At 32.3% G+C, this 59,369-nt stretch overlaps 4 protein-coding genes across 4 annotated transcripts; all 4 read left to right on the plus strand.

Moving 5' to 3' along the window:
* The first annotated feature begins 2,300 nt into the window (after positions 1-2,300).
* On the plus strand, positions 2,301-3,694 carry LOC132757099 (heat shock 70 kDa protein 12A-like). Its single transcript, XM_060748284.1, has 2 exons — positions 2,301-2,319; positions 3,075-3,694. The coding sequence occupies exons 1-2, from the start codon at positions 2,301-2,303 to the stop codon at positions 3,692-3,694; spliced, it is 639 nt and encodes a 212-aa protein (XP_060604267.1).
* A 9,358-nt stretch (positions 3,695-13,052) lies between these two features.
* LOC132757104 (uncharacterized) lies at positions 13,053-18,843 on the plus strand. The gene is made up of 3 exons (XM_060748289.1): positions 13,053-13,285; positions 17,681-17,976; positions 18,544-18,843. Exons 1-2 carry the CDS (start codon positions 13,056-13,058, stop codon positions 17,865-17,867), a joined length of 417 nt encoding a protein of 138 aa, XP_060604272.1. The 5' UTR covers positions 13,053-13,055; the 3' UTR covers positions 17,868-17,976; positions 18,544-18,843.
* On the plus strand, positions 18,560-28,973 carry LOC132757100 (putative leucine-rich repeat-containing protein DDB_G0290503). The gene is made up of 2 exons (XM_060748285.1): positions 18,560-18,840; positions 28,712-28,973. The coding sequence occupies exons 1-2, from the start codon at positions 18,560-18,562 to the stop codon at positions 28,971-28,973; spliced, it is 543 nt and encodes a 180-aa protein (XP_060604268.1).
* A 557-nt stretch (positions 28,974-29,530) lies between these two features.
* On the plus strand, positions 29,531-47,556 carry LOC132757105 (heat shock 70 kDa protein 12B-like). Its single transcript, XM_060748290.1, has 4 exons — positions 29,531-30,636; positions 31,847-32,062; positions 45,519-45,666; positions 46,387-47,556. Exons 1-4 carry the CDS (start codon positions 30,238-30,240, stop codon positions 47,004-47,006), a joined length of 1,383 nt encoding a protein of 460 aa, XP_060604273.1. The 5' UTR covers positions 29,531-30,237; the 3' UTR covers positions 47,007-47,556.
* The last annotated feature ends 11,813 nt before the right edge of the window (positions 47,557-59,369 follow it).

The following is a 59,369-nucleotide window of genomic DNA, read 5'->3' on the forward strand; positions in this document are numbered from 1 at the left end:
AAGTGTATTACATCACTGGAGAAATATTACTCCACCGTATCTCCATTGCTGTATACAAATGCTTGATATGTTCCGATCAAGTAAGCCCCAGTTTCCTGACATATCCGATAAATATTCCGATTTATCTGGCTTATATCTACATCCTGTTTGGGAGTACAAAGAAAAACTCTTGTTGTTCTTGAAGTGTTACAGTTACTTCCATCTGTTCCTGGTAGGACGTATCGTGACGTTTGCCGCCACTAACGTCATTTCAGCCTACATGTATTATGGCGTTAGAATATTGTCCCATATCCAAATTGTCTAGGCTGCTTGGAATGTCTTTTATTTTCGCCCCACTGCATTTCTTGATATCTATTTGATCATTCAATCGTTTCTGTTGAATCCCCTTTATCACAGAGTCACCACTTATAAAAGTCTTTTCTCTTGGTGGTGTTTCTTTCTTTCTTAAAAAATCAGTTCAAGTGCGTTTTTCTCTATATTTCGTGAATTCGATATGTTTTAATAGTGTATTTTAGTAAGTGAACTATGTTACTAGTTACTAAATTATGTATAAATACTCAATTCTAATTGAGTAAATTTCTTTATGTGGGCGAGGTGTGTAAAATAGTGACATTTATGGTTAATTAACTGTTCATGTTTTAATTATCTTATTTGATTTCATTGATTGAAAGTTTAATAAGTTTTGATTGCAAACTTCGTTACTTAATTGTATGCCAATATAATATACATTTCTTTGGAATGTTGTCTCATAAAATTGAAAGTTTAACTACAGATACATTTCCAGCATTGAAATAAAACCTTGTTATTTGCCTGTCAGCTGATAGATAATGTTTACTTCGATTATGGAATTTCGATATTGTAGTACAGTTCGTCAAATAAGACGTTAAAATGACAATTAATTATAAACCATTTTAATTGTTATGATGAGTGTTTATCAATATAACATTTTACCAAAAGTCAAATTTGAAAATGTAAACGTGCTTATTATCGGTTATAGGGCGTATCAAAAGTATGTTTTACTAAATGTGATTGGCTACTTTGGTATGTCATTTAGCTGTCAGAAGCACGTGCAAAATCATTATAAAAATTATTGCATTGTTTTAACAGTAGGAGTTTCTCGTAGTTCTGCTCTTAGATAACTTAATTTATGTTAAGGACAGTATTTGAATAAATCACTATACGATCGTGTCGTTACTAACGTTACACCTGCTAGGCAATGTAACTACCAAAATCTAAGCTTTACCCTTGCCATTTCTCATGAAAAGAGGTTTTTTGTAAGTTTTTACTACAGTGTATATACATACAAGGAAAACCCATGACAACGCGGGATGGAGCCAATTTTGACACTTGAGATATGAAATAACTTGATATCGACCTGTCAGGCAATATTACATCCCAAATATTTAAACTCCAGCCCTTGTGCTTTTAGGAAGAATATTTGTAAGGTTTTTCTTTCGGTTGCCATGGCAACAAAACTTCTGCCTGAAATGAAAATTCTTTAAATATTTTCTTACTTAAAATATCGGCCCACTGGTTTAGGAAAAGATATTGCTTGAAACAAAAGTTAATGACATACGACGGACAACGCACTCAACTCACCATATATACGTTGCGTTAGTTGAGCTAAACTTTTAAGGCAGACATCATGAATAATAACAATTTGTTTAGCAAGAAAAACAATGAAGACGACTTATTTTAAGGTTGAAAAAACATTGACATTTTTCTGGGACTTAAACCTTGGAGTAGAGAGCGACAATGTGTGTTCTGCAGGACATGTTAATGTATGTAATCTGCACGACATGTCAATGAAGCAAATATTCGACACAAGCATCATTTATCACTTTCTTGTTGGGTTTTATGTCGCACCAAACAGTTCTAAAAAAGATCTGTCTCAGAATTGATTGCTGGAACTTTACACTTTTTTCTTTGACTTTGACATTGACTCTGTACCCTAAATGTGCTTCTGCATGTCGTCCAATTTTATAAACATTTGATCCAAGTAGACATCTGAAACGAATTTCTTTATATTGCAAACTTAACTTGGAAGTTGAGCATCTGGAACCTGGTTTTACTCAATCAAACCGTGTGGAAGAGAACAATATTTATGTAATCATTCCTTACAGATTTGAGGAAAAAATGCAGAATTATCCTGTTTAATATTTAAGGCTGATATTGCAGAAACAAAGTTGACAATTTTCACAGAACCAGAAGCAGCAATTGTATACTACCAAATTAAAAATAAATCAATTTGGAAATTATCGTAAACGACTGCCGATAAATCCAGTCCTGGGACAAAATGTATGGTTATTGATCTTGGAGGTAGGCACTAAGTTACACAGGATTAAGGGAATGAACTTAATACATTTTTCTGTTACATTATAATAAGGACAGTTTATATCTAGGTCTTATTGACCACTCTAAAATTCATGATCTTAAGATGTCTATGTTACATGACTAAGAGGACAGATATACTTAATCAATTGTATAAATAAATTTAACAACAACCTTTTTTACCAATAAAATATGTATTCGGAGAAAAATTACTAGGAGTAATAATTATATTGGGTTACTTAAGAATACAGTTGTATTGTGCTACTTAATTAAAAATAAAATTTGTACGCTATTATTCAATTAACAGCAGATTCCTTAAGCATATTTCCTATAAAGTTAAAGGGAAAAACAATTTCTCATTTTCATGAACAAGATATTGCCAATAGTCATAATTGGTGCTTACGACTATGTAAAGCTTTATAAAACTGTTTCTTTTTTGTTGCTTTTGGATTAATATATATTTTTCTAGCTACATTTTAATAGTTAGAAAAACTGTAAATTGATCTTCCTAAATAATATGTCCAATGTTAAATTAAAACCATTGAAACTGTTTACTTAGTAAAAAATTTGAATGTTTTATGTAATTCTGTTAATTACTTAAGTGTGCACAGCTGATATTAGAACAAGAAAAATAAAACAATCACTGACAAATCGTTCATATTTTGATTACTAATTGACATAGATGAATAAAGCTTAAGTATATTAAAAAAGTTTTAAAAAGTTAACAAACAATTTTTTTGCAGGTAATACTGTTGATTTCACTATATTAGTGCGTCAGTCGGATGGTGGCCTTTTAGAAATCAAATCGGCAACTGGTATAGCATGTAGTGAAAACATGGTGATAGAGGAATTTCATGAACTCCTTCGTAATATAACAGGTGACGCAGTCTGTCAGAAATGGATTGACGAGTATGCTGATGATCAAATTGATTTGCAAAGAGAAATTGAAGGAAAACTCAGATCAATCAAATATGACAGCAATAGTTTTCAAACAATCAAAGTTCCAGTTTCAATAGATGAAGTATTCCGAGAAATAAATCATGAAAGTATAGGACAAGCTATAGAGATATCACAATATAAAGGTAGAATTACATGGGTATCGGATAGAATAAGACTAGACGCAGAGATAGTCAAAAATCTGTTCAAATCTTGCACTGATAGTATAGTAGATCATGTTCAACATTTACTGAAAGCACCTGAGGTTCAAGGAACGGGCATATTTCTGATGGTCGGCGGGTTTTCCAAGTCTTCAATAGTTCAAGAGGCCATAATAAAAGCCTTCCCGACTGTTAACGTCATCATTCCGGAAGACCCAGACCTGGCCTTTTTGAAAGTTGCAGTGATTTATGGTCATCAACATTAGGGTATATGTTAGACTCATCTTACTTAATACACTCACACTGTGTGTAGGTATACCAGATCATGTATTTCTCGACTGAATTATTCCCTGATCAAGAAGAACATCATAAATGTTGATATATTTCCTTCTAATCTATTTAAACAGTGTACATACTAAAATGTATAACATATAATCTGTGTATGTTATGGAATGAACGAAATGTCTTATTTTCTAAAGAATATTTTTACGCCACAAAAAAAAAAAAAAAAAATCCAAAATTTATTCTTATTGCACATACATTGTATGTTGCACATAAGCTGAACTGAAAAATTACAGCTTCATGATAACGAGAATTGACTTCACTTTTATTTTACTGTAACAACAAATATTATAACTCTGTAAATAAGCTTCTTTGTTAGATATACAGTATATAAGACTTCCTAAAACATACTAAATGGTTTATTGTTAACATAAAAAATATTTATGTAAGAAAGAAATATATTATAACTACATGTAATAATTTTCGTTGTTTATTCAGTCAAGATTAAGTGTTCTTTTAATATAAGGTTTGGAAATAAGAACAAAAATCTTATTCCTATTTAATCTTCGCTGGTAAAAAAAATGAAATTTGGTTAAATAATGCCATTACTTTATGTTGTTTTTGTTTGTTTTTAGCTCACTTGAGCACAAAAGGGGGCCATAGATTTTCCTTATAGTATCTGGTAAATTTTTTTTTTTAAAATCTTCTTGTATAAAGGTACAAGGCTTAAAGCTTAGATATTTGGTATATTATAATATTATCTTTAGGTCCTCTACCAAAGTTGTTCAAATTATAGCCATGGGGTCAGAATTGGCCCCGCCCCGGGGGTCATAGGTTTACCATATATGTATTTATAATTTAAAACTTAAAAATTCTTCTTGTTTGAAGGTACAAGGCTTAGAGCTTAGATATTTGGTATAAAATATCATCTATAGGTTCTCTACCAAATTTGTTCAAATTATAGGCCTGGGGTCAAAATTGGCCCCGCCCCGGGGTCATAGGTTTTCCTTATTTGAATATACTTAAAACTTTAAAAAATCTTCTTGTTTGAAGGTACAAGGCTTAGAGCTTAGATATTTGGTATAAAATATCATCTATAGGTCCTCTACCAAACTTATTCAAATTATAGCGCTGGGGTCAATATTGGCCCCGCCCCAGGGGGTCAGAGGTTTTCTTTTTATGTATATAGTAAACACTTAAAAATTCTTCTAGTTCAAAATAACAAGGCTTAGCGCTTAGATATTTGGTATATAATATTATCTTTAGGTCCTCTACTAAAGTAGTTCAAATTATAGCCATGGGGTCAAACTTGCCCCCGCCCCGGGGGTCATAGGCTTTCCTTTTATGTATATACGAGGGCTGTTCAATAAATACGCGGAAAAGTGCTGCCATATTTTTAATATTCATGGGGAATTGACGTTCTCTTAACATTTTGTAAATAAACATATAATAAACATGTACACAAAATTTCAATAAAATCGGATAAAAATTAATTTGTACAATTTCAAGTATTTCTAAGGTAATCGCAGTGAAACCGGCCAAACGTCGTAACGACGTCACGCTCAACGCATGTATGAGAGTCACCAAAAACACGCACCTACTCCTTCTCGAAATACTCTCCGTGAAAGGAAACACACTTTTTACAACGGTTTATCCATGACATGAAACTATTAAAGTAGGAGCCATTATTTATCTCTGAAATTGCACCTTGCACCGCGTAGGACAACTCGTTAACGTCATCAAAGTGTTCTCCCCGCATGACGTTCTTCAGTGTCGGGAGCAGAAAGAAATCGCTTGGTGCGAGGTCAGGGCTGTAGGCCGGGTTCTCGAGGACTTCGAAGCCGAGTTTCCTGATAATGTACTGTGTTTCGGCCGCACGATGAGACGGTGCGTTGTCGTGATGAAATATCGTGTCGGCGATTTTCGTGGCCCGCTTCTTTCTCATCCCCCTCATAAAATCGCGTCTCAGAATCTGAAAGCATAAAGAAATACAATCAAAAGTAAATTGTCGTTATAAAATATTTTTATAATTACTTACACAAATATAAATAATTATTAGATTATGTATTGACATAATACCGAATATCTTATTATAGATTAAATAAATTTATTCACCTTAGAATAATACTTCGCCGTCACAGTCTGACCCAGGGGTACCACGTGGCTCAGTATCACACCGTCGACGTCGAAGAAGACGATGAACATCTGTTTCCTTGCAGATGGGCCGACTCCTGGAGTTTTCCACATAGAAGTTCGTATAGGCTGATCCATGTCTCATCAACAGTTACTATCCGTCGCAAGAAACGTTCACCTTCTCTATGAAAGCGTCTGAGAAATTGATTGCAACACCGCACCCTTTCCACTTTTTGTTCGTCCGTCAACAATTTAGGAATCCACCTTGCACACAGGCGTCTCATATGGAGTTTATCGTTAATAATGCGATGCACTGTGCCAATGCTACAATCCGATCTTTCTTTCGTGTATTTCGCGAATTGTCAAGCAGCTCCTTTATCACAGCGACGTGATTTGACATTACGTTGGGACGTCCACTGCGTTCGTCGTCATGGATGCTTTGCTGGCCGCCTATAAATCGGGCATACCACTTGTACTTTGCTGTTTTCTTCATCGCCTGATCACCATATGCTTTTTGTAATCATAACATTGTTTCTTTCTTAGAAAACCCGTTCAAAACACAAAGTTTTATTGAAGATCGTTGTTCCGATGCCATTTTAACGCCTGGGGTCAAATTGGCCCCGCCCCGGGGTCATAGGTTTTCCTTGTATGTATATATTTAAAACTTAAACATTCTTCTTGTTTGAAGGTACAAGGCATAGAGCTTAGATATTTGGTATATAATATCATCTATTGGTCCTAAACCAAAGCTGTTCAAATTATAGCGCTGGGGTCAAAATTGGCCCCGCCCCGGGGGTCATAGATATTCCTTATATGTATATAATAAAAACTTTAAAAAAATTCTTGTCTGAAGGTTTAAAGCTTAGAGCTTAGATATTTAACCAAACTTTACAGGAGTGATCAGTACCATCCCTTGTTGTGCACGTCACCCGCACGTTCTGCTTCGCTGTACAAAATGGCCGCCAGAGCTAAAAATAGAAAAAAAAATGTTCGCCCTTCACAGGTCAAACTACTGGTTGTATTTCAACTAAACTTTACAGGAGTGATCAGTACCATCCCTAGTTGTGCACATCACACGAACGTTCTGATTTGCTGCACAAAATGGCCACCAGAGCTAAAAATAGAAAAATCTTGTCCGCCCTTCACAGGTCAAACTACTGGTGGGATTTCAACCAAACCTTTCAGGAGTGATGGCCCTGAGTCGCTCACCAGAAACAACTGCTTTTTAGTGTTTGGAATTATCTATTGTCAAAATTTTCTAACATTAAATTTGGGCATGAAATATCTTTAAACAATAATTTGAAGCAATGCCATGACCTGGGGCATTTAAGTTTTAGCTTAAACGGGGCCAATCAAATTAGTATGAGCAAACTTGATAAAAGACTACCTAAGATTGGTAAGAATGCTACAGACAAAGTTTGGTGATCATCCATTAATTAGCTTAGTAGGAGATGATGTTCAAAGGTTTTTCTATTTTTAGCTTTAGCGGCCCCTGAAAAGTGCCAATCAAATTAATATGAGCAAACTTGATAAAAGACTACCCAAGAAAGATACAGACAAAGTTTGGTGATCATCCATTAATAAGTTCTGTAAAAGGAGATGTTTAAATGTATTTCTATTTTTAGCTTTAGCCGTCCTTAAAAGGGGCTAATCAAATTAATATGAGCACACTTGATAAAAGAATGCTACATACAAAGTTTGGTGATCATCCATCAATAAGTTCTGTTGAAGCAGACTTTTAAATGTATTTCTATTTTTAGTAGCTTTAGTGGCCTCTAAAAGTGGTCAATCAAATTAATATGAGCAAACTTGTACCCAAAAATGCTACAGACAAAGTTTGGTGATCATCCATCCATTAGTTCTGTAGAAGAAATTATATAAAGGTTTTTCTATTTTTAGATCTAGAGACCCCTTAAAGGGGCCAATCAAATTAATATGACCAAACTTGATAAAAGACTACCTCAGAATGCTACAGACAAAGTTTGGTGATCATCCATCAATTAGTTCTGTAGTACATTGTAGAAGATGTTTAAAAAAAATATTCTATTTTCAGCTCTGTTGACCCCTAAACGGGGTCAATTAAAATGACATGAGTAAATTTAAGAGTGACTGTCAAAAGGATGATACAGACCAAATTTGAAGTAAATCTGCCCATCAGTTTGTTGACACATGACGATGGACGACGGATGCCGGTTCTGGTGAGCTAAAAAGATATACATTTTTGTTCAAACTATGAGTTAAAAAAAATCTTGACTAAAAATTGCTTGCTTAAACTTTATCCTATATTCTCTTAAAATATTCTGGTATCTACCTTTTTCAATTTCTAAATCATGGGAGGACAACCGAAGTTTAGCAAGAGCATTTCTGAAATTTCTAATTGTCACTACTTTTGAGTAATATTCATGTTAAAAATTGCATTTAAACTTTTATACGCATACAATTTAGAGCTATCATTTATATATCCTTGCCATTCGTAAATATTGGTCCCTTAAATTTTGTACGAAGGAATTTATAAAAAAAGGTCTTCATTATTGATTGTTTGTTTATATCAAATGTAACCAACACTTTTTTCACAATAAATTGCGTATACCAGTACACCAATTAGATTGCCCCGTACTATCCAAAAACAACTGCAAGAAATAGTATTTTTAACCTAGCCTGTGCTCGCCCATTCTGAGTATTTAACACCAATATCTTACAGCCATTTTAGCAGCATTTATAAACATAGGAAATCTCCCACAGTCACATAGGACAACTGCATTAATTGTAATTTTCTTTCACAATTAAATATCTTTTACATGCATAGTTATGCACTAATTCTGGTTGTACTAACTTGTGTGTACCCAAAATTTCTGATCCATAAAGTAAAATAGGACCAATTTTCGTGTAAAAATATTAAATAACACTTTTGGGGGGTTACTGTTCGTAGTCATATAATTGCGAAAGTATAGAGATAAGTACTATTTTAGCTTTAGACCCTTGTTCACTAGCCATTCTGTTCAAGGACAACTGTTGTGTTAATGTTACACCTACATAACTAAAATTGCTTACAACTTTTAAGAATTTGATTATTATAAATCCATATATTAATATTGCTTAGTTATCTAAAACCTATATTATCTGGCGAACTTTATAAGGTCCATCATGACTATCTTGTTTATATAAATGGAATCACTACTTAACAGAAAAAGAATGCTTATTGACTGCTCATGAGTAAAAACACTTAAAACTTTGCATGACAAGGGACAATCATTGGGTTCCCTATTTTACTTATGTCATTTCCAAGTCTAGAGCAAATTAGCTCACTGAATACCACTTTTCATTCAAATTATTTTTTGGTATATTAATTGCCATAGTACAATTATTGGCGAAACACTATAATATTTAATTCATAGCTGCTTATGCGAAATAATAAAGTATTTTGTCCTTTTTAGCTTACATGTGCACGCAGTACTAAGAGGTGAACATTCGTGATTGCAATAAATGTGTCCACCGTTCGTTGTTGTCCAAAATATGTATTCCTCAACCATAAGGTGTATTTAAACCATACATTAAAGGAAATATTTTTACACATCTTATCACCGGCATCAGTGATTACAAAGTGGTTCAGTGGTACCAGTGATCTAAAGTTTATTTCTACGACATGCATGCTATACATTTAACTTTCATTTGTAATAATCACTCAAGATAGGAAATATCAATCTGGTAGGTGCATCGAAAATGTTTCGTATTGGCATACATTTAACTTAGTTTTAAATGAAACGAAGTCTATACTAAATAAATGCGACTTAACATTGTATTAAACATAACAAAAACAACTATAATTCTATGAGCAAAAAAAAATAGGAAGAATTACAGGGACAAATATTTTATTTGTACCACTTCTCGCGTTAAATGTATAATATCGCTTATTTACGTTACTTTTATTTGTCATTCAAGTTAATCAGTTCACCACGTGGTGAAAAGGCACAATCCCTTTTTTGACAGTAATGGTCATTCTTGAACCGAAAAAGGTCAGTTTTATACAGGGTACTTACTATAGGACATTAAAACATAAAAGAGGGCGAAAAGACCCGAATCGTTTAAGATGTCTCTATATAAATAAAGTAACATTCGAGCGGGACCAATTTTTTAAGCCTAGTTTCTCTTCAGCCAAGATATGCTTTACACCGAGATTAACCAGTGCCCCCCCCCCCCCCGGAAATAACAGTTGTACAACAGACAGGATAAGTTGACACAAAATTCGATAAATTCTGTAACAAACTCAAGCAATTTTATAAGAAACAGGAATCTATTTCACAATTTTATATCATAACAAAGTCACGATCAGTTCTATCATAGACACGAGCAATTCTATAAGTGACAGGATCCAATTCACAATAGTTATCAGATGAGCATATATCGGTGAAACAATATAAAAATATAACTACAATAATTTAAAAAAAAACAACGTTAAATGAGATGACAATATCATAAAATATGTAATAGCGTTTCCTGTCGCAGACAGATGTGTCCCTCTTTTATCACACACAACGAAAGGAAAATCATAAATCAGTGACATTTCCTTGCTAGACGTACTGCACCTGACCAAATGATACACGCTATGATTGATGATTGTAAGCTATAGCCAACAAAAGAAATATAGCAAATATTGTTTGTTTGTTTGTTTGTTTGTTTGTTTGTTTGTTTGTTTGTTTGTTTGTTAAGATAGGCTTTATAATATTGACTTGGCAACTGTCAAAAAAAAAAGACCAAGACCAAATAGTGTTGCAAATGGTAGTAGACTTTTCTGACTTCTTTACAAACAAAAAGATACGACAGTCTGCGCCAATATCAAAATGGTAGCCTTATTATCTCTTTATAACTTTCGATAAAACTATTTATAGCCCGTCTACGAATATTCGGCTACCAGCCAGTTCAGTCTCTTAAAAAACAATTAATTTCAAAATAAAATATCGACATCAAGTTTAAATAAATATAATTTTTGTACAACACATTCTTCTGCTGTTTAGAGATTAAAATAACCAAGATGACCTAATGAGCATGCGCAAAAATATGTATTGCTTTATATCTCTATATTGAGCTACGCCATAACGAATGCGAAAGAAAGGTAATATTTTTCTCATATTATGCTACGTAATGATTATTGAATCTAACCATAAATATATTCATTGAACACAAGTCTGAAGAATTTTCATCACTTTGGATAATTTTTTTTTCTGTTTATATTCATAAGTCATACTTCTGATATATACTTAATTTTATGAACGAATTGAATATCATTATTTCATTTAATGTGTACAATAAACTAGTTATGAACATTTACGAAAACAATGACCTATTTATCACATACATGTTCGTAAAACAAAACAATTTTTCAATTAAAACAATAAATTTTTCATTGACGCGCTTAAAGTTTAACATAAAGTGAATTTCTGCGCTATCTTTGTATCACATTAAAATATGGCATACGCTTTTTACGTCGTGAAAAACTACATGAGGATGTGATAAAACGATAGAACATTACTGTTAAAGCTTTATCATTTTTTTTCTTAATAGTCGGCTTAAAGAATTTTACGACGCATGATTTCCACAAAATACCGTCTCATTGTTCCTACATGACTTTATGTAAATACCAAAAGGTATTCAGTTACTTGTGGGTATAACATCGACCTTAAAAAACAGCATAAAAATTTATTCTCAATACAATTAAGTATTTAAACATTCATTGAATTGAATATATAAATAATAACGAGTGTACATGAAGTTGCTCTATATTCAATCTTATCAAAAAATTTAAATTGAAAAGATTTTATATCTATAACAATATTTGCTTAAGTTGATTTGAAAAGGGATAACAATATAGGTCAGCTTATTTGGATTGTTTTGAATAACTTATAGCGATGTTACATATCAGAAACTGTTTGATTATCAATTTATATTAAGAAAAATTTAAACCTTATTTATATACGTACTTTAATGTTTCATTTAATAAATTTCATAAAAACAGAAATAGCGACATTTCATTAATGGATTGGGTTTTATATCGACTCCAGGTCTGATTTTGGTGTCCAGACAACCAAAATGAGTTTTATAAGCATAAAAATGGACAACCTCATTGTGACAAAATCGGAAGTACAATATTCGTTTGCATGAGAAACTCAGCCTACAGATCATCCGTACATCAATATTAAATTTAAGTAGCAGTCCTAATTTAACGGTAGATTTCCGCATTGTAACGGATGTTTTCATACAAATTTAATCTTTTTTATGAGATGATTACTTTTACTGAACCTCAGGCCTAGTGCACCGTGAAGTAAAATGGTTAGAATGCGTTTGAAAAAGAAAATCTCATATTTGTTGTGTTCGGATAGCAGCTACAACACTGTGACGTAGCGCTTACACAAGCTGATTATAATCTTCATTTGCATGTTAAAATTCGTATACGAACTTTAGTGTTAAGTTAATGAATCTGTAGAATGCTTGGTTTTTAGGCCGACGGCAAAAATATTTATACATATTTATTTAATGTAACTTTAAAACATGTTGTAGTTTTTAAAGGTCATATGTGAAATCTTTACATAATTTTATTATTCCCGTACAACGGAAGTGGTAAGGAGTGATATACAGGTTTTAGACTGGCCTTCAGCTGAGTACACTAATTTGACATAAAGGGGTGTTTGTCTGTATACAAGTTGATGTAATTAGGTTCATTCCGTTTTTAGTCGTATACTCGTCACTAATTGGGTGCAAACATGAAGAATGAAGAGTTAAAAGTTCAAAGACGATCACAGAAATACTCCAGAACAAAACTTCAATATTTAGTTATTCATATTTGGCATTGACCTTCAACAGAAATTTACTGAAAAGTCTCTATCAATTATTTTGCAATTGGTAATATTTGAAAGTAAGATGAGGCCCCTGTATGATTTGGTGCTAGTCTTGTTAAAAGAACAATAGGGAGTATTCATCAATGACTGTTCTGGTGCTTCGTTTGTGTGTTTGTTGTTGTCGGGTTTTTTCGGGGGGGGGGGGGGGTAGAAGAACAAATTTTCAGATGTATTGTTAATCGATCGATTTTGCAGAAAGTGCTTATCTATGGTTCGGCCTATTCAGTTTGATAACGATTTCATGCAGTTTTGACACAAAACATAGAGTAGTATTGAAAATATTGTAAATCATTTTTATATATCTTTTTTTCATAGAATGGCTATGTCACGTAGTTTCAAAGAATGTGGAAGTGATGAAGCTAGAGATGATGATGATGATCCAGACATTTGCTCTCATTGTGCCACCGATGGGAAACAGCAACCAGCATTATACTTCTGTTTTAATTGTGGCGTGTATGGTAGATACATGTGTGGCATTTGCCTGAGGCAACACAACCGGTTTGTGAAGAACCATGAGATAGAAAAAATTGCAAATAAATCAGCCTCTAATAGGTATTTATTTCTGTTGTAATGTACCTGCACATTGTTGATGCAATTAACTTAAAAACATTTTTTAAATAATAGTAAGAATTAAAGTTACATGTGTATGTTTTTTTTAAAACGAGTAGGCTTCATGATTTTGAAAGATTAAACGAAGTACGGGAAATTTTACATCTGCCATACGCCACTTAGTTGTTGCTTTAAAAAGAAGGTAAAGAAAAGAAAGGTTCTTGGAAAAAAATATATACACAAAGAAAAAAGGAAATGTAGGGCAAAATAATATTTAATATTTTTAACGGCCTTCTTTAAGACCACGAAAACATGTCAGATTATTATCCACTGCCGAAAGGCGGCGGGGGATATAGAAATAGTCTTCGTCCGTCCGTCCAATCTTCCGTCCTATCGTTCTTCCTTCCGTCCGTCATTTTTGTCCGGAGCATATCTCAAAAAAGCATTTGAGGTATCAACTTGAAACTTCTTAGGTAGATAGATCATATTGAGGAGGAGTGCAGTGCTCAAGAATGATAACTCCACCCTGCATATTTTTTTAGTTATTGCCCTTTGTTATTTTTGAAACTAAATTTTTGTCCAGAGCATCACTCAAAAAAAGCCTTTGAGATATCAACATGAAACTTCATTGGTGGATAGATCTCACTCAGGAGGTGTGAAGTGCACAAGAATGATAACTCTACTTTCCATAATTTTTGAGTTATTGCCCTTTGTTATTTTTCATACTTAATTATGAACCCGAGTGGTGCAATACTTAAACGTCTTTGAGATGTCAACAAGAAATTCATAGTTGGATAAATCATATTGAGGAGGAGTGCAGTGCACAAGAATGATAACTCTACCTTGCATAATTTTTGAGTTATTGTCCTTTGTTATTTTTCAAACTTATTTTTTTTCCAGAGCATAACTAAAAAAGTCTTTGAGAGATCAAAATGAAACTTCATAGGTTGATAAATCTCACTTAGGAGGTGTACAGTGCACTAGAATGATAACTATGCCCTTCATAATTTTTGAGTTATTTTTCATACTTGATTATTTTTCACCTGAGTAAAGCATTACTCAAAAAAGTCTTTAAGATGTCACTTCATAGTTGGCAGATCTTATTTAGGAGGAATGCTGTGTGCAAGGATGATAACTCTTCCCTTTATAATTTTTGAGTTATTGCCCTTTGTTATTTTTCATACTTTTGTCCGGAGCTTATCTCAAAAAGTGTTTGAGGTATCAACTTGAAATTTCACAGATAGATAGATCGCATTGAGGAGGAGTGCAGAACACAAGAATGATAATGCTGCCCTGCATTATTTTTCAGTTATTGCCCTTTGTTATTTTCAGCCATCAGTATTCACTTAGGTTTCAATAGCTTTTATCACTCCAGTCATAAGTTTTCATTACCAAAAGACCCCTTAAAATTGAATTATTCTGCTCTACTACATATATATTCTTCCAATGGGCAAACACATTCGGCAGAGGTTGGCCATGATAGCATGGCTCTTGTGATCTTAGTCATTATATACTCAACACGGAATAAAAATACCGGAACAAGTAACGTACCGTTTGACTTAGTGCAAGCAATGGAAAATAAATTTTCTGTGCAAAAATAATTCTGATATTACACATTTTTCATATCATTTGATACTCTATAGATTTATAGACTGTTTTCCTAAGTTAAATCTCTGTTTTAATTTCTAACGGTAATATCACGAATTGCGGAAGTTCAGAGGGTATAGTCCATTGGGTTTCTAATGTAAAAGCAAACGTCGCAGCATGCTAAAATACAGTTGGGCGTAAATCTTTTTACCATACTGGCATGCGAGCAGTTCCCGTACAGAAGCAGTACCCGTATTTTTCATTTAAACGCTTGATTTTTACTTGCATTCTTCAAAAATTCATTTCATATCAAGCAGATACATAAACGAGACAAAATCTAATTGTCAGTTCGGCAGTACGTATATAAAGTCTCATTTTAAATCACTTTCACCTGTGCGTCGTCAAAACGTGACCTTGTTTTCTCTGGGGGATTCCGTCCTTGCGCGCATGCGCAAAAATACTAACACGTGAGGCTTGTTAAAGGGTTTTCCACTAATACCACCTGTTTACAAATAAGTAGGCAATGAGATGAAAAATTGTTTAATTATCAGAATGTTGACCAATATTACTATAAATAATAATTTTATGGCTTTGATGCGTAAAATATCATGCATACAAGCATGTTACTGCATATGAATGCGTTGGGGTAACGGTACCGGGTAAAAGATACCCGCGTTTAGTCTACGCTAGAGCTATTTCCTGAATTACATCTATTTATCTCTTAGATAATGGTCTGTTCAACAATTGTAAATGAAAAATAGGTCCGATATAATAAAATTGTATAATTATAATGGGTTAGATTTTATGTACGGGAACTACTTCTCTTCATACAAAATAATGGATAATTTCGGTACCCCATATGAGGCCTCATAAGTAAGGGTTATTCTATGTTTAGAACATGATGGAATTTCCATGATTTGTGTGACGAGCCGAATATTGATGTGTAACATTCAAATATTGGTGAGTGAGCGTAATAAAAAATAATGATTAAGTAACTATGATTTTTGTACGGGAACTGCTCGCATGCCAGTATATGTCATAGAGAAAAGGGAAGGCTTGCCGACTGACCGACCTCGTAAAGGGGTTCCTATGCGTAACAATACGACGTCAGGACAGATTTAAACGTCTTTCCCACCTGCGTAATCGATACGATACTGTCACTGAAACTGGTAACAATGCAGAAGGCAATACAAAAGATATATTCACCCTAAAACTGTAAGAAACAGATTACGTGATTCTTATTTGCAGTGTAATCTTCCATGCATTGGCCTTCCTCTCATTCGGACGTGTCGCATGCGTCTAATGGCTTGGTTCGCGGCACATGCCCCAGAACATGTCTGATGGATGTTTTTCACAGCTGAGTCAAGTCGACATTCAACCGAGGTGGATAATAATGTAATAATGGTCTGGGATGTAAAATCTCACTTGTCCTTGGTTGTGTTGGGTGGGAATTTGAGTGCTGTTAGGTAAAGGATGAAATCCTCCGCCCGGTTGTTGTTACTTAAACAACGTAGCTTCATTTTCCAACAAGACAATGGCCGACCTTTCTGGCGAATCATAACATTCGGTCAATTAGCTCGCCATCCTAGAGTCCAGATACGTCTTTAATAGAACATCTTTGGGACGAACTGGACAGGAGGGAAAGGCAGCGTCAAAACACCCCAACAACGTTCGACCAACTGAGAAATGACATGTCGATTTGAATTCACGCTCTTTTGGGATATCATCCCAATGATTCTAATCACTTTAAAGGTAGAGGTTAAAATCCAGTCAAATTTTCAGAACTAATTATTTTATAGAGGATAGTGTTTGATGTATTAAGAAACAAAACATATCATTCATAAAAAGAACAGACAAACCACCGCTAAATTTTACCCTGTGAAACCCAAGTTTGAGATAATCAACTATTTGTCGTGTTTTTTTACAATGAGCTCGTGGTAGTTCCTCTTTTAAGTATCTTTATACACACAGCAGTTACATAGGATATGTTTGTCTGTTTGTATTATTAATAATGTCTATGTCTGTGATATGCAGACTTCATAACCTTAAATCCTCTTACAATATTACATTTTATTAGTTTTGCCCATTTTTTCTTCCATACGTTTTCTTTTCATGAAATGACACGCACGTATGCGCATTAAAAGTTCCATGATCACAACCGTATAAACATATTTGCGCATACATATCAGCATTATAATATGTAAATAGTGATTAAGCCGTTGCAGGTAGCTTGTATTTACCAATGTCGTTTATGAACATGCTCAAATAACCGAGCCTGAAACAATTTTTCCGTTTTATCCTGTCATTTGTATCTATTTCAGCCCGATAACAAGGTGCCGTATATTTTTACTTATCTACGGCACTTGGTCACGTGGTATGCATTTATTCATCAAGTGTTATTCAATACCAGATTTAAATAGGTTTAAGATCTACCGAAGTCTAAGATATGCAGAACGTGTAACATGTGTCGAGTACATAAGCAAACGTTCCACTACGATATTAGCAGCATAAGGGTCTTAATCAGATCTCTTTGGCAATCATCCACAATAACGAAAAAGACAATATACACCCAATTAATAAACTTCAAGTATGCAAATATTCAAGGCTTACCGCGAGTAGGATGCACAACTCTTCCGCAGGAATTACACATTGCATAAAAAGATCTCGATACTCTACCTTTTACACAGCTAGTTTTACCTTATTCGAGTATCTTTTTACCTCCTTTTACACAGATAGTTTAATAAATAAACACAACACTTATAATTCTTATTTAAACATTTGAACCTGAAGTATTAAGTGCAATATTTACAGATTAGATTATGAGAACATGAAGACAATGAAAGTTGAAAAAGATCTTAAATCCAAAGAGGCAGAGGTAATGCAGTTTAAGGAACAAGTAAATGAATTATCAAAGGAAAATCAATGCCAGCAAACAAGAATCAATGAATTTGAAACTGCTTGTAGAAATTTAGAAAACGAAAAGATCAAAGGTGGATAAATGGCGATTATAATATTGAGCACTTTCAAAATATTTTAAAAGACGACAACACGAATGCTGCTGATGAGTACAAAAAGCTCTTGGAAAAACAAGATACTTTACAAGACAAGTAAATAATATCTTAATTCCATTTGTACCTAATTATTGAAACATTTTTAAATTATTTATAAATATGTTAATAAATTTAACGTCAGAAAATTCAAAACATTACATTTGCGGTATTTAATTACTTTTGTTTTCTCTTTATTACTGTCAGCTGATTCCTTTATCATTTATTTTCATCACATGTTATTCAATATCAGATTTAAATAAGGTTAAGTTCGACCGAATTCCGAGATGTGAAGAACGTATAACGTGTGTCGAGTACATAGCAAATGCTTATAAACGTTTGATAACGATTTTTGCAGCATAAGGTTTTTATACAAAATCATATCTCTTTGACAAATAACCTCAATTACGAAAAAAGACAATCTACACTCAATTAATGATTTTCAAGTATGCAAATATTCAAGGCTTACTGCGAGTAGGCTTCACAACCCTTCCGCAGGAATTACATATTGCATAAAAAAATATCTCGATACTTTGCCTTTTACACAGTTAGTTTAATAAATAAACACAACACTTATAATTCTTATTTAAACATTTGAACCTGAAGTATTAAGTGCAATATTTACAGATTAGATTATGAGAACATGAAGACAATGAAAGTTGAAAAAGATCTTAAATCCAAAGAGGCAGAGGTAATGCAGTTAAAGAAACAAGTCAATGAATTAGCAAAGGAAAATCAATGCCAGCAAACAAGAATCAATGAATTGGAAACTGCTTGTAAACCCTTAGAAAATGAACAGATCCATTGTGATGAAATGGCGACTAGAAATATAGAGCACTTGCAAAACATTCTTAAAGACGGAAAAAAGACAGCTGCTGATGAGTACAAAAAGCTATCACCAAAACAGGACTCTTTACAAGAAAGGTATATTAATTCGATTTGTAAGTCATCATTTAAAAAAATTTAAATCCCCTTTTAAAATATTTCAATAATTGCAACGTCAGCAAAACTTATTTTATCATCTTAGCAGTATTGGGTTATTTTAGTTTTCCCTTTATTATCGTCAGCTAATTCTTTATTGTTTATTTTCATCGAAATTTATTTAATATCATAATTTTGTCATACTAGCTTTCCAACTGTGATTGTTTTGCTTGTAATTGACAAGGCTTTCATTGCATCATCTTGAAATGGTATTTTTTCCATTTTTGTGTGCAGGATGTTTCGTCCTTTTTGACTAAATCATTCCTAAAGTGTTTGAAAAGACCACTAAGTGAGTGATTGCAGGAATTTGCAGTGTTTTTTTTTACTTTGTCCGTCTGCCAAACCAAACATGTGAATATCCATCGTGTGGATAAGAAATCATCAGATACTTCCGCTTCCGGTTTTGAAAAAGTAAACAATCTTTTTATAAAATGTAAGGCTTAATTTCTACAAAACTACGTGATCGCCAATAGAGCAAAATATGAGATATATACAGATATGACATACAGATTTAAATGGTATACTGAAAGTTGACTTTTTTACTGTGAAATTGCCTTAATTCGCTGATGAAATTTTTACATATACATTCAAAATGGGTGGGATATGAAAGTGCGTGAATAGCGTGAATTTCGTGCAATTAGTGAGCAAACTGCCTAGACAGTCTAGCCAAAATTTCGTCACGCTTGAGTTACCAAGTATTTTATGTACATTATTATTGTAAACACTGTACTAGAATGTGCACGCTATGAATGGAACGAGTAGTAAACGGAAAAAAGAGTCCACAACAAGTTGTAGTGACCTAGATACTAGCGCTTATGGTAACTCGTTCACAAGTCTAAACGAATCTATTGAAGAATCGAATATCAGTAGAAATTCTTCAAAAGAAATTCAAATTAAAAATAAAAGTAGATCCCATCAAAATAAAAAGAAAAGCAAAAAGCAAAAAGTAATGTCTTCAACAGAATCGAACCTTGAAAAAAAACTTGACAAAATTGACGAAAAATTGAGTAACGTATTAACAAAAGATGACAGACTATTTATAAAAGAAATCATAAAAGACACTTTTGAAGAAATGAAAAAGCAACTTCTAGGCTCTGTCATTAAGCTTTTGGAGGTTTTGAGATAAAATGAAATACACAACAAGTCAATGTCTACCTCACAATGTGTAAAATATATGGAGTCAAATAAAGCAAGATTAGAGAGAAAAAATTGAATCAAATGACGAAGAATTATGTGGTGAAATAAAAAAAGTTAAAGTCAGAAAATGAAAAATTAAAAGAGAATGCCAATGAACAGGAACAATATAGCCGCAGAAACAACCTGCGAGTTACTGGGATAAAAGATGATTCCGCAAAACAGACGTCAGTTCAAACAAAATGTCAGTTTCTGAAAATGTACAGCGATAATCTAGGGCTAACTATAAATGACGACGAAATAGACATAGCCCACAGAATCGGGCCATACAAGGAAAACAACGATCGGCCTATTATTGTCAAACTTGTCCGAAGACAAACAAAAATAGATATTATTAAAAACGCAAAATCATTAAAAGGCACGAGGATATACATGAACGATGATCTAACCCGCATTAATCAACACTTATGTCCCTTCGATTAAAGGATACGCAAAGAATTGAAAAAGCATGGACATTTGAAGGAAAGCTATATGCAACATTTAGATCAACAAATCCACTGAAACCATATAATTCAACATCACGCCAAATTCATTTCCATGAGTATGACAGGTGGCTATCTCTCCCATGGCCAGACAGATCTCACAATAATACATCATCAAATTCGTAAATTCAGATCAAATGGAAAAAGAAAAATATAAACGTTTAAACAAATATAACAATGACTATGATTTTGTTAATTTCCTTCATAATTTCGTGTCTTTCTGGAGCTTTCTGCTCCCTTTCAGTTGAAGGAAAGTGTAACATATCTTTTTTGAATTAATAGTAATGAAATGTACCTCTATATTTCTTCCTCTTCAATTAATTTTCGATAAAATATCTAAAAGAGGAAGTATTTTATGTAAACACATTGTATATGAGTATTCATATTTCAAAACTTAAATGTATTAGTAGTTTGTGAATATGTTTGAGGTCAACGACTGAGGTGCGTTAATAACGTTTTTCTATCATGCAGCGTTTTATATGTTCATCAAAATGTATAAGTATCAACAATATTTTGTGATGTTGACGTCTGTATTTTTTAACTTTAAAGTGATTACTAAGTACTATGTTTTTGTTGTTAAATTACTTTGTAGCTACATACTAAATTTTGTTATTAAAATTGATTATGTCCATGTACACGTGAATAAAGTTATATGTGTTCATTATCAATAGGATTAGATATGCTATTGATACAAAAGTAATGTAATATTTCTATTCGTTACGAACGTTTCTTTATCGTGCAGCATTTTCATGTATATATATTCATCACATGTATTAACAATATTATGTGAAGCAGACTTCCATTTTTTTTCAACTTTAAAGTGATTATTTAGCACCATCGTTTTCTGTTAAATATACTTTGTAGCTACATGTAAAACTTTATTATTTTTAGATACATGTGATTATGAATAATGTTATATATGTACATTATCAATAGGGATTAGTTACGCTGAGTTGCGTTACGAACGTTTTTTTTTTCCTATCATGCAGCGTTTTCTTTTTATATATATATTTTCATCACAATGTCTGAGTATTAACAATATTTTGTGAAGTGTCAAATATTAACTTAAAAATCTTAAAGAGGAAATATTGACTGATTATGTACACGTACATGTGACTGATTATGTACACGTACATGTGAATAAAGCTATATAAGTACATTATCAAAAGGGATTAGATACGCTATTGATACATAAGGACACATATTATCAATACTTTTCAGTGAAATATAAGTGTATATTGGCTTAGATAAACTGTTGATTCATAGTTCTTATACATTCATTTGTAATTGGAACTTATTATTATTTTTCTGTTTGCGGCAAGTTAAGAATAATTATGTTTCCAAGTCACTGTGCAGTCTATGAGACACGTTAATTGTATATATGTAGGTACGATTATGTAATGTATGTATGTATGTATGTATGTATGTATGTATGTATGTATGTATGTATGTGCGTGCGTGCGTGTCTGTATGTATGTATGCATGCATGCATGCATGTATATATGTAATGTTCAGTTTGCTTGTATAGGAAAATGTTGGTTATATATTTTCATTTGTAATCCTTTCAATTGTTGACGTGCTGCTTAATAAGCAATCCTTTTTTAAAAGTTTTTTTTCAATATGAAAATTACATCAAACATTAATAAGTTTCGAATTTTATAGCCTTTTCTAAACCCTCACGCATCAAGAATTAGTCTTCTTTTTTTGTTCTTCTTCTATTGCTACTACTCTGAAAATAAGTTATCTATTTTATATTCTAGTAAGATTCAGTTTTTTTGTTTTTGTTTTTTTTGCTTGAGAAATTAATGTTGGAACCTACTTATTTAAAAGGCGATCACGTAGTATACTGCCGTAGCTTCTATTTTTGATTTTATGATTACACTCACTTTAGTTATTTTTCTGTTTTATTCTATAAGAAAATATCTGCTCATTGGAACCATTGTATGTATTCTTCTTATGATACTTGTATCCAACTGCTTTGGTAGCATACATCTTTTGTCACTGACAGCTTAATGTCTAATACTTCTTTCTTTACATATAATGTAAATGGATTATCCAGTAAAACTAAACGAACGAGCGTTTTTCATTGGTTAAGATCAGAAAAAGTTGATATAAGTTTACTTCAAGAGGTACATTTTAAAGAAACTTGTAAAGATGAATGGGAAAATGACTGGGATGGTACAATTATATGTAGTGGCAATTCGAATAATCAAAAAGGTGTTGCTATCTTGTTCAGAAATGATTTGAAAATACAAATTCTAGAAAAATATGAAATTGAAATTGGTAGATTGTTGGCAATTAAAGTAAATATTGAAAATAAAGAAATAATAATAATAAATATATACGGTCCAAACAAGGATGATGTAGACCTCTTTCAAAAATTAGAGTTATTTTTAAAAGACAAAATACAACACGTTTTTATAATAGGAGGAGACTTTAACACAATAATTGATCCTAACATCGACAAACAGGGAGGAAATGCTTTTACTCATTTAAAATGTCGTCAAAAAATTACAAATATTATACAAACATACCAGCTTTTAGATATTTATAGGATCCAAAATCCACAAAGCAAACGATTTACATGGCGATCGAAAACACATGCAAATATAGCATGCAGGTTGGATTATTTTCTTGTTTCAAATGACTTAGTAAATTTTGTTAAAACTACAGGAATCAAAACTAGCTTTAGATCAGATCATTCAATTGCATTTTTCAATATCAGTTTTGATTTAGTTAAAAGAGGCCCAGGGGTTTTTAAATTAAACAATAGTCTTCTCTTTGATAAAGAATATCAAGAAAAAATAAAAAAATCCATTACTGAAACACGACAATTAAATATACTAGCAAATCCACAAACCAGATGGGAAGTAATTAAAAGTACTATTCGAAATGAAACAATTAAATATTCAAAGTATAAAAAGAAAATCGAAAGAGAAAAACTAACCAAACTTGTCAAAGAAATTGATGAAATAGAAACTAAACTAGAAAATTTTAATGACAATTTAAAAAAAGAACTAGATATCAAAAAAGCAGAGTTGGATAACTTATATACTGAAAATATTAATGGTGTAATTACTAGAATAAAAAGTTACAAAATAAATAATGGCGAAAGAAATATAAAATTACTAAAAGGATTAGAAAAAAGAAATGCGGAAAGTAAACTTATAAAATGTTTAAATGCAAATGGTAATATTTTAACAAATCAGACAGACATTTTAAATGAACAGAAAAAATACTATGAGAATCTATATACCATTCAAGACGAAACTCCCTCAAATTACAATTTTTTCAATGGCGAAACAACACCAAAACTAAATGAAAACGAAAAACAATCTTGTGAAGGAATTATTACGCAAACTGAATGCGAAACTGCCATCAAAGATATGAAAAATGGAAAAAGTCCAGGTTCAGATGGTTTAAGTATAGAATTTTATAAAATATTTTGGAATTATTTAAAAGATGATTTGATAAGTGCTCTGAATTTTTGTTTTGAAATTAATTGTCTCAGTCAGCTACAAGCACAAGGTTTAATAACTCTAATTCCAAAACCAAATAAAGATTTATCAATATTGTCAAACTGGCGACCAATAAGTTTATTGAATGTAGATTATAAAATACTTACTAAGGTTATCGCTAATAGAATTAAACGTGTATTAAATACACTCATTGATGATAGTCAAACAGGTTTCATTAAAGGGCGATACATAGGTGAAAATATAAGATTGCTTTATGATGTGATAGAGTATGCAGAAAAGAATGATAAACCGGGACTTCTATTTTTTGCTGATTTTGAAAAAGCATTCGATAGCATAAGCTACAAATACGTATTTAAAACATTAGATCTTTTTAACTTTGGACCAAATTTAAAAGCATGGATTGAACTTATTTACAAAAGACCCACGAGTTGCATACTTTACAATGGTTTTTTGTCTGAGTCATTCCCTATAAAAAGAGGAGTACGACAAGGATGTCCATTGTCTCCTTATATATTTATCCTAGCAATTGAACTATTGTCAATAGCTATAAGACAAAATAGGAATATTGAAGGTTTTAAAATTTTTGATGTAGAAGTTAAAAATAGCATGTTTGCAGACGACGCGACTATAATATTAAATGGTAAATCAAGCAGCTTTGAAGAAACTTTGAACATATTTGAACAATTTTCCTTTATTTCTGGTCTTAAACTTAATTACAAAAAATGTACAGTTCTCAGAATAGGTTCACTTAGAAATCAACATGATTTAATCTATTGTAGAAAAAAATATTCAAATATAATTTGGGACCTCAGAATGTGCAAAAACATTAGGCATAACTTTCCACTCAAAATGTGACTTAATAACCAAAATAAATTACGAGAATAAATTAAACCAATTTAAAGCAGACATTAATAGATGGAGGGCAAGACGTTTAACAACAATTGGCAATATATCAATTTTAAAATCCTTAATTATTTCAAAACTAACCTTAATAATATCTGTTCTTCCGAGTCCACCAGAAGAAATTATGAAAACACAAAATTGTTTTGAATTTATATGGCACTCAAAAAGAGACAAAGTTCAAAGGGATGTAATTATACAAGACTTTAAATATGGAGGCTTAAATATGATAGACTTGCCGATTTTTATGAACTCGATTAAATCAAGCTGGATCAAAAGAATATTTGATGAAAATAACCATGGATTGTGGAAAGAGATAATAAAGAAAAATTTACAAAAAATAGGTGGAATCGACATATTTAAAAGTAATTTAAACACATATGATATACAGAAACTTAAAATTGAAAATACATTCTTAAAAGAATTACTACTGTCATGGAGTAAATTAAATTTTAATAAAAATCCACAAAATTTATTAGACCAAATAATATGGCAGAATTCACACATAAAAAATAATGGATCTTTAATTCTTTTTCCAAAATGGAAATGTCGAAATATCAATAGAATAAAGGACATTTTTAACACTGAAACAAAACAATTTAAAACCTTTGACCAGCTGAAACGTACTTTTGACATTCCTAATACAGAAATATTTAACTTTTATAAATTAATTTCATCAATACCCAAAGAATGGAAACGTAAACTACCACAAATTAATCAAACTTCAACGCCTAAAGAAATAAGCACTTTTGATATCATAGAAAAAACAAACACGTCCAATATTAGTAACAAGTTAACACAGATTCAAAAACAAATAAGACTCTGTAAAAATAAAAAAACAAAATCGCAAATAAAATGGGAAGAACGATTTCCTCAAAAAGAATTTCAATGGCAAAATATTTACGAAAACGTTTTTGTTTATTGCAAAGATAATATTTTACAAAACTTTCAATATAATTTTTTACACAGGAATATTGCAACAAACAAATTTCTCCTTCAATGTAAATTAACCGAATCTAGTCTCTGTGATTTTTGCTGTATGGATGTTGAAAGTATAGAACACCTATTTTGGGACTGCCAAACAGTACAAATATTCTGGAATAATTTATTCAAATGGCTTAATGAAATAGCAATAAATGTTACGTATGATAATTTCACATCTTTCTTTCATGTTAAAGATAAGAAAACATCGTATATTTTTCTCTTTTCAAAATATTACATTTACACCAGTAAATTAAAAAAACAAACTCCAGATATAAGTATCTTCAAAAGAAAATTTTTAAACAGATTAAAAATTGAAAGATTTGTTGCGTTACAAAATGATACACTAGAAGAATTTGAAAATTGCTGGATAAATCTAATTGAATTGTTTGATTTCTAAATAGTACATGAAGAAAAAAATGCTACTAAAGCAGTTTATTTACTTTTTACTTTTTATTTACTTTTCAACCTTTTGCCCCTTTTCTTGTGTAATTGGATAAATGAATGAACCTCTTAACTTTTTAAAATGTCTTATATATTCTAACTAAAAACATAACAAAATAATTTTTTTTTCTTTAATTATCTACATGTCAATGAAAATGCTAAAGTTATCATGGTTTGTTTACTTGTATTGTATTATTTTTTTCTTAAATAAACGGGCCTTAAACGTGGTTCCAAAAAAAAAAAAAAAAAAAAAAAAAAAAAAAAAAAAAAAAAAAAAAAAAAAAAAAAAAAATCATCAGACCCATTTGGTTCAAACTGCAAATGTTAGTTGAAATAAGTTGCGGTTTTAAATTATTTTTGTTGAGTTATAATTTTAGATAAAAAAGCGTATCAAAGTAACTACGTCGTAAAAAGGTCAGATAAAAATTCCGTTTGTCTTTCTTTAACATTTGTGTGATCTTCAAATAATTGTCTAAATCGACTCCATGGCATAGATTTAAGTAAGTTTAAGTCCTACTAAATTAGGAGATGTGCGAATATTCATAAAAATTCATGAAATAGTAATATACCATTCACATTTATTTTATATCCCAAAGATTTTGGTTTACCTAATTTTTTTGCCTTCACCGTCTGTCCAAGTGTCAATCAGTCCCCATTAAATTTGCCAGGCTTTCAAAGGTAAAATCCCTGGGGAATTTCAACAAAACTACACCATTCCAACTCTAGTTGTGCATATCATCGGTAATTTCCGATTCACGGCACAAAATGGCCGCCAAAGTTATCAACAGAAAAATCTTTCCGACTTCCATATGTCAAACTGCTGGTGTGAGTTCAATGAAACTTCACAGGAGCGATCAGTACAATTCCTTGTTGGGCATGTTGCCGCTGAACAAAGTGGCAGACAGAGCTTAATATAGGAAAATCTTGTCCGGCTGTCATAGGTTAAATTGCTGGTGGTATTTCAGTCGTCCGGTTAGCTAAATAGGTAGAGCGTTCGACTGTGAATCGAGCGACCAAGGTTCGATTCCTGGATGCACAGGCCAAATTTGTTGTGTTTGATTATTCGCACTGTACCACTGCTCTTGCAAGTACAAAAGTAATAAGAACCTTGCAAAAATGAAGGCAACTAGTACTGGTTAACTGGTTTTACAGCCTGCCCAGGAACTATGCGGTTGCTGAACTGTGTTCTGGTAAATTAAATATGGCTTATTGCCGTGATTTGAGTGAAAACTACCAAACCCACTAAATCAATGATGGTCAAATCTTTGATTATTTGTTTGCTCATTTACCTTATCACATTTTAAAAGTTTTTCGCTTAATAAAGTATCATATTATTTTTTTTGAATGATCTACACTAATATGATTCGTAACGTGTTAAACAAATTAGAGCAACAAAATAGCTGTGTAAAATTCAACATAAATAAATGATAATACTGTATAGCGAATTAACCGAAGTAGCAAAATGGGTGGAAAAAGAAAAATAAAATATAGATAGGTTAATCTACCCACTACCAGTTCCAACTGACTTTATTTTAGTATTATAGAAAAATATTCTATACCATAAAATTGCATGTCAAAAACATAATTTACACTTTCTCTAGCACTCTGTAGAAATGCGCGCACCAAATTATTTAAAAACTAAAATTCACAAACCAGAAGTTATAATTCAAGAGTCACAAGTCAGAAATCAAAGTCATCAGTCACAAGTCAGATTTGGGGTCCAGGGCTTCCATACGTCTGAGCTTGAACACGCATGAAAGATGTAAAGCATACAAGCATACAAATAATTATGTTTTTATTGTTATGACGGGTATGTAATAGAAAGAGCAAAATCTGTTTTGTACGAGGGGCATAGCCGAATATTTTGATGTTGGTGTCGGCCCGACATCGGCATCTATGTCTTTTTGACTTTGTTTTGCAACACGGCTAGATATCGGCCCAATGTCTTTTTGATGCAATACCGATATTCAGGTTTTGACCTTGTGTGCTATGATTTAATTTACTTTTGGCACAGAGAGGCACATTTCATACTGTTGCCATTCAATACAAGGAGGACATACATGTTGGAATGTTTTATGAACAATAGACAATCAAAATAGTGTATAATTCTTTTTTTTACTATCAAAGAGAACAGTCTTGAAAAACAAATTATGACTTGTTACAATATAAAACAAGAGCTGTCGGTAGGACAGCACACTTGACTATTCTAAGTGCTTGAAAGTAAAAGACACGTTTTCGATTATGAAGTCTCCAAACTAGGAATTACAATTGTTTTTAATAAATGCTGAAGTTTATTCCTAAAAAATTGAAATATATTTTTATGTTTGCTTGAAGGGTACAGGAAAATGATTTAAAGTTTAAATCTTTGCAACATTCAATGGAAGAGCTACAAAAAGAAAATGCGACAGTATTAGCTAAATTAAATGAAGTTAGAAAGGAGAATGAGAAATTGTCAAAAGAACTCCATTGTTATAAAAAAGCAGACCAAGGAAACATTGAAACGGATATGAAAATAAAAGAATGCGAACGTGATTTGGATAGAAAGAAAAGCAAGCTCGTTTATATAGTAAAGGTTGATCTACCAACGGGGTATTGAAATATCGTTAATACTTCCTTTTAAATATAATGTTGGAATATATTCTATAATTTGATCTTAATTGAGTTTGAAGTACTTAATATTAATTTAATATTGTACACACGACATTGGAATGAAATTTAATTTTATCTATATTTAAACATTGTATGCATATATACTGTTTTGAATCTTGTAGATCTTAAGAGCAAAATGATGTGAAATAGTTAATAGAAATGAATTATATCTTAAAAGAATAAAAAAAATTCATATGAATGTAAAAACGATTGAGGATAGTAATGTTTGTTTCTGTAAATGAAAATACAATGTATAACGTATTTGAACTGAAATATGTATTTAATAATAACATTTTATATATATGTACTTTATAATGTGGAATTGCTCTAACAAGGTACGTTATGAGTCCCCGTTTTTGGGTTGTTTTGGCTTTCGTTTAGGTATTGTAAGCATGTTACATGTTTGATACAAAATAACATGAAGTGTGAATGAGAGAGATTAAAGGGTGGATTTCATACCACATATCCTTTGGTTTTTTGCTTATCTTTATTTGATGACTTGAATGTTTGTACCTTTCTGATTCATATTAATTTTATTAACGTTTACATTTTTTGAAGATTTTTTTTAACTCACTTTCGAGTAAAAACCTATTATATTTTACAAAACATAAAAAGGGGATCTGTTTAATCAAATGCATGATCGGTATATTTACGCTGCATTGAAGATGAATACATAAGTTATTTTAATAAAATAGAAATGCTTTTTACAAGAATTAGAGTCCTACTCAGAAGAAAACATTTGAACTAAAATTTCAGCTCAATTTTATTTGTTATAATTGATGGGAAGTGTACATAAATCTTTCAGTTCAAATAACTCATGTTACAATGAGTACAGCCATTACAGGGCGACTATTGCTCCTTTAAGAGTTAAAATGTATTCACCGGTGGTTATGATTCGTTACCCTAAGCATTTACAGTGCTAGTTTGATGCACTATATTTTCTAAGCGTTCTATGTTGAAGAAATTTGGTAGATTTATCTTTATTTTTAAAGAAACCAACTGATATCGTTCTAAGCGAAAATTTGTTGAGACTTTCTGACATACACAGTAAAGTTTTTGACAAGTGGACAGGGACAAATAGGGCACCCTACGATATACCTTCCATGTCTGTTTGTGTTCAATGTTTCAAAACATGACGTGAAGTTAAATGTTTGCTTTAATATAATTTTGAACTTGAATGATACTTTTAACACTTATTAGATACAGTAATAATGGTTAAACAAGATAGCAATCTAAAATTTTTATTTTTACTAGTACATTTAATAATATTATACAAATGTAGGAGGAAACCAGCTGATGGCACGAACAGTGGCTATGTAAGAGTGAATACAGACAAGTTGCTTGTGGCTGCTATTGAAGTTGGCAATGCATGTAGCAATCATGCCTTCTCTTATCGAGTGGATCACCTGAAAATAAAGAGTAACATGGATTGGAGCACACCTTGGGGGATTTCACGTAATAATCGCTCTGTCGTGTTATTCGACGAGAACAAAACGTTCCATAGCTTTGGTTTTGATGCAGAGGAAAGATATGCAGAATTAGTTGACGGACGTGAACACCACAGATGGTATTTCTTCAAAAACTTTATGATGAAATTATCAGGAAGATATGTAAGCAAAGTTATTCTTACTTTTTAATAGATTTAAAATATACTATGGTAAAAAGTGTTTATACCTATTTCAATATGAAAAACAAGCTATTGAATACATTTTTAGTGGGCTGCATATATCGAAAGCAAATGGAGATTGATGAAAAAACTAGCGTTAAAAGAAATATACATAAACTTACAGTGCATAATGTCCATTGCATTTACTAGGTAAAGAATCTAGATCTAGATCTATTTATAAATGTAAATAGCTATGTTATAGGATGATTGTTAAGTAGAACATTCGTAAGATAAATCTATTGGAAAACACCGTGTTTTTATTGTTTGTACAACATAATAATTTGCATGACATTTAGTTTTCATATTACATGAAACTTGAACATCAGATATCATAAAAACATAAATTAGATCTAGCTCTAGTGACTAAAACAGGATTTTTTTGCTGATTCAAATACATTTCACAGAGAGAACACAAGAGGTGAATATAGAAGAGCTTGTGTTCACAAGTGAAATGTAATTTATAATAAATTCAAAGCAAACACATTTTCTAAATTCAATATATTAGAACTTTAAATATTTAAGTACTAAATACTTTACTTTTGTCTGATATTTTGCCGCGTTACGACACGCTCTCATGGCGTCTAAAAAATCATAAATCACTTTGTTCTTGTTGAAAAATAATTATGTACATTCTAAATTTTCGATTTGTTTTCAAGTTTTGAAAACGTATGTGCAGATATCCATATGTTTCTCTTAATCAGGCACTTTGTCCTCACGAGGGTGTATGTGTCTGGCGACATTTCCACTTATTTATTATAATATTCTTTTCATCCGCATTCAGATATATTCTCCGGCTACTGTGAAATTTATATTTAATAATTAAATTGTAAAATTGTTAAATATAGATTGATTCACTGTCCACTGAGAGAAAAGCATATAATAAAATAACAAGTTCTTCAAGGTTTTTAGTTTTTTATTGACATAAACTTTTAAACAATAATCCCTGCGATATCAGTATATATTATGTAGTGCAGCTTAGGCCTGAATTTGATTCAATTGAAAGCTTGCAAAAAAATCGAAAGACATAGACGTCTACATAAAGGTATCCGAGATTCGTGTACATTTTGTGTTTAATGCTGTCAACGATTAAGGCTGTATCAAATTTAAATTGCTATTCTTTCCGTTTTCTTATATTTAATTTGGTTATTCAACAGATAACACGGAACATAGAGATTGAAGATGACAAAAAAAGAAAGATGAAAGCTATTGACGTTATTGGTGCTGTTATTAAATATCTGAAAGACCACCTGATCAATCTGTTAAAAAAGGAACTTTTCTCGGTACAGGACAAAGACATACACTGGGTTTTGACTGTGCCTGCTATATGGACTGACTCGGCTAAACAATTAATGGGAGACGCTGCATATAAGGTGATACCACGTTTATACAAATATTGTTATTTAAATTCTACTAAATTAACGTTAAAGAATTTATTTCATCTTTAGAAATTCTAAGGTCGTAGATGCATATGTAATAAAACATTCGTATAAATATTGTAATCAATATTATTAAAGGGGATGTTCCGAAATAATGTTATCTGTCCTTTGTTCGTAAAAATCGTGACAAATGTACATACACATCTCTCTAGACAAGTGAGTCAATATAATGAACACTGAAGCAAAATGTTTAATGACCAATGAGCTATAGCCTCGGAGAATATATGATAAACTGTCGGTGTAAATAAGTAAAGTGACCCCTATGGAATTTTGACACATCGGTCAATATTCTATAGAAATTTTGATTTTCTATAAAACCTGACACTCTCTGAAGGTAAATGACCCCAACCAGAAACCTGTAGAAAATAGATCCCCATCTAATCGATCTCAAACAGATTATTTACTACTGGAAGCTGTTGTCGCAACATTTGGCGTAATTTCTCTTTAAATTTACTGTGACCTTGACCTTACAATTCGCCTATGTCCTAATCAAAGTTTCAAGTCTATATGCAGAATGGCTGACTTTCTTTCTGATATCATGAAAAGTTCAAACATCTCTCACGTCCACTTACACAGGTTTAAGCGGTATTCAATCCTCCAACATTAAATGGGAAGGAAAATATGGCAGTATATAAATAACACATGGGTTTGTGGGTAATATTTAGTGATGCTTTGTTAATTATACCAAAGTCTTAGTGTTATGTATTGCTATTGCTAGTGCGTGCTTTATACTAATAGTGTTCTTTTTCTAAGAAGGAGTGAGAAGGAAACTGTCAAAATTCCTAGACTGTGCCACTTTACTTCGCGTTTAGGAGGCGTAATATTCTGATATATGCACTGGTATCAATATTCTTAAAAATTTGACAGTCACAAGAGGTTATTTTCATTAAAGAAAACAGATCTCACAGTCATAATAAAGGCAGAAGAATTAAAGTAAAATTATGTACAGAATGTTGACCTTACCACTTTCTCTCTTCCACTCTGTACGTGCACGTCGTTGAGAAGACACAGGGCATCAGCAAAAAGTTTGAAGACTGGGGACGGCGAAGTAAGATCGGAACTTGTGCTGTGGACCAACTGCCGATGTGCTGACTAAAGCCGATGAGAGTGGCCCAACAAAGTAGGCGCTTGGGTCGACGAAGATGATGTGCTAATGTGCATGAGCCCAAAGCACGGTTAAACGGCTTGAACGGCAGGCCTTTTGCTGGCACCAACAGCCCTTTTCAGGGCTACCCTTTCATATTGCCACAGGTTACTGAACAATTAGGTTCTCATTGATCGCCGTACAGAGACCTACTTTTGGCTCAAAGTACATAATATTTGGCTAATACTCCGTGGAAATTGCATGAAAGTAAATAAACAGCACTTTGTTCTTCAACATTAAATTTTTAGGGCATCACTGGTGACATGTCCGAGGTCCGTACTCGAAAGCGAAAGCTGCAAATTGTGCCCAAAAGGGCGGATGGACCCTCATTAAGCATAGACTACATACAGTAGGGTGAACGTTTCGGTTGTCTAAAATAGTGATTTTCGTGCGTGCGTTTTTCGTATATCGTGCGTTTGTATACCATGCAACGTGCGTTTGATGTAACGCTTTCTCACGCGTGCATCGTTTACAAGCGTTTAATGTTTATCGTTTCTCGTGTATCGTTTTTCGTTTATCGTGCGTTTGAAATCGTGCGTTTGATATCCCTAGAAACGTTTAGCGTGCGTCTGCGTTCGTCTAAACGTTTTAAAAGTTCCGTATTCTGTTTCTGTTACTTTTGAGAAGTTAACAAATAACTTAAATAAATCTATTTTGTAAGTTTTGTGTTTCTTAAAGAAGTAAAAGATGTTCAGTGTCTCTTGAAGAATAGAAATATTATATAGAGAAATATTATTGTGGTATTTTCATTTCATGGTGAGTACTGGATTCCGAAGTACTTTACGCCGAAGTTTCGATTAAATCCTATGTTACATACGCTTAGGATAAATATGCAACATGTTTTGATATTTAATTCAGCAGACATTTGTCTATAATCGTACTAATATATCCGATATCAGGTTCATAAGACATTATGTTATGGTAAAAAGACTAGCCCCCCACCCCCACCCCCTTTAAACCAGTTCATCTTCTGACGTTTCTACACAGACTTCCGAATCCTATTTAGAATATTCCTTCCCATTTTTCATATTTCTTATTAACAGATTTATATTGATATGTAACAGTCTGGCAGGGACTCGAAGCCCTGACTCTCGGAATACATGTACATGTACGTGTACCATTCCGTGGCTCTTCCCGCTGAGGTATTAGGCCGCTTACACTTTATCTCCCCTAAGTTCTAAACCATACTATATATGCAAATATTTTCTCGAATTTCCAAGGGTTACAGAGCAATGTGAATTAAACTCTGGGCCATATGGCAGTCACAGCTAGGGTCCCAACTCGTGACCCTCATAATACCGTACCGCGGCTCTACCGACTGAGCTGTCTGGCCGCTTACACCTTTTTTGTTCCTAAAAGTGAACACGTCTAAACAATGACAGACACGGTTAGATAGCCTTAAAAAACAGGTAAATTAATTCTCAATAAAAAAAACAATATATACATGCACACATTCTTCTGACAATATTTACAATATTTAACAATACATTACCAATATTATAATATTTTTTTAACTGAAATGGGATGAGGCGTTTATTGATAGTTCTATTATTTACGGTTAGACAGCTTTAAAAAAACAACAGGTACTAAATTAATTCTCAATAAAAAAAATCCAATATATACATGCACACATTCTTCTGACAATATTTACAATATTTAACAATACATTACCAATATAATATTTTTTTCCTGAAATGGGATGAGACATTTATTCATAATTCCATTATTTATACATGTATAGTTAAAACTTTGTTAATACATTGTTCTATTTCTATATTTTTGTACAAATAAAAAAGGACATTATAAATGCTACGGTGGCTGATTTGTGCCATGTTGTACTTTTGCTTTGGTAGGCACCAGACGAAAACTAAACAATACGACTTTGAAGTAGTTTTGTTGTATTTTTTCCCGGAGCCCATGGCACTTTGTTGTTTTTTCCATGTCTTTGTAAAATGAATATAACAAAATTTGACATTTTAATCTGGTCCGATAATCCCACAAATTGTTTTAAGTGTCTAAATGTTTGGTCCCAAATGTCCAATGTATGGACCGAAGTATCCAAATATCTGGCTCGAAATGTCCCGAAATCTGTTCTGAAGAGTCCCAAAATCTGATTTGATGTGTCTGGTAAGAAATGTCCATTGTCTGAAATGTCCAAATACCAACTCAGCCACCATAAAATTTAGTGGACAAACTTATTCAACAGTGCAAGAAAACACCTACTCTGTTAAAAGCATGTTCTAGAACTGAATATTGAAACCAGTGTTCCTCCATAACATAAATAAGACATAAATAAAATCATTAAGTAAAGCTGTCCCAAATCACAGACTAAGCCATCCTTTACAATATTCCCATTACTCTACAATAGACAAAATCTTAACCAGCTCAGACTTGCTTTAAACTTATAACTAGGCTGTCAAATTGAAGCAATTAAAGCCCCATTAACACTGTCCCCGCCACGGTATTGCTACGGTGACTTAAATCGTTGAACCGGGGTGTTCCGTGGTGTTTTTCTTTAAAATCAAATTGCGTTTACACTTCTCGGACAGAGTCCAGGTGTATTTCTGTTTTTAAGTACCCAATATAACACCGGCTATATACGGTTAAGTGCCGATGCTTACCCGGTGCATTCCAGGTTGATCCGGTGGAGACATGCCTAGACACGGTTTCATCACAGTCCATCCTGACCATCACTGATTTCACCACAGTTGAGCTACGGGTGATGCCCCAGTACTTTCCCAGTGATGCCCCGGTAATGCGCTGATGCTTCCCTGTTCAAGCTTATTTAAATGAAAGTGCTAGACAACATTTACATCAGTTATTTGGTAAAAAGAGGGAGGGATGCAATAGAAAGGAAAGGGGGAGAAATTTGGGAAAACTGTGCATACAATGCCTACAGAGGTTGAGGGCAGTGCGGAAAGCTCACCTCAGAAGAAATAGCAATGAATGGCCATTCTTGGTTTTCACTAAAACTAAATTATCCAAAGTAGCACTTGAAGTTCTTTAAATTGCTTGTTATCAACATGAATAAATAAATATAAAACTCCTAGCCAGACTGGCTAATTCTAAACATCTTTTGTTTATTCAGACTGACAGATAGCTAAGTTCCAGACTGGAGAAAGTTATTTCTTATTTAAACTTTTTATTCCATACAATTAAAGTAGAAACAATAATTAGATAGGACTTATGTGATTTGGTTGCTTAAGATAATAAACAGACCTTGAGAATAGTCTATTATAAGTAATGTGTAATCAATTGTAAGTCTCATCCCTTTGATTATCATACAAACCATGTGTAAACTCAGAAACTCTGTTAATACATGTATATATTATTCAGTCTCATCATATCTATTTACATAATTATTATTATGATTATTATAATTATTTTTATTGTCATTATTATTATAATTATTATTATTATTATTATTATTATTATTATTATATAACAGTTATATTTTTATCCAGTATCTGTCAAACATATAGGAATCCAATTAACATTGATACTACATCTAGAAGAATGAAAAACTATAATGCACGGTATAACAGAACATTTTTCTCAAATAGTCTGCATCTTACACTAATGGAGTTTTGTCTAAGCATACAATGCATAGGTTTTATAAAGAAACAAATACTGTCCCTCTTTCAACCTTTCACCAGACTAAAATGCTCTATTATAACCAGTTTGTATAATGTACCGACTGTATATACTAAGAATGTTTTAAATTGATAACTGACTTAAGGATTTATTCTTTCAGTGTTTCACTGATACCTATACATGACTCTATAGATACATATACCTATACATAACCTATAGGCTATAGCTTTAATTTTCTAAAATTCAATTTTACCTACGCTTATTTTATTAATCTAAATATCAAAAACAAAAATATTATTGGATGAATGTTGCAGGATACCTTTAGGTATGGACTAATTGAAATCAACTCTAAAGTATATTATACAGCCAGTCACACAAAATATCCATTATTCCATTCTATTTATTAGTAAATAATAATAAGAAAGTTTCTGTATAGCATGATAAGCACACTACCAGTAACTTAATTGTTTATAAACAGCTATAAAAGTCTGTCTGAGATAGACAGATAAGGACAAACAATTTGGTAAACATGAGTTGCTTCCCCTTAAACTAGAGACAAAATGGAATTAATTGTTAAATACAATGTATGTAACATGCTTGAGCTGTCTAGTATTTACTGTATTAACTTGAATAACTTTATATAGGGAGGTTGACATATTTCTAGGGATATTTTATTTTTTGAGGGGGTGCCCTTGCTTCACTGGAGCTAGATAGGTTAACAGAATTATAATGCAATCTCATCTTTAATCCAGGAGTTCTGCACTTATCATTTTAGGTTTTTTATTTTTTATATTTGCGCTAATAATTCTTTTTTCTGTTCCAATTGTGGAGGGGGTGGAAATGTGAGATGGCCTGAGATAGCTCAGTCAGTACAGCCACCATATGGTATTCTGATTGTCCGGGGTTTGATATCGGGGCAAAATGTAGAGCCATGGTGGTATATAGCTGAGACGTGTTCTCTATACTCAAAATTGTGGAGTTCAATATGGCAGGCATGTTACATTATTAACTGTTCAATGATTAGGAAAGGGGATATTGAAGAAACCTTACAGCTCAGTTGGTAGAGTTTCGGAATGGTATTCAAAGTGTCCATGCAAGCCTCCGAGGTTTGAGCCCCAGTCAGGCTGCACAGTTACTTTAATACTTTCGGGAACCAACATAGGGCCAAGACTGTATAAACATTTATGTCAGCTCATCAATTATTTAAAGAGATATTTCAATAAAGTATGGACTATGTTCATGTATAGCGCGGTCTCACATATTTAGAGAAGAAATGTTGATGTGGTAGAGCTGCAGTATGGTATTCAAAGGGTTCTAGGTTCCTACGGTAGTGCTGGTGAGGCATAATACTCTGAGGGTCTTTGTTTTGAGTCTCACTCAGGCTGCATATTTTTGTTACTCTGTGATTAATAAATATTTCCAGCTAATTATTTGCTTATCTGCATTTATTAATGATTATGTCTTACGTCAATATTGTGAATATTCAATTATTGTCTAGTAATGTGATTTTAATTTTTATAGAGATTGTAGCAGTACTAATTTTGAGAGCTTTTGAATAAGGGGGCGGGGGGAGTTTGCATAGACTTGTGGGGACCTAGGCAGGTACCTGCAATTAATTGCCTCCTCAAAAGTGATTTTTTAAGGATAGCCTGTAAGGATTAATCATTTAGATCATCAAACTTTCAGACTTTTTATTTCCAACTTAGGTTTACATCAAGTAAACAACATAAGCATCGTTTTATAATAATTACAGTGAATAATGGCGGCATATTAACAAGTGCTATGTAAATAGAGAATGACAAACATATCCAAATCATACATGCAACATTACAAATAAACATACATATAGCAAATAAATATATGTTTCAAGTAAACAAGCAATCCAGGCATATCAGTATTACAAATTTTTAGATATATAATTTCGATAAAAATACTAAGTTTATTCAGTAAACTTTTATTTTCACTACTAAACAATTCTTCTAATTTGAAAAAATTGGGATTAACATAAAAATACCGTTTTAAATACTTTTTTCTTTCCTTATAATAATAACATAATTATTATATATATTTTCATCTTTTGAGTGTAATCAGAAACTATATAGAGTTCTCCTCTGTACCTTTTAAAACAAGAATGTGAAATTTACTTGAAGTTTCGCACTATCACCTTTTCCACAGGGGACTGTGGTGGTATAAAACGATGGTAATAAAGTCCTATTCACATTGTACCTATTCGGACAAATTTCAATAAAGCAGGGATATATGTCATGGTTCCAAACTGTTCACTATTTAGGGAGGTGATGTGTAAGCAGTTTGATAGTTCAGTTGGTTGAGCTGCAGAATGGTTTCCGAGAGTCTGGGATTCAAGTATCTGTAAGGCAGCATATTTTTTAAACGTGTGACAGTATCATAAAAAGGAAGGTACTAGGCATTTAATGTTCTTTAGTAATTAATATAGCATATTAATACATATTAAACGCATGTCAATAAATTTCAATATAAAGTGATATGAAAAATATTTTCTGTTGCGCTGACTTCGTATATCCAATAACTTTACAGTTTACATATGATTCACAAATGCTTGGAGTCCCACACTTGACTCCTCCCCATCTTGCACTAATATGGAGGTGCATGAGGTTGACCAGTTTCCTTATTTTCCTCATTTTTCCTCTCGATTACAATTCCAGACCCAAAATAAAAGTGCATTCTTAATATTTATATATACTCATATATTATAATGCCTTGGAAATTTTAACTTTTTTTGTGTTTTCACTGGATTTCAGTATTGTTTATTTCTACTTTCACTTTCGTTTTGAGAAGCTTTTATTGGCAACAACACAGTAAATCATGCGGTGTGCTAATGAAACATACAGGACATCAGCTTAAATCTACGTATTGTGCCAGCAATTTAATCCTTCCTGATTCTTGAAACTTTTCCCCACGGTAGGGAATCACGTGACTTTTACGGTTACGCGTACAGACAATATGGTTGCCTAAAAACATCGCTTCACATGTGTTTTTCAGGTAATTCTTAATCATATTACTTTTACTTACATATGAGACATGTTGCAGCATACGCAGAATAAAGAATTGTTGTCAGCTTTACCTTATTTTCCACCCCTGTGCTCATAGCTTTTACAAACACTCAAAACTTTAACAGGAATTTTCAATGTGGACAATTATTTTGCGGGTAACATTCACGCAAAATGTGTATTTTTAATGAATTTGATTAAACTACGTCGAGTTAGCAAAGAAAAAATGTTATAGAAATTCTTTTTTTGAAAATGTAAATATTAGGCATGTTAAATGTTGACTGGCCATTTTCTATTCCAATACACGAGAGAAAAATAAAATGATTTTGGTAATAGACACGCGTACTTTTTTTGTTGATTACTCCCACGCAATATTTTATGTGCAAGCAATATGCAGGTTATAGCCTAGATATTGATTTAACAGAACCATGATTGATGCATTTAGCCTTAAATTTCAATAGAATATTGAATAATATTAAAAATACCGCCAATAGGCCCTGATTAGAATTAACCCAGCAGGCACATCAACGTTGTAACAACGTTGAATTATGGTTAGATTCCAACGTTGAAATAACGTTGGATTTACAATCGATTTGAAAGTTTAAACAACCTTGAAAATTCAACGTTGTTACAACGTTGAAGTTTTAAAATGTCATTTCAACATAATTTAATTTTAATATATAGCAAAGTAACAGAGTTTAACAAAAAATCAAGACACTGTTAAATACTTCAGCTCTTTTATTTCAAAAATACAGTTCAAGTGCAGCTTAAATTCAAATGATTAAAGAAGTCCTTTTAGATTAACTATTAAGCTATAATCTGTTCCAAACTACTACTAGTACTTCTACTAGATCTCTCTGGGTATGTCTTAAGTGTTTCATGATGGTGTGTTGGCTGTCTCTTAATTACTGTTTCTGCAAATAAAATAAGAAGTTCGTAGTTGAAAGTGTCTTGGTCAATTTCAAATTATATATATAATTAATCAACTTAGTGATTTGTTTTATGTTAAAATGCTTATCTCTAAGATTTACATAATTACACAGCATAAAAATTAAGATACAGCTGAAGTTTCATATTGACAGCAAATTATGTACATAAAACAACAAAACGGTGAAAGTACGCGTGTATGTTTAAACCCAAATCATTTTTCTCTCGTTTATTGGAATAGAAAGAGACCAGTCAATATTTAACATACCTAGGCCTAATATTTACATTTTTAATAAAGAAACTCTATGAACATGTTCACTCTTTGCTTACTCGACGTAATTTAATCAAATTCTTAAAAAATAAATAAATTGCGTGAATGTTACCCGCAAAATAATTGTCCAAATTGAAAATTCCTGTTGCATTTTTGAGTGTTTGTAAAAGCTGTACAGTAAGCACAGGGGTTGAGAATAAGGTATGGACGACAACAATTTTTTATTCCGTGTAGGCTGCAACAGGTCTCGTATGTAAGTTAAATGGATTGATAAAGAATTACCTGAAAAACACATGTGAAGCGAGGTATTTTAGGCAGCCATATTGTCTGTACGGGAAACCGTAAAAGTCACATGATTACCTACTGTGTTCCCTTAATGTAATTCATTTCCGCAATGTAATTCATTTGTTATCCGTGGAAGAATCTGTGTTCAAAATAGTTAATTCCTTTATTTTACACTCAAGATTTTAAAGTTGATTGTTTATGATGCAGTCTCACTTAATATATAGATTTGCCTCATAAATCCATCTGAATTTAATTGTTACCACTGCATATTTATGATTATTTGCAATGCACTTTTCCATGTCGGCCATGTTGGACTATTACGTACGCCTACAGTACTGTTGTCAGGTTTTTACGTAGTGAATGCAAGGGATAGTTCTTTATCCGATTGCGCATAAAGACCTGCCCGTTTATTATTTTACTTTTGATATTAGCGCATGATAGCTTATATTTTCTAAAAATCATTTGTTGAAGTTGTGACAAAAAATAATTGTTGTGCTAGGTTGAGTGAATTTCAGCTCTAATAGAAACTCGTTTAAAATATCGTTTAATCAAATTGCGTAACAATCTACATGTAACTAAAGTTGTTAAAAACTTAACATGATCACGATATTTAAATAAACGTTTAAAAACGTTTTCATTTTGCGTTCGTTTTAGCGTGCGTATATCGTTTAGCGTATTTCGTTTAGCGTATATCGTTTTGCGTGCGTCTGCGTATTCCGTTTCGTACAGCGTACGTATAACGTTCGTTCTTATAGCGTGTAGCGTGCGTGCGTTTTTTCCAGAGCGTGCGTTTTTGCGTGTAAACTGAAACGTTCACCCTACTGTACATACATGACCTTACCACACTCAAAATAAATTAAATTAGCTAACCACTATTGAACTTCTGCAAAAGCTGTTTATAATGCACCGAATGTTAACATAATAACTTTGTCCGTTCTTCCGTCTTTCCAAAAAGAAGAAGGGTGTATCGAAATATAAAAGTTAGTATTCTTTACAAAACAAAAGTAACCACTTTTCTAGGTAAACATGCTGAATAATTAAAAAATGACAACAAATGGCGAAAGTGGGGACCCTTTTCTTTTTTAAGCGGTAACTATTTTTGACGAGGGTCATTATGGGGAGGTCAATATACTTGACTTTATCAAAAGTCTTGACAACTACTATCACAATTCAATTATACATCTAAAACTGTATATAAAGTCCAAATTATATAGCTGTATTTCATAATATGCAAATAAAAGTTTCTTTATCAAAATTAACATCCACTGATGTCAAAGTTTAATTAAGCACCGGCCAATGTACATGTTGCCACATTTTCATAGCTGTAGATTTAATACAAAAAATAGTTCACTGGGTAATCACCGGTAGTAAGGGGTGCGGGTAATATTGAAAAGGCGGTAAACCATACATTTTTCATGATATAGCCTGTAGAATTTCTGTAGAATTTCAGAAGAGGAGATGTTACGTTTGAACTATAAACATATAATGAAAACATGTCCCCAAGTCAGGCCAGTTTTTACCCTGTGACCATGATCAAACAAATTTTGTAACTACCTGCTAGACAATATTGCATGCCAGATATCAAAGGGGTTACCTAGTCCTTGCAACCTAATAGAACAAGACTTTTACGCTTTTATTATATACAATTAAGAAAAACCAATGACCCTTGGGGAATTTGAACAAACTCAAGCCCTTGTGCTGTCAGGAAGAATATTTTAAAGGTTTTCTTTCGGTTGCCATGGCAACAAAACTGCCTGAAATTAAATTTAGTACTAACAACATCGCCACACTGGTTGAGGAAGAGATATTATTTGAAACAAAAGTTAATGACGTACGACGGACAACGGGCACAGCCCACCATTAACACGTTGTGCTTAGGTGAGCTTAACATTTTAGCCAAACATAATGAATAATAACAAATATTTTAAGCAAAGAAAACGTAAAACGTGTTTAAGGCTCAAATCTGGAGCTTGAACCTGAAAGTGGAGTGCCAGAATGTGTGTTCTGCACGACGTGTTAATATGTGTGTTATACACGACATGTCAATGTGTGTGTTCTGCATGACATGCCAAAGTGTGTATTCTGCACGACAAGTCAGTGTGTGTATTCTGCACGACATGCTAATGTGTGTGTGTTCTGCACGACATGCTAATGTGTGTATTTTGCACGACATTTCAATGTGTGTGTCTTGCACGACAAGTCAATGCATGTGTGTTCTGCACGAGATGTCGATGTGTATTCTGCACAACATGTCAATGCATGTGTTCTGCACGACATGTCAATATGTGTATTCTGAACGACATGTCATTGTGTTTATCCTGCACGACTTGTCATTTTGTGTATTCTGCACGATGTCAGATACCAAAAAGCTCTAAAAAGGATCTGACACAAAATTGCGTACTTTAGCTGTTCACCTTTGTACCCCCACTATAGGTGGGGATTCATATTTGACCTTGTCCGTCCGTCGGTTCTCTTTTATGTTGCACGTAGCTCAAAAAAAATTTACCTAGAGTTATGAAACTTTATAGGAATATTGGTCAGCATGTGTTGTTGTGCACCTGGATGTTTGCATGTGGATTTATTCAGTATTTGTAGAGTTATTGCCTGGACTTAATAAAAATGTGCAATTTTCAACTTGTGTTGCACGTAGCTCAAAACAAATTGACCTAGGGTCATAAAACTGTACGAGAATGTTGCTCAACATGTGTAGTTGTGCTTCTGGGGTATCAATCGTGGATTCTCTTTTGTCACAGTTATTGTCCTTGAGTTTTTAAATATGTATAATTTTAAATTTGTGTCACAGGTAGCTCAAAAATGTTTGACCTATAGTCATGAAACTTTATAAAATGTTGCTCAGCATGTGAAACTGTGCACCAGTTTTGCTTGTGGATTTATTCTGATTTCTATTTATGTCATGCAAGGCTCAAAACGTTTTTGACCTCGAGTCATCAAACATAACAGAAATGTCGGTCTGTGTTGTTGTGCACCTGTGGGTTTGTTTGTGTTATTCAGTATGTGTAGAGTTTTGCCCATGACCTAGTAAAATTAACATTTTTCATCTTGTATCCACGTAGCTCAAATGATATTTGAGTTATAGTCATGAATTGTTACAGGAACTTTGATAAGCATGTTAAGTTGTGAACACGGTGTTTTACTTGTGGATTGAGTCTGCTTTGTCAGAGAAATTACAATTGACTTAGTAAAAATCATTTCAAATGTTCAATTTGTCTTGCCATATTTATATGTTTTTGACCTGGAGTCATGAAACTTTATAGGAAAGTTGGTAATAATGTGTGGTTTTGCACCAGGGATTTTCAACTTGTGTCGCGTATATCTAAAGAAATTGACCTAAAGTCATGAAACTTTACAAAAATGAAGGTTAGCATATGATGTAGTTGTGCACCTAGGGGTTTGATTTTGTATTTATTCAGTATATGAAGAGTAATTGCCCTTTACTAAGTAAAACCCATTCTAAATTGTTGTGTTATATGCATCTTGAATGACTGAGTCAGAATCAACCAACTTTACAGAGATGATGATCAGCATCACCGTGTTGCTGTGTACCTGTTTTTTTGCATGTGTTTTTTTTTACAATTTAGTTGGAGATATTGCCCTTGAATTAGTAATAATTATAGACTTGTTCATTCATATGACCTGCAGTCCTGAAAGTATAGAATAATATTGGTCAGCCTGTGTAGTTATGCACCTTTTGTTTGCTTTGGGATTTATTTAGTATTTTGTAACGTTTTTATCATCGTAAAATATTTCAATTTTCAACTTGTGTTACATGTTGCCCAAAACATTTGACCTAGAGGCAGTAGATGGACAAAACAGTGGAATATGGGGGCACCCGTGTCCTACGGATTAATTTCCAGTTTTCTCTGATTTTGATCTTGACGCTTGACATGAAATATGGCTTCTGCATGTTGTCCAATTTAAAAAACATTAGATCCAAAGAGACAACTTAAACAATTTGTTTATGTATCAAAACCTTAAGCTTTATATTGCAAACTTTACTTGTTGGCACCTGGATCCTGGTTTTACTCAATCAAACTGTAAAGAAGGCCTACAATGTTAATGTAATACATTCCTTACACAGTTTTGATGAAAAAATGAAGCATTATTTTTTTTATATTTAAGGCCGATATTGCAGAATCACAGTTGACAATTGTCACAGAACCAGAAGCAGCAATTGTATACTACCAAACGGAAAACCCAATCTGGAATTTAACGACTGCCAATATATCCAGTCCTGGGACAAATAAATGTATGGTTATTGATATTGGAGGTATGTGCTTAGTTATACATAATTGAGGGAATAAACTTCATACATTTTTCTGTTACTTTGTAATAAGGACAGTCTGTTTATATCAAGGTCTAATTGACCACTATAAAATTTGTCTATGTTACATGTCTAAGAGGACAGATATATCTAATTAATTGTTATCAACAATATTTTTTATCAACATAATATGTATTCGAATAAAAATTACTATGAGTAATAATTATATTGGGTTACTTCAGTAAAAAGTTCTATTGTACTACTTAATTAAAAATAAAATGTGTACACTATTATTCAATTAACTACAGAAGTATATTTCTTATAAAGTTAAAGGGAAAAACAATATCTCATTTTCATGAACAAGATATTGCCAATAGACATAAGAGGTGCTTACGACTATGTAAAGCTTGATAAAATTAATTCTTTTCTGTTGCTTTTGGATGAATATATATATATTAGCTCCTTTCTAATAGTTAGGAAAACTGTAAATTGATCTTCGAAAGTAATATGTCCAATGAGAAATTAAAACCATTCAAACTGTTCATTTTGTAATAAATTAGAATGTTTTATGTAATTCTGTAAATTACTAGAGTGTATACAGCTGATATTAGAACAAGAAAAATAAAAACTGATGAATCTTTCAGAATTTGATTTTTAATTCACTAAGATGAATATAGCTGAAGTACATAAAAAGTTTTTAAAAAGTTAACAAACAATTTTTTGCAGGCAGTACTACTGATTTCACTATATTAGAGCGTCAGTCGGACGGTGGCCTATCAGAAATCAAATCGGCAACTGGTATAGCATGTGGTGAAAACATGGTGATAGAGGAATTTCATGAACTCCTCCGTTATATAACAGGTGACGCAGTCTATCAGAAATGGATTGATGAATATGCTGTTCATCAAACAGATCTGCAAAATGAGATTGTAATAAAAACTAGAACACTCAAAGCTAACAGTACTGGAAAAGAAACATTCAAAGTTCCATTTTCATTGCCAAATATATTTAAGGAAATAAATCATGAAAGTACACTGCAAGCTATAGAGAGATCACAATATAAAGGAAGAATTACATGGTCATCGGATAAAATAAGACTAGACGCAGAGATAGTCAAACATCTGTTCAAACCTTGCACTGATAGTATAGTAGATCATGTTAAACATTTACTGAAAGCACCTGAGGTTCAAGGAACGAGCATATTTCTGATGGTCGGCGGGTTTTCCAAGTTTTCAATAGTTCAAGAGGCCATAATAAAAGCCTTCCCGACTGTTAACGTCATCATTCCGGAAGAACCAAGCACAGTTGTTTTGAAAGGTGCGGTGATTTATGGTCATCAACATTAGGGTACAAGTTAGACTCATCTTATTTAATACACTCACACTGTGTGTAGTTATACCAGATCATATATGTTTTCTCGACTGAATTAATACCTGATCAAGAAAAACTAAATTAAAAGTTATTATACCTTTAATATCTTTCGTACTAATCTATTTTCTTAGTGTACAAACTTAAATGTATATCATATACTGTGTATTTAATTGAATAAAATATGTTCATGAGATAGATAGTCACATTATATCTTTTTCTGAAAACAGCATATCCGTTTTTGTGATAAGCAAATACATTAAGTACAAATTGGAAAGAAAATGGAAGAAGGAAAATGACATTCAAACATGTTGTGATGTTCGAAGAAGTGTACGACTTAATTCTATTAATCAAAAGAAACAGAAGTTAAATACGTAATTAGTATTTTCATTGTACCATAATTACAAAATAAACAAAATGAATATTTTTAATGATGTCAATTCAAAATTACCTCAGGATTATATATTCAATGTTGATTAATGAGATAGAAATATTTTATGTTTGATGTATAAGCCTGCAGGGGTTTCCCACCAGATTCCTAGAAACATCAAAGAAACATAACATGTCATTCTACATGTAATTATTTTTGCCATTCCTTCTGTCAAGATGAAAGTATTTTGTTTTGTTGTTTTGGTTTTTTTTAAATAAAAGATGTTCAAATGCTTCCCTAACACATCTTATTCCTGTTGAATCTCCGATGAAATAAAAAAAGAATTTTGGTTAAATTTATGTTGCTTTTGTATGTTTTTTAACGCTGAATTAACACATTTAAATCTGATTACAATGATCAATCCGCATAAACGGCTTTTCTTGATAATTTACTAGTAAAAACCAATGTATATAGCAATGTGAGACAACTCATCATATGACTTAGTATCCAAGATCAATTGTCAATATCCTTTAAAAGATATACATGTAGATATTTTTGTTCGAACTATCATGTAAGTGAGATCAAATAAAGTGCCATTTGCTTCCTTAAATGATATTTGCATGGAAAACAAGTTTGATCTAAAGTATGTCAACAAGAATGTCTTATATCGATTTTATTTAAAAATCAAATCTGGTACAAATTTTTAATATTAAGACTTGAATAATGAGTCGGTAATAATTTTCATCTAAAAAAAGATATGTGTCTCCCTGTCCAAAAACATATTTACCAACCCTTTAAAAATTATACCAAATAATTTTTAGAGACATTCTTCTTTTTTACTAAATTAAGCCATAAACATTCAAAGCCGATAATTACAATCTGAAAGGCTTGAACCCGTGCCGATTTTGCGACTCCGTAAAATTGGTATTGCACGGCCGTGCATATATTTTGACGTTATACAAACAAATCGTGAAGACGCGCTATATGTTAGAGTTATTTTCTGTGGGATAACATGATTATTTCGTGAGTGTTAAAAAGTTTTGCAAAGTAAATAAAAACATTCACTTACAAAGGCTAAACATTTCTGTACATATTTTCTGTTTTTCAATTTATTGCAAAATATTGTGTTTTTTTTTACATATTTGAACATTTGACGAAAAATATGTTCTTATCTCCGTTAAAAAAATACTGGGCTGCTCATTTTGTTGATTTTCCATGGTTATAGTATATTCAAAATCGGTGTAATCAATTGCTTTACGTATGTTTCCCTCGCTATTACCCACACAGATGTATTTTCGAAGTTACACTCGCGTAAAAGAAAGATACACAGGGAATAGAGAAATAAAACGTCGAAACCACTGCGCCACGTTACTTTATTTTGCTATGTGTAAAAACGCTTCAGCTTTAATTAAGTCCAGCTAACACTTTTCTTAAAATAGTTTTATCCAATCACTACTGCATCATTAGTGCTGATTTTCATACAAGCCATTAGCAAGTACATACTTATTAATACATATGTTGTTAACCAGCGAGTATTTGCAATAGTTTGCGAAACTGTATACAATTGTAAAAAGAAAAAAATCAAATAAAGTGAGAAAAGGGAAGGGACATATAAACAATGTGCTTAAGTGGTACTTGTAGAAGTGACTCAAAAGTCTAGATACCCTGACAGGCCCGGAACGGAAAGTATGTTTCCATACTATTTCCGTAAAATAAAAGGGAGCCGGAGTAAGCACTCGCTGGGGAAAAAGAAATATACAATTATTTGCCTATATAATTATGGTTATTCAGTATTTGAACCGAAGTCAAAATATTATTTACTATCACATTCTGTTACTTATACGACAAATCAATTCACATTCAGGAAACATTTGACTTATCCCTTTCCATTTAAACAGTTCTATCACAGCCGTTTTACGCTTGCGTAAAACCTTGCTTGTTTTTATATCGATATTTTTTACTTTAGGGACTAAATACATTCAGCCGATGTCAACTAGCTTTAGAAATAACGCACAATTATCCCTATAACCATTCTGTGCCTGCATATTCACATGCATTTTTATCATTTATATAGAGGATATTTGTTTAGTTCAGTGTAAGATCGGAATATATTTCACCGAGTGCGCACCAGAAGGTTTATTTCACGAGTGGCGCGGCCACGAGTGAAATTTGGACTTTTTGTGTTCACGAGGAGAAAATGTATTTCAATCTTACACTAAACTAAACAAATTTTCTTTTATTATAAAAAAATTATACAAAGAAACTTTAAAATTACGTGTTAACCTAATGCTAAATGAAAAGCGCGCCAAAATGTAATACAACGTGACGTCATTTACGACGTCACGTCATTAAGTTGGTACCCAGTACTGTGCACGCTGGTGTTTAACTGAAATAACGTAACGGGCTTAAATTCAAAACAGTGAAAATTATCAAATTGATAATTTCACTGTTTCAAACAGTAAAATATCAGTTTTTAATTTCATTGATATATATTCTATAAATTACAAAAAGCATGTAATTATTTACTTTAATTCATTTATCATATTAATAACATATATATCAAAAAAAGAAAGGATAAATAAACAGATATTTATATTCACGGGCTGGTGTATGATATTATCTGTACCTTAATCGACTAATTTGCAATCCTTACGTAGCTGATAACGTTAACGTTAGGCACGTAATGTGTGGAAAATGGACAAAATATCGTGTGTTTTTTATGAAATGTCATGACATTTGACGTTGACAGTGTCATGATGAAATAAGACATTTACAAATGCTGCGAAATCACGAACTAAGTCAATGATCACAACAAAATTAAACTAATCTAATCTGAAGCATGTGCTTGGGGGCTTGAAGTATCACATTGCTACCAATTTGTATCAAGGCTTTGTAAAATATTATGATTCGCATTGACGTTCACATTTTGGATGAACTTAATAAACAATCGCTGATGTGATTTATTTGAAGTTCACTGTTATATGTCAACAGCCACCCCAAAGTCACTTTTTACCTCCGAAAACGATAAATATGCTGACAAATGAAGTGAATTAAATTATGGAAAAAGTAATTACAACATTTAACTTAATTTTTTTTATATCAAACAAAAAATATCACTTTATTCCAACAAAAGTACAAATGTATATTTTTTAAAACAATAACTAACCGATTCAATTGATCTGTCCGATATACCAGTTGTTTTAAGGTGTCATTGTGCAAAGTCTTAGTCCTATATACGTAAGTCATCGTTTACCCTGTTTTCGTCTCATTGAGAGAGTAGGCCTTCAGTTGTATTAAACTAAACTAAATTCAATGATTCTAGAGCCGAATCAACTCCAAATTGCATTTTGAATCTTGTATCAACACTTATTGCATTTTTTATCTACAAGAAGTAGCGAATAGTTTCAAGTGCTATCTTGAGACAGAACACCGACTTGTTTCTCGTATATTCACGCTCATATACAAAACAGTTACTGTATTTTGGTATTATTAATGAATAAAAATTAGCAAAGATATGAAATATGAGGATTTTGACTAGATGATAAACTAACATTTCAATGCCCGTAACGGAATCATTATGCAATCAAGTTGGGCGGGGTGTGGTCAATGCAGTTATGATATCTAATAACCAATGAATAAAATTGAAAATGTTACCAGCTCGATAAGATCAATCGCAACTTTCGGCCCTTCCCGTCTGTCTTCGAACACAATAGTATGAATACACAGAATGGGTACAGTATTTCGGTCTAACCTACGCTAAGAATCTAAACATGTAAACAAAAGTCATTTTATCCTGCGAGTTGCTGAAAAGATTATTTCCAATAAACAAGTAAAAGTCCACCTCAAATAAGTGAATTCATAAATACAAAAGCAAACAATACATTATTTATATATCTATTATTATGGTTGTAGAAACCGAAAGTACAAAATGCAAAACTGTTGAGAGTAAGTCGGTTTTGTTGAAAATTGTACACAAGTGGGCATTTTTAATTAAAAAGCACTGTGATACATATTTTCTATCATAATTATACCGAAACATACTTTATTTTTCTCTGGATGTCAAATATATGCATTTTTATACATTACACTCTCTGTTTCTGTTTAAATCTGAAACCACGTGGTAGAACTAACAACTTTCAATTTGATTTCAATTTGCGATTTGATAAGCCTGTCCAGCAAAGTAAAGGCTACCGGCACCAGAATTTGAAAAGATACATGCGTCATAACAAAGAAGCATCCAAGAGGTGTTTTGGAGTTGTGAAAGATTTGTTTAATTCTTAAACTGTCTAATAAATAAGCAGAATAGTTTGGTTTATCGGTCATTTCAGTGTCCACAAAAGCTCTAATTAGGAATATTCGGCGAGGTGCTCCGCAGTTAAAGCGGTACACGCATCACTCGGTCATTTATGATAGTTTTTGGTGACGTTGTAGCTACATGTAAAATGTTTACTGTTACTGTTTAACGAAGAATGAGGTAGTCAAATGTTATTTAGATAACGATAATCAATGCATGCAGTTTAAAGATTCTGAATTAAAAACAGAATGAAAGAGTGTTTGTAGTAAAATGTGACGTAAAATGATATTTTCTGATATTTCCTTTTACCGATTTGTTTTCGTCGATATTATGTCGTATTTCGAAGCAAAGCGTACGCAATGTAATGTTTGTATATTGGTTCTTATAACTTTAGGGTTTCAATGAGATTCATTAACTTCAATTTTAATTGCAAAAATAAACGCACCAGCATTTGTGGAAAGATTAAATAACCTCTCCAATGACTACGTGCTTTAATTGTACTGTTACCTAAATTAAAATAAAGATATCTCAAATATGACCTTTAGCATGTAATACAGGGTCCCTTTTATCTTGATGTTTAATTTTAAACTAGTTTTACCCATACTTAATCCTATATACTAGTTGAAACACCAAGTTATCTCCCAACATTGAAACATTTGTCAATCACACAATGTCATAAATTTGGTTTATCTTAATTATGATAATTATAATCTGCAGCATGTAGAGGGCAACTGGCAAAGATATAAACTAAAAGTGATAATTTGTACTGCAATCATTAGTAATGGTATACTGTTTTTTTTTCTTTGGGTACCAATAGCAGTGAAAAATGTCTTTTTTTAAACGTAAATTTTCTTTTGTACATCCTCTATTAACCTGCTTTTTGGTCCTCCTGATATACAATTTATAAACAGAGATGTGGGATACACTGAATATTTATTTCAACATTAAAATGGCACAAATATTTTTCACAAGATTTTATGTTATACAACGGAATTATCGATAGTAAACTTTGAATAGTTCCGTGGTTATGCACTTGTTCAAAAATTTGGGTTTTCTGCAACCAAATGTAGTCCTTTAAGGAAAGAATGCACAGGCTTACTGTTCAGTTCTCTTTATTCGTGTTGCCAAAAATGACTTCTTTGTATCACATTCTAGTACTGTTTGCTGAATGTAAAAGTCATGTGTTCGAGTACTACCGTGGTAACATTTGAAGGCGCAAAAACCCTATCGATAACAAGAAAGAGGTTTGTGTTTTTATATATTGGAAACATTCCCCTTATGTTAATTCACCAACTTTAGTTTTTGCATATTATTATGCTCATAATCAGTATAAACGTTGTTACATTGTTTCATTTTAATATCTCAACCAATAATGCATTACTTAACTATCCCGTACTAGAATACTTTTAAACAAAATCAGAGGATATTAAAAGTCAACTATAATGCAGTTGATTGTTGTGAAATTTATAAAAGTTTTAAAGAATTTGAAATATGTTTGTACCAGCAAGAGTTACCTCTCTTTATATTCTGCTTTCGTTATAATTTGCTCCGCCTGTTTATTTTCGTCTATTTTCGTGATGAAATTCCATATATGGAAGTTGCAAAATCGTTTACAAATGTTAATTGCTTAAAAATGTATAAGGAAAGTGTGGTGTTGTAAACCCGAATGTGTTAACTGATGCAGTTACATTCTCAACGTCATGATGCAAAGTATTAAACGTGTCGTTTACATTTCTACATGTCAAAAATTTGAAGTTATACATTTCTAAATACAGTTTGCAATTAATCTAAGTTGCATGTTTACAGCTTCCATTTTATCAAATCAAGTTAATCAAAATGCTTAATACCAGTGCAGTATGTAACTCTCGGATCGACAATTAGATTTTTTTACTAATCTGTTTGGTAGAACTGAAGTATGCATTGTCAAAGTTCAAAGGCTGAATTTTTGGCAACGAATAGCCTAACGGTAACATTAATCTCAATATTCCCACAAAGTTAATTCCGCATAGTCAGCTATCTTTGATGTTTCACTAGATGCAATTTGGTCAAAAGTCAAAGAAGATCAATTTTTATATAATTATGCACATTTCATGAATGGCAAATTTCAGTTTAAAACTTGTTGTATTGGTAGTACAGACCACTGCTATTTTTCGCAACACACATAAAGAACTTGCAAATTTTAAAATTCTAAATGGAACAGCATCTCAGTGAAGTGAGTCTGTCTGACATGTTTACTATAAAAATATAAAAACTCAACATGGGGGCATCTTTTTCCCAAGGTCAGAGAAGCTGCTTTATTTAGATTTACGTTTTGCAAGTTCTTTGCGTTTGTTGCAAAACACTTTGTCTCAAAAATGTATTACTGTTGATATATTTTTTCAGTTTAAAGTATGTTAGTACTTAATACATAGACTTCGAAGTATAACTGCAAATTGTTAATCATTTTATATTGTGAGCTTTGTTTTATATTTAAATTGGTCTACATGACTTTGTATCCTATTAGTGAAAATAAAATATGGCTGACGATGCGGAATCGCCTTGAAAAAATAACTATAGCTTACCACAATTATTGCACTTAAATAAAGTCATGTTGTTGTATTAACATATTAATCCAATCATTGAAATGTTTAAAAATGAGTAAATACCGCTGTGCTAGACGGATATTCTTTAGGAAATAATTTTATGCATAAATTATTGTGCTTCCTATAGCTTCTATTTAATCAACATGAACAGTAATAAGAATAAGTTAGTAAAAGAAAAATATAATGGTCCCCATAGTCATCTGTATTTGAATAAGCTAGCTCCAATCTACAGTTAGGCGGGCCATATCAGCATTTGAAAAAAAAAACATGTTGGGCATATTAAATCAAAATGTTACTTTCATTATTAAATTTCAGTTGCTTTTAGTTTGCATCACATGACACATTGGATAAGTTTGATCGCCAGGAAAATGTTAAGGATTCTTGTAAAAACTGAACAGCAAAATATCAAGATTGCAAATATCAGTTAATGTCCTTCATTGTTAGTAGCTATATAAGTGCGGTATCGATGAACCACTTTATACATTTTATCTTTGCTGGCCTCAATGATAACCAACCACATGATGGCGTGATTTAATTTAGTACACACCGCATGCACGCAGGTTAAAACGTGATCAGAGAAGAGAGAATCTAATAGGAAAAGGAATAAAGATAAAAACACTTAGTCGCTGACCTAATTTGGTAGTTATCACGTGACGCAGTGCACAAATCGGATTATAGGAACTAACTTAACTGTAAGTTTCTTACAAAATAATAAATTGTATATAGAATATTATTTTAGAATCTCTATTTTGTTTAAAACCCCTCCTTATGATAGATATCTACGTCCTCAATCTGGCCTTGCTGATATTTGTGTTTGTATTAATTCTTTTGAAGGAATATGGAAAGCCAGAGTACACCCCGCTGGTGTTATTATTTTCCCTATGAAAATAGCCAGAGTACACCCCGCCGGTGTTGACGATCATATTATTAGTTCGTAGACGATTTTATTTTTAACATTGGTAATTTTTATCACTAACTTTATAATTAACAACTTCGTTCTTTATTTAATTGACGAAACTATTGTCGATTTGACCTAGCTCTACTGGACAACGTTCTTATTAACAACTTCGTCATTTAAATCGACATTGATGATTTTACATCTCATTCAAAGCATAGCCTAGCTCTTCTCGACGGTGATACTTAAACAACTTAGGCTTTCTTACTTTTCCAACGACGTTTGTCAATCTCGAGCATAAATCCAACCAGGCTCTTTATTCTCACCATCATACCATCGGCTTGATGCATTAGTTATTCTTTATTTAGTATTCAAAGAGTGACAACGAGAGTTCAGTGAAACGAACGTGAACTTTTCGATTTCGGCAAAATCTTAGAATTCGACTCATGATAGTGTGTCGTTTTAACACCGATTTTAGACCGAAATTTTTGATAATGATGTCTGTGATAACATGACCGATGTTAAAAATAAAAGCGTCGACGAACTTAAAGATTGACAGTGAGAAAATGACCGAAGTTATAATAGCTTGTATATTAATCATGTGCTTATTGTTCATAGTCATTTATTTTGTGTAACCTATTGCCTGGTTACTCATTTTGCTCATCTTATAATCGTGCAATGTCTAGTCATGCTTATATAGTGATGTTATACAGTTCAGGAAAGGCGGTATGTCATGTTGGTCATTTTAGAGTAATTCTTTGACATTTCAGAAATACATTGAGTGTCATTAGTGAAAGCAGAAACAAATTTGCAAGTATCTACACGACTTATCTATTAAAAGTGAAAAGTATCATAACATTCATCGCAAAGAAAACTCTGCAACTCGTGTAATATGCGGCAACCGGAACCTTATTCTTGTTGCATATTTTGGGTATTTATTCGTTAAAGATTGAGTTATGACATATCATTCTTTAGTTCTTTATTACTTAATCTTTAGTTATCTTTAAAGCTTAAACTTAATATAATCTTTAGAACTTTCGGCCATCAATTAACGATTGAATCCTTTCAATCCTATTATGAAAGCGTCCTTTGAAATATGTGTAACCTTACCTAAATATATTTTGCAAATGCGAAACAAATGTCCTATGTTCCATTCGTATCATCACAGTATATGTTTTCAATTCGTAGCTCTACATGTTGTGTGTTTGTTGAAAATAAAAAAGTAACTATTTTTTTTACTTTGGTTTTTATATTTTATAAGAACAAGTTTCACTGGCATATTAGAAGAGGAGTATGATTTTAATTTGAAGCTGAAGGTAATTAATCATTTGTGAGTGTATAAAATTAAGCTACAAAATTCGGCATGTTATCTCTTATAAAATATTTAAACTATTTACTATCCAACCCTTGTTTTCTTGTCTTGCATACACATATCTACTCCAAATGAAAACTTAAAAGTAGTATTGAAAATATCTTTTAAAATCATACTGTTTTTTATTGTAAGTGTAGTGACAATTCAATTTACTTTTTAGGTCGGAAACAACATGCACATACATGCATAGAAATGTAGTATACAAGCAATGGCGACGGTAAAGTTCACATCATTCGATTTTTTTATATTACATCAACTTTTTTATTCCATGTTTTAAAAGCAGTTATTAAATGTAAACAGGGGGTCGAATGTAAAGCGGTACGATACCTTTTAAACTAAGCGGAATGGTGCGATACGGGATAATGGCGGAGGAAAGTGACAAATAATGTGGGTAAGAACCAGTTTGCTTCAGGTATATGTTGTATATTGTAATTTTGATCGAATGATATAATGCATATGGAGTGGAAGATATATTTGTTTATGACGGTCAAAGTAATAAAAATATATTTCATTGTAAGGAGAAAGATATTGAGGTATTTGCGTCTATAAATGCCATCTGCAGTCTGACATATACAAAATTCTATAACAGACATTATGAGACAGATATTTCATAAATCAAAATGTTCACTCTTTGTCGTATATATCTACGTCCATTCCATATTTCATACTGTGCGCATGATAACTGGTTCGATAAACTTAATCTACGCATAAACTTTGGTTCATTACGATGCGGATTCACGATCGAGTGATATATATTCTCTGTGCAATGGTAATAAGGTCATTGCATGGTGAAAAGCAGTTTTACTGTGTGAACTGTTAACACTATCATACTTAAATTTTGTGTATGATCATAGCCAATTGCAACTTTTCGGTCCTTTCCGTCAGTCTTCGGATAAGAAGCTCGAATACAATACCAGTTTTATGTATACACAGAACGGAGTAGGTATTGCGATCTAACCTACGCTAAGAAACTAATCAAGTAGTCAAATAGTAATTAAATGTTGGGAGTTGTTGACAAGTTTATTTCAGTTATATCAAGTGAAAGTCCACCTAAAATAAGTGAATAGCAAACAATACATTAGTTATATATTTATTATAATTATGGTTTTAGAAACTGAAAGTTCACAATGCTGATTTGTTGACATTGATACTGATTTGTTTAAAATTGTATACCAGTGGGCATATTTAAATTAAAAATAGTTGTCTGGCATATTTTCAGTCATAATTGTTCCGAAAGAGGCTTAATTTGCATTTGGATGTCAAATATAAATTATCAAAGATAACTCTCTCTAGTTCTATTTCATATGAAACCACGAGGTACTTTCAATCGTATTCACTACGAGGCTATGATAATAGTTGAGGGCGTTCCGATTGGATCATAGCATTTGAAAATGGATGTAAGAAAGGACATTTCTTATCTCATGTACTGATATAATGAAATTTTAAAGACTAAATCGGCATGTGTTTTTTCAGTAAAATAGTTGTGGTGTGCGTGTGTGTAAAAAAAAACAGCTTAGCTCTAGACACTGCTTTATAGTGAACATTTTGAAGTGTGTGTGACATTCCAATTTAAAGACGGATCTGTCAGACACACATGGCAGTTCATTTAAGCCTCCTGTATGTTTTCCTTGATTATAGAAAATCTTGCCGGTGTATAGCCTTAAGCACATATGTATGTGAAAAATGTAGTATGATTCTAGCAGGGAAGGACATTTTAAACCCGAAATTCCACCAGTCAGCTAAGCATTGAGAGAGGAAACCATATAAATGTTTAAGATTTTACAATGATTTTATAAAAAAGATTCATAAAAATAAAAACACCAACAAGAGATTTTACATTTATTTCAACATTCAACAAGTGCAAACATGAGTGAATTAATATACATGTATATAGCATTCTAATTACAATATATATGGAGAACAATCCTTGTTGTAGCATCACGAAATTTTACTTTCGAACTGCAAGATATCCAAAATGCATATTCAATATAAACGTTATCTCACTTATATTCTATTTCACTGTTGTTTGAGATGTTTCTGTGAAATAAATTGTCAAAACTAACGAGATTTTTTATTTGTGTAACTTAGTAGCATGTCCTTGGTTTGTCCTCAATCTAACAAAGGCAATGTCAGTCTTTCTTCAACCTTGTAATGCATTCTAACAAAATACACTCCCATTGACATTTCATTTCTCCTAAGTGCCTAGAAATTTCTTTCTTAGTTTTCCTTTTTCTGGTGGTCGTTCATCAGGTAAATGAATTCTGAAACATTTTAAAAATAAAACCATTTTAGTAACAAAGATCATCAATTCAGTTAAAGATATTTTTCTCTCATTTTAAACGAAGAAAAGATCTAATGTCAGGACATAAGCAATGTAAGTAAACTACAGATTGTCAAAGCAAATTTCTTTTTTGCATTTTGATAAACTGCATAGAAATAAAAGTCATTTTTCAGTAATAAAGTATAATGTGTATAATGGAGAGAAAATCTAGAGTAAATAAAAAAAAGATGATAATAATCAGAGATCATAATGAAGGTAATTCTTGAAAAAAAAAGGTGACGGAATTATGTGAGTACTTCCAAATGTAAGCAATGCAAATACCGTCAGTAATCAGTAAACGACCCCTCTTTGTGGTATATAGTGTTGAGTAGTTATTAGCACTGTCTTAATTTTCGGACCTTTTGTAGCATACAGCCATCTTATCCTACCAAACCCATCGTATACATAAATATTTTGACAATATTACATAAAGATTTATCTAAGCACAGAAGTATTTGCCATGTAGCTCACTAATGGGTATCTACATAAGTTGTTTAAATAGATTCGA

Source organism: Ruditapes philippinarum, unplaced genomic scaffold (assembly GCF_026571515.1).
Source record: "Ruditapes philippinarum isolate M1 unplaced genomic scaffold, ASM2657151v2 ctg636_1_1_1_1, whole genome shotgun sequence".
In the NCBI taxonomy this organism is placed as follows: Eukaryota; Metazoa; Mollusca; class Bivalvia; order Venerida; family Veneridae; genus Ruditapes; species Ruditapes philippinarum.

What these genes read in the sequence shown, in the direction of transcription:
- LOC132757104 (XM_060748289.1), top strand. Translation starts at nt 13,056, where the DNA reads ATGTCACGTAGTTTCAAAGAATGTGGAAGTGATGAAGCTAGAGATGAT. An exon ending in AATAAATCAGCCTCTAATAG is followed by an intron (nt 13,286 to 17,680) that starts GTATTTATTTCT and finishes CAATATTTACAG; the next exon opens with ATTAGATTATGAGAACATGA.
- LOC132757100 (XM_060748285.1), top strand. Translation starts at nt 18,560, where the DNA reads ATGAAGACAATGAAAGTTGAAAAAGATCTTAAATCCAAAGAGGCAGAG. An exon ending in CAGGACTCTTTACAAGAAAG is followed by an intron (nt 18,841 to 28,711) that starts GTATATTAATTC and finishes GTTTGCTTGAAG; the next exon opens with GGTACAGGAAAATGATTTAA.
- LOC132757105 (XM_060748290.1), top strand. Translation starts at nt 30,238, where the DNA reads ATGGTTAAACAAGATAGCAATCTAAAATTTTTATTTTTACTAGTACAT. An exon ending in TGAAATTATCAGGAAGATAT is followed by an intron (nt 30,637 to 31,846) that starts GTAAGCAAAGTT and finishes GTTATTCAACAG; the next exon opens with ATAACACGGAACATAGAGAT. An exon ending in TATGGTTATTGATATTGGAG is followed by an intron (nt 45,667 to 46,386) that starts GTATGTGCTTAG and finishes AATTTTTTGCAG; the next exon opens with GCAGTACTACTGATTTCACT.